The 72,089-nt window shown below is 44.0% G+C and overlaps 1 protein-coding gene and 1 pseudogene across 1 annotated transcript; both read left to right on the top strand.

Annotated features, from left to right (window-relative positions):
- Positions 1-30,357: 30,357 nt before the first annotated feature.
- Positions 30,358-31,870, top strand: LOC105863158 (eukaryotic initiation factor 4A-II pseudogene; annotated as a pseudogene).
- Positions 31,871-48,149: 16,279 nt separating this feature from the next.
- Positions 48,150-49,356, top strand: OR6Q1 (olfactory receptor family 6 subfamily Q member 1). The gene has a single exon (XM_012749958.2). The coding sequence runs from the start codon at positions 48,150-48,152 to the stop codon at positions 49,101-49,103; it is 954 nt and encodes a 317-aa protein (XP_012605412.2). The 3' UTR covers positions 49,104-49,356.
- The last annotated feature ends 22,733 nt before the right edge of the window (positions 49,357-72,089 follow it).

The following is a 72,089-nucleotide window of genomic DNA, read 5'->3' as shown; positions in this document are numbered from 1 at the left end:
TGAATTTGTTGAGGGGAGAAACATGAAGGAGCCGTAAGAATGGGGTTGAGGATACTGTTCTAGTCCTTCTTCCTTGTGCCTTGTCATGTGTCATTGGGTAACTCACTCAAGAAAGCCAGAATCCCATGTACTCCTCTGTGAAGTGCAGAGGACAACTCTTGGCTGGGCTTTTGGGATTCGGGGGACTGCGATGGTGAAGACAGAAGTGCCTTGAAAAGAATAAAGTGCTTTTAATAATCCTGGGAGGTTGTGGGGTGAGGAGGAAATATTATGATGGAAGAAACAAATATGTGTCCAGCTGTTGCTCTGTGCTATTGCCTAGGCCAGGTGCTCCCCCCACCCCAACCCCAGTGAAGAAGTGAGTAACCCGCTTACGGTCATAAATGAATGAACCGAGATTTGAACCCAGATGACCATAGGGAGAGCTATTGGCATAATCCCCTTTTCATTGGTAACAGCTCAGGGAAGAAAGTAAATGATACAAGCTAGGGAAGTTAAGGAGAACCAAGAACTTCCCATGTGGTGCTTTGGTTTGAATATTTATCCTTTCCAAAACTTGAAATTTAATCCCCAATATGGCAGTATTGAGAGGTGGGGCTTTTCAATGGTGATTTGCCCTCATGAATGGATTAATCAATATATGGATTAATGGGTTAATGAATTAATAAGTTATCATGAGAGTAGAACTGGTAGCTTTATTAGAAGGGGAAGAGAGACCTGAGCTAGCAGGCTCAGCTCCTGTCCATGTGACACCCTGCCCCACTGCGGGACTCTGCAGAGTCCCCACCAGTGAGAAGGCCCTCCAGCAAGTTTGTTGGACTCAGCCTCCTGGCAAGTTTGTTACCATTTGTATCTTTTTTTTTTTTTTTTTTTTTTGAGACAGAATCTCACTCTTGCCCAGCCTAGAGTGCCGTGGCATCTACCTAGCTCACAGCAACCTCAAACTCCTGGGCTCAGGCGATCCTCCTGCCTCAGCCTCCCGAGCAGCTGGGACTACAGGCATGCACCACCATGCCCGGCTAATTTTTCTATATATTTTTAGTTGGCCAATTAATTTCTTTCTATTTTTTTTAGTAGAGACGGGTGTCTCACTCTTGCTCAGGCTGATTTTGAACTCCTGACCTTGAGTGAGAATCTGTCTCAAATAAATAAAAAAAAAAAGAGATACAAATGGTAGCAAACTATATACACTGTTCTGCACCTTGCTTTTTAAGTTTTAATACCTTATCTTGGAGATCTTTCCATGTCAGAAATTAAGTGCTGCTCATTTTCACCCCCTAAAGTTTGCACAATGCTGCATCATATGAATGTCCCATTTAAACAATCTCCTAATGTGGGACATGTAGGTTGTTGCCACTCTTGCAGTTACCAATAAAATAGCACCTGTCAGAAAGCACCGCTGGGTTACAGCAATTTGGAATCTAGAGCCATGGAGATACACAATAAAAGATATTAGTGTGCGGCCTCTGGCTTGTCTTTCAGGCAAAGAGCTCCTGGGCTTGCTGGACCTCTCAGTGTTTTCTCTTTGGGGAGAAGATGAGAGGTGACTGGCAGAGGGGTTCTGCCTTGGCTTTCTCTTACTTCTTTTTCCTTTCCCTTCTAGTCAGATGTGACAGATGCTCACAAGATGTGGTCATTGATCTTTGTCACCTTATTTCCAAAGTGTGACCTGCACAACAGCAAACGGGGGAAAGCAAAGGAGCAGGGACATTGAGGAGGCGGTGCTCATCTGTGAGTGCGTGGACCCGCAGAGAAGCATCTTCCTCCCAGTAGAGCTCTCGGAGGCTCCTGGGAGTGACTTTCCCTCCCTGTGGTGTGGGTGCCTTGGACCAGCTCCAGGGGTGGCTGCTCTCAGACAGTCCTGGAAGACCCTTGGAGCTGTCCTTCCTGGGAAGGGTTCTGGCCGAGCCTTTCCATCTGGTCCTGTAAGAATTATCTCATTTCGGATGGTCCCAGGGGCTGAGCATGGAGCCAACGATGGGTGGTCCAGGAGTGAAACCTGACGATGGAGGTCCCGGTGGCCTTAGGAACCTCTGGGGCCCCTGGCACAGGCCTGACTGGCTTCATTTAGCAAGGCCCTCCCCTGGGGGCCTCTAAAGTTTAATGAATCAGAGACTCCAGAGAGGGAGAATTGCACAGAAACCCATCACAGAACACTCACACAGTATCTTCCTGGAGGCTTGAGGCCATTCGTTTTTTTTCCTCTCATTAATAACAAGTTGTTCATTGCTCCTCTTTCTCGAAGAGAAACCTGAGCCTAATAAAACTCACTAATTTTCTTCTGATCACAGAGCAAATCACTTGGAAGAATAATAATAGCAAATTGCATATTTGTATATTTGGCAATAGCTTGCATGTTCTGTTTCCTTATTTTATCTTCGTAAGAACCCTCTGAGGTCTGCTCCTAATTGTCTCCATATTATGCAGAAGAAAACTGAGGCTGGGGAGAGTGATGTGACCTCCAAGGGCATATCAAGAAAGTGGCACGGTCAGGAGGAAAGCCAGGTTTCTGGACTTTGATCTTTGCTTCTTCACAGAGCTCCCAGCCTCTAAGGGTTCAGTCATCTGGGAATTACTTGATATTGCTGGTCTGGTCTAGGGAAATATTCCAAAATTGCATTCAGGTGAGGCACTGGCAGATTCAGGATTAGAGTCTGTGCCACGACGTCACCATCCTTGATGAGATTCCTGCCCTGCACTTTAGCAGCGGATTCTGATAACAGGATACCTACCTGCATGTCCTGCAGCACTGGGGGCCTGTTTGTCACAGGACCTGGAGCCTGTTGCTGAATACCAAGTGGGTGGTTGTGGCCTGGCTCTCAAATGTCACTCTCCTTCCTGCATGCTGTCTGCTTGCATTCATTTCCCTTCATTTTTTCCCATCCATATCTGGCCCAGCACCCATCACGACGTCAGGGGACCTTGTTCACACTGCATACTTTGCGGATGTCACCTCCTGGAGCACACCGATGATACTGAAGGCTTGTCACAAATTAGCCCTGTCATTATCACAGGCTTTGGATATTATCTGTATGGCCAGCTTTTTCTCTCTCAGCTGCTGCTCCTGAATCTGTCTCCTGCCAGCTGAGATGTTCCCTCTCTTTCACCCCGTGACTTTTGTGGCTTCAGTTTCCGTCCTTTACTTTACCTTCTCTGCCCTGTGTATCAGATTGAAAATCCTTCAGACAGACTCGTAATGAGTGTTTGTATTATTTAAGAATAATCCTGGCCGGGCATGGGGGCTCACACCTGTAATCCTAGCACTCTGGGAGGCTGAGGCAGGAGGATTGCTCAAGGTCGGGAGTTTGAAACCAGCTCTCGCAAGAGCAAGACCCATCTCTACTAAAAATAGAAAGAAATTACTTGGCCAACTAATATATATAGAAAAAATTAGCTGGGTATGGTGGCGCATGCCCGTAGCCCCAGCTACTCGGGAGGCTGAGGCAGGAGGATCCCTTGAGCCAGAAATTTGAGGTTGCTGTGAGCTAGGCTGATGCCACGGCACTCTAGCTGGGGCAACAGAGTGAGACTCTGTCTCAAAAAAATCCTTATAGAAAATAAGAGAAACTCAGTACAGATCCAAGGAGCTTGTGAGAAAGGAAGTAGAGGATATGAGTGATGAATATTTTTAGGAAGGCTTGAAAGGACCAAGAAGCATCACATATTTTCGAGGCACGTGAGGCCCTATATCTTCACGAAGCACTCAATATCCATGAGATCTTACATGGGCACCCTTGGGTGATGCCCATTTTGGGTCACACTTGTTCTCTTCCCAAGACATGCAGTTCAAGCGCCTGGTTGCTTAGTAGGTCACTGGTGAGCAACAGCTTTGGCCAGACTTGCTCGTCCCTGCACCTCTCTGTGGAGCACCTGCCGGCCCCAGCTGCCTGCTGTCTGCTGACACCCTTTGTTTATTCTCAACTCAATGTTCTTGTGACCGTATATATGTCAGTGGGGAAGCTGATATAGCATGGCAAGCGAGCGAGAGAGTGAAAGAACCAGAAAGGCAGGCTCACACACGTGCACACACACACACACACACACACACACACACACACACACACACACACATTGTGTAACACAGGATTCAGGTGATGTGGTTCTTCCACTTTGCTTGCACTGTTTCCCAAATTTGTATCTTGTCCTTTGCTTCTCCATGTTGTTTTTGGTTATTGTTTTAAAAACCATTTGATTTGAACATCTTAATTTGGGACTTTCTACTTAATTACCTTCCTGATGGTGCACCAGGAGGCTACTATTGCACCAAGGTAACTTCCCATGTGGCGGGTCCACTTTAACTCCATCCTATGAGCAGCAGCAGGTTTATGTGGGGGGCAGGGAGATGGGATAGCTTGGCACCTGAAGCACAAGAAGGAAACTGCAGGGAGGTGAAAGAGAAGTGAGAAATGAATCTTGGGCTCTCCAAACCAAGTTTGTTTCTGTGCCAATTTTTCCCACTTCGATTATTTTGCACACCTTTAGTCTGGTGCTCAGAATCTCAGCTTCTCATACTTTACTGAATTCTCTGTTCTGAATCTGAGAATCCTGCTTCTTTCTCTGTTTTTGGGTTCCTGGAGGCAATATGGGAGAACTGGGAGAGCCAAGAAGAAGGGACTGCAGAGGATGATGCTCCAAGGTGAAGACGGAAGAGATTGGGAGATTGGTTCCTCTCCTGTGTAGTTAGGGACCCCGAGTCTCCTGTCCCACTAGGAAATTATTATGCAAAAGATAGGGCTGTCAGGCAGATGGTAGGTATAAAGAAAATCCCATCTCTAAACTCCTGCATTTAGATTTGTTAGAGGCCTTGGAGAAGGTGGTGAATGCACTCTGGAGAGATCCACAAGTCCCCCCAGAAGGGCTGGAGTCTGGCGTGTCCTGGGCATCCTGAGTATCCTACCTCCCATCTGCTAGTACATTTATCTGCCTCAAACACCCACTTCATCATTACATTCTACTGCACAACAGCATACAACAGCTCCCCGAAACTTTATTGAATAACCAACAGGCTGACAAGCATGAAATATTAATAGCTTAATTTCCCTTTTAATTACTGCCTTTAACCTGCTTGGATAGACTTTTCTTCCTATCTCCTTGATGATGCCTTGGATAACTACAACTACTTTCAATATAAAAGCAAGGACTCAAAGGGGATAGATTATTGGCTCCAATTCTCCCCTTCTTTCTGTATCCATTCTCCTTTCTATGAGTTTAGGCCAACTGTAAGAATTCAGTAAACTCTACAGTTAGAAGACGTAGTCTCCACATAGCACCGTCTAAGTCATTTGATACCAGCTGCAGGGGTTAGGACCCAACTACAAAGTGAGAGGGAAGAGAACATACAAGACCTTCCTCCTTTCTGATACTAAGTGCAAGTTTTAGGGGGTTCTCAAAATCCCCCTGAGGTTTGATCATTCCCTAGAAGGACTCACAGAAAACTTTAACTCACGGCTATTGTTTATTACAGAGAAGGGATACAGATTATAACAAAATGAACCAAAGGAAGAGATGTATAAGGCAGACTGGGAGGGCTCCACCTGCAAACCCTCGGAAGTCCTCAGGGCACATTACTCTCTTCGTATTGATAGTGACAAGAGTATTGCCAACCAGGGAAGTTCACCTGGGCCTCAATGTCCAGAGTTTTTGCTGGGGCTTTATCATGTAAGTGTGATGGATTGATTTATTATGCATATGTTTGAACTCAATCTCCAGATTGCCTGATGCCCCATGATCCAAAGGCCTCACCTGACATCACATGGGTGGTCTTCCTGGTGTGACCAGCCCCCACCCTAAGACTGCTCAATGTGGCCAGCCCCAGCCTAAACAAAGACATCATGTGAGATATAACACAGATCACTGCCCAGAAGCGGAGGTTAAGGCCAGCCCTCTCTTTGGGCAAAGCCATAGTCTTTACTACGTACTTTCTACATTTTCATTTTTTTTTTATCTCAGAAAGGTTGAGTGTACTTCCCATTTCCTTGACTTTTGGCTTGTGGGGTTATTTCACATGGCCAGTGTGATGTTTGTATTTGAGATGCAGGTGAAGGAGTTGAAATACGCTATGCACTAGAGTCTCCTCTTTGGAGGTGAATAGTTGGACAGATCACCCAGACAGAAAATCAATAAGAAGGCATCAGATCTAACACTTTAGACCAAATAGACCCAACAGACATTTACAGAGCATTCCATCCAACCATAGCAAAATACACATTCTTCTCAAGAGCACATGGAACATTCCCCAGGATAGATTATATGTCAGGCCACAAAACAAGACTTAGCAAACTGAAGAAGGCTGGTGTGAGGAGCAGCCTGTGCACACAGGGAAAGAAGGAACTGATGGAAGGTATCTTTGGAGACTTTGGATACTATCTATTATAGGTATTGAGGCATTTAGTCTAACTCAGAATCTCAATCTCATACCAGATTTAAGGCTTTATATCTTTCCTGGACTTGAAATGGAGAAGAGAGCATGCCCCACACTTTCCCTCCTTCTCCCGCCTGGGTCCTCTCCTTTGGAGGGTTGGCTGTGAGACAAGGATGTGGAAGACTGGCCAAAGTTTTCCCGAATTGGTGCTGTTTTAATCCATGCACCAATGACATCCGCATGGCAGGCATTTGAGTACTGGTCTCTCATAGGGAGCCAGGGGTGTGGTCTTCAGGAGGCCCTGAATCTCCCCACCACACATGCCCTGGTGGGAACTCTTTGCTGTTGCTGACCTTGTCTGACCCACCTTTAGGTCTTGCTATTTTGTTCACCTACAAATTCTTATTGCTGAGATCCTTTTGCCTAGAAGATAGCTCTAATGGGCAGGTGGCCTTCAAGATGGATCAAGTTTGCCTTGGCCTAAGGAAACTCACATATTCCTGCCATACTAGCGATGCAAACAGAGAGCTACCCTCTCTCTCCTTCTGTCCTGTTAGAACCAGCCTCCCATGTTCAGAGTTCTCAAGGTAAGGAGGTTTCAGTCTCTGTTCTTAGATGCTTCCAAACCCCAGGAGATTTATGTCACATTCTCCTGGCATCCCCTCACTATACTCTGCTCTGTATTATGGCAGCACCTAGACCCAGCAGAGTGCGGCGAACCCATGTGGGAAGGGAGACGTCTCTCTCACTTTTTTGTGGGAACCTCCATCTCCATGAAAGCTTCTTTTTGAGCCTTTCTCATGGGCTCAGGGGGATAGAGCACTCTCCTCTAAGGGATCCCTCCTCCCAAGAACTCCCCAAATTCAATGACAGTCCCTCAAGTATCTACTCTATTTTTTAATGTAGCCTGAAGGTGAGTGATTAGGAAATGCTCATAGGCTGCCTTTGAAAAAGTCATGAAGGAATGTGTTATAGTAGCTCTTTCTTAGAATTTGGAGATGCTTACTACTAATTGTCCTTTGCTTGGAGTTCTAGCCAAAATTCATAAACAATACAAAAAGTTTCTATTACCTGAAAGGCACCCTCCTTTGATTGGCTTTGTAAAACAGTTTTTAAAAATGGAAGTAATGCATGTATAATAAAGTGCATAAATCTTTTTTTTTCTTTTTTTTTGAGACAGAGTCTCACTTTGTTGCCCAGGCTAGAGTGAGTGCCGTGGTGTCAGCCTAGCTCACAGCAACCTCAAACTCCTGGGCTCAAGCAATCCTGCTGCCTCAGCCTCCCACGTAGCTGGGATTACAGGCATGCGCCGCCATGCCCGGCTAATTTTTTCCATATATATTAGTTGGCCAATTAATTTCTTTCTATTTATAGTAGAGACAGGGTCTCGCTCCTGCTCAGGCTGGTTTCGAACTCCTGACCTTGAGCAATCCGCCCTCCTCGGCCTCCCAGAGTGCTAGGATTACAGCCGCAAGCCACCGCGCCCGGCCTAAAGTGCATAAATCTTAAGTGCACAACTGAATGAATGTGTACAGCATGACCACTCTGTAATTACCACTCATTACACACACCCAAACCTCCCTTGTACTTGCTCCTAATCATTATTCCCCCAAAGGTAAACACTACTTGGCCTTCTATTGTCATGAGTTAGCTTTGCCTGTTTTTCAACTTCACATAAGTGGACTCATACAGTGTCTGAACTTTGTGACTCACTTCTTTCACTGAACATTGTGTTTGTGAGAGTCATCATTTGGTTGCATATAGCAGCACTTTGTTCCCTTTCATTTGCTGCATAACGTGTACCACAATTTATTTATCCATTCTATTCTAGATGGCCATTGGAGTTGTTTTCAGTTTTGGACTACTTATGCATAACGATGCCGTGAACATTCTTGTATGTTTCCTTTGGCACATGCGTCTTTTTGTTAGGTGTATACCTAGGAGAGGAATCTCTAGGTTATAAGGTATGCACATGTTTAGTTTTAATACATACTGTCAAATTGTCTTCAAAGGTGTTTTTACCCATTTATATTCCCACTAGCAGTATATGAGTGATCCAGTTGCTATACATGTATGCTAACAGTTGGCATTGTCAGTTAAAAAACAACAACAACCTTTTGTTTATAGCTATTTTGTGTGTGAACAATGGTATCTCAGTGTGGTTTAAATTTGCATTTCTCTAATGACTATTGACGTTGAGCGCCGTTTTCATATACTCTTTGGCTATCTGGGTGTCCTTTTTGTGAAGTCTCTCTTCAGGTGTTTACCTATTATTATTTATTTATTTTTTTGATCTGGGTTATTATTTTGTGAAGGAAGCCCAAGGAACAGGAGTGAAGGACTGGAAAAGCCAATCAAAAGGTGTTCTTTGTGGAACTGATCAAGTCTGAGTGCAATCTAGATGAAGGCAAGGAGGGCGTATACTCCAGCTCCCAACCTCACTGGTCCAGAATTGCTTGCGGAGCGTTTATTTATTGCCTTATTCTTCCAGGTGTGCCCATGTGTGGAGCTGGCCGAATGCTTCCACAGCACCCCTTGTGGCGACGGTGAGGAAAGCAGATGGAAATCAGTGCAACTCCGAGGAGCTTTTCCCGGTCGCCCTGGGGACATCTGGAGAAAACAAAATGTCCCGAAAGACATAAAGAGTATTTAATACACAAGTGTTCTTCCCCTTGTAGCCAGTCAAAGAAGGACTCAGTTTTGTTGGGGACCTGTCATAGTGAAAAACCGGAACTTTGGTCCACACTGTGGAGCTACATTCTCTACAAAAGAGGAGAGACTTGGGGCTGCAGGTGACAGTCATAGGAGGCTGGTGGTGGTGGTGGGTAGAGTCTGATGACATGAGAGTGATTTAAAAATTTTTAAGGTAGGCTGGTAGGGCAAGGAAAAGTGGTCTGGAAAGGCCATGAGCAACACAAGGAGCATGGCTGCGCTCAGCACCCATTTCATTCGGAATAAAAGACTTCCCCTGTGGCCTGCAAGGCCCTCCTTGATCTTTCCTGCCTGCCCACCCCTTGTCATTTCTTGCAGCTCCTCTTGCCAGTTCCAGCTTCCCCAAGTGACTTGAATCCCAGGTTTCCACTCAAATGTCATCTCATTAGAGAGACCTTTCCGGATCTTATTTGACCAGCAATATCCCACTCCCAATCTTCCCTCTTCCCCTTTTATAGCATTTATTATCCTCTGAAATACCATGTGGTTAGTGTTTCTTGTCTGTCTTTTCTACAAGAATGTAAGCTCTGTGAGGGCAGGAATTGTCTGTTTTGCTCCCGGATGTGTTCCCAGGGGCTAAAAGGCACTGGAACAGAATAGCTGCTCATTAAATGTGTTCAGAATGAATGAATATATAGAACAAGTGAAAAAAAGCAAGTCATATAACCAAATATCCAATATGATCCTGTGTGTGCATGCATGCATGTGTGTGCATGTGCCTGGCATGTGTGTGTGTGTGTGTGTGTGTATGCATAACCTTTATATATATAAAGGTCTATAAAGCATATGGCAAAATGTTAATGGTGATTTTCCTGGGCCAGGGGAGTAGGGGTGGGACTTTCACTTTATAACCTTTGGTATGTCTAAATTTTTTTCCACTCTCATGTACGTACTCTGCTGCCCTCCTACTCCACTCTCCTCCACCCCAGCAACAAATGGAAAGAAGGCGTGAGGACCACCTGACTTAAGTAAGGGAGAAAGAGGAGACTGCTAAAAACTTGGAGCCAGTGCTGGCTAAGTCTGGTCTGAATCCAGATGGATCACTGAAATGGGGACTGCTAAATCTGGATGGAAAGAAAGAGTAGGGAATCCAGGCTCCGAGGGAAAAGGTAAATCTGTACATTTTTTTTTGTGTGTGTGTGTGCATTTCCTGGAGGTTCAAATCAGTCACTGAGATGGTATAAATACCACATTACCCATGGGGGAAAGCCGTAGATGAGAGACACTGATGCGGCAGGAAGAAGCAGCAGACACCTAGAGATGATAAAAATAGGGATTTCTGAATTGGATTCCCTTGAGATTGTAAACTGCAAATTTGGATGTGTAAGTTTTCCACTTTCTGGCTGGAAACTCATCAGGTGCAGCGTTATCTGCCTGGAGAAGGAGCTGCTGTGAAATAGTTAAGGGAAAAATCCAGGCTCCTGGGATTATAGATGCAGGTTGTTTTAGACAATCAATGAGTTTGTTCATCTGAGAGAATGGGGCATATTGTACAAAGTTTGGGGAAATTTTAAATGGTTCACACTAGTCTTGGTATTCAAGTTTGTTTATTTGTACAAAGGATTAATTTACCTTTGAATGGGGGGTTGTCCTCCTTTGGTATCTGCTAGCCACTGGGAGTTAATTTGTTTCTAAAACAGAACAAGGTATTTTGGTTTCACCTAGGAGAGTGAATGGGGCTCTGTCTTTCAAGGTTGCACATTTTTTTCTGCATTTCATCTCGGCAGAGATAAGAACTCCAGGGCTGCGGAACACAATAGGCTATTCTTGTAACTCAGATGTGACTGGGCACCACTGATCTCTGTTCTTGACCCTACACCCACCTTGAGGCAGGAACTTTGTTATCATTTCCCATAAAGCAAGCCTGATGCCAACAAAGGATTAATGAATAATGACAATTTTACCGAAAATTTCTTGGGGAGACTGAAAAGTTCTCTGTGTCCTGCGGAGATAGTTTTATCTATGGCAAAACCTAACAAAAATTCCCATGAGACATATATATTATACTTTCTTTCCAAAGGGGAAAGGTTTCACATTTTCTTTATCTTTTTTCTCCGTGTTCTTAAGCAAAACAATCTCATCTCATTCAAGGTCTCCAGTCCCGCATGTTCCCATCTATTCCTTTGCCTGGCAAAGCAACTCTCCTTAGTATCCACTCCCTTTAGAAGGGAGATAGGGTGCAGGGGACTGCTTGTAAGTGGCTGGGAATGGCATCTGATAATCCCCTTCACCCTCAGAGGGACATAAAGGGAAAGAGAGAGCCATGGAACCTTCTTGTCGGGCCAGGACTGTGATTCTCGCTGGCACAGGCTCCTCTTGGACACTGTTTCCTAGTCTACCCCCCTCTGTCAGCTGTGTATGTCGAGGGGAGTGGGCTGCGCTTTGGGATTTGTTGGGTCCCACCTGGTAGCTTTATGATTCAAAAGGAACCAGAGAAAGGCTGGAGTTTCCACTTGGGTCCTCTGCTATTTCCTTTCTCCCCAGAGTCACTGACTGCTCCTAAACCCCCAAAAAGGAACAGGCTTGGGTGAATTCCCTATATCTTCCCATTTTGCTCATGAGATAAAGACCTCTGGGACCTGCCTTAGACAAATAAACATAATAACACACCTGCACCCCACTCCCGACACTGTTGCGTTTCACTATAGTCTTTCCTCAGGGAGACAGGTCTCCGTATTAGTTTGGAATTCGACTGGAAGATAGAAGAGTCACTTGTACGCCGTTACTAAGCAGCGTAGTTCAACCTTTAAAGTGTGTTCATAGACTGTTCATTGATTGTTCTTTTTCTTTACCTTTGGAGTCTGCTTCCTGTTGCTGTAAGACTTCATCTTCATCTCTCCTCACCCCAGTTTGAAAATTTTGGCACTGAATTACAGATTTATTCATCCATGCATCAAATGCTATTGGGTGCTCCTTCTGTGCCCGGCAGCATTGTAGGCACTGGAGACGGAGTGATGGATAAGATCGAGAAGATTCCTGTTCTGATGATGGAGGCCAATGCACACAAACAAGAAAGTAATGATATCAGATGGTGATAAACTCTGTGAAGAAACTCTACGGAGAATGACAGACAGGACAGTGTTAAGGGCTACTCACACTGGGTGAATAAAGAGGGTCTTAATGATGAGGTGGCATTCACTGATTTAAACTTCTAGAGTTGATGAAATAAACTTGCCATTGACCCTTCCGCTCAGAGTTTGAATTTCTGGGTCAGTGTTCTGATGCAGGTTGTATAACTCCCATTTCAGAGGTAAACATGAATCTAGAAACAGGGTTGGCAAATGTCTTTTGAAAAGGGCCAGGTCATAAACATTTTTGGCTTTGCAGGCTGTCTGGTTTCTGTCACGGCTGTGGGACTCTGCCGTTGGTAACACAGTGTAGCAACACAACCTTATTTATAGAAACCAGGGGCAGGTCCTGACCCCCCGTTTGTTGGCCTCTGACCTGGACTGCACTTCGCCTTTGTTTACTAGAAAAGACAGCAGCAGCCCTTTTCCTTCAAGGGATAAGCCCCCTGCCCTAAATAGTCCTTTGCTTTAATTTTTCTTCATTGAAAGAAAATTCAAATTAAGGTAGACTAATTTGGAAAATTTATATAACATATAAGAAAAAGAAGGAAAAACGGTGAAAATCTTATCCTTACCTTCTCTAAGAATACTCTAAGAATAATCACTGTTAATACTTTAATATATATCGTTTTAGATTTCTTTATGTGTGTGTGTGTATTTATATGTATACATAAAAATGTAATATAAGGGTTTCATTTCATTTTTTTTCTCTTTCCTTCCCTTTGCTTCCCTTTCTTACTTTTCTTTTTCTCTTCACTCCTTTCCCCACCTTCCCCTCTTCTCTCCCTCCCCACACATCCCTCTCTTTCTCCATCCTCCCTTTTTTTTCTTTCCCTCTTACACATTTATCGTTCTGAAATACTGGTCCACAAGTCGCTCCCTTCACCCTGCGTCGCATCATTCTGTTCCTCTTTGGGTTTGAGAGGTGCACACTCCGCAGCTGGTGTCCCGTTGCCGCCAACCGACGTGACGCGAGCGTCGGATTATTTTTGGTGAGTGGTGTGAGAAGCAGGTGCGGCGGGGGCCGCCTCCCTCTCCACCCACGCAGCCTCGCGGGGCCGGAGTGCTGTTTACGGGGCAGGTCTCAGACCAAAGCCAGCAGCTGTGCAGCCCTGTCCTGGCTCGCAGGCATATGGGTGGGTCTGGAGTGCGGAGGGGTCTCTATCGCCAGGCACATGCACACTGACTGCACTGGAACAGAAGCCTCGCTCCAAAGCAGGTACTTGCTCACAGCAGGACCGGCACACTTTCCCACAAAGCAGAGAGAAATGGGCCCAAGTGACCTGGGCTCAGCATCCTCTCTCCACGTGAACTTTTGGGTGTGCATGACTTTTTTAAAATACTTTATTTGTGGAGGGGCCATGAACCCTGTCACATGGTTCTAAGTGAAGCACAGATTATCCTCTACCTCCTTTTTTTTTTTTTTTTTTAGAAAAAGTAAAAGGATACTATCAAAACACATCTATCTATCCTCCACCCAGATTCGTAATTATTAACATTTCCCACATTTGCTTTGCCTATTTTTCTTCCTCTCTAAAAAAGAATATATGCATATATTTACATACATACATATAGAAGTTACCAACATACAAGCATACATATTTTAAAATTTTGATTCTATTTTTAATGGTGGCTATAAACATATCATGTTGAATTTATGATCATAACCATTTTTAAGTGTCCAGCTCAGTAGGTTTGAGTATTCACATTGTTGTGTGTCAGGTCTCTAGAACGTTTTCATCTTGTAAAGCTGAAACTACACCCATTAAACAATTTAACTAATTTGCCTTCTTTCCTCTCCCCAGCCCAAGCAACCACCTTCTGACTTTCTGTTCCTATGATTTGGCTACTTGAGACATCTCACATGAGTGGGAACATGCAGTATTTGTCCTTTTGTGGCTGGTTTATTTCACTAAGCATTAATGGCCCCGAGGTTCATCCATGTTGGGACAGGGTTTCCTTCTTTTCTGAGGCTGTGTAATACTCCATTTCATGGGCATACCACATTTTTTATCCATTCATCCGGCGATGAACATTTGGATTTATGCACATATATCTTTTTTTAAACTCCCTGAAAGTAAATTGGAACATTATTATGCTTTGCCCTTAACTACTTCACCTTAAATACAATCCGCTGTGAGCAATGACATTCTCCTACATAACCACAATTATCATGTTTAAGAAATTTAGCATTGATATAGTTCATAATATACAGTCTATAATCAAATTCAAATTTCCTCAATTGTTCTATCAATATCTTTTATGTCTATTTACTTTAAATATAGGATTCGATCAAGTATTCATTGCATTTAGTTATCATGCCTATTCATTTATTTAGTTTTAATTTAAGCTTTTAAAAAAATTTTGGGGTACTGGGAAAATTTTGAATAGCCCGGATCAGTTGTCTTGCCTAATACTCTATAATTTAAACTTCTCTAATTATTTCCCCATGGTTGGATTTAGGCTAAACATTTTTGGCAAGAACGCTATCCTGATAATGCATCTTCCTCACCTAGGAGACACAAAATGTCACTTTGTCCCATTACTGGTGGTAGTAACTTGTTTATTTGGTGTCTGCCGGATTTCATCATCATTAGGTATCCTTTTCTCTTTGTAGTTAAAGAGCAATCTGTGGGACGATGCTCTGAGACCGTGAATACCCTGTCACCCACCACTTTCACCCAGGGGTCTAGCACCCGTCAATTATCCTAGCCTGAATCAGTCATCACATTGGTGTTCCCAAATAAACCACATATCTTAAACTCTAATTTCTCTGGTGAAAGCTATTTTTAATATTCTTCATGCCAATTAGCTAGCCCCAAGGGACTGAATAAAATTAACTTAATTCACACACACCACACTACTGGTCTTGATGTAGTTCTTAGTACATCACTATGAATAAAATTTAGCACCTATTTGACCTATTTGCTGGGTGATCTGAAGAACCACGAGGCTTGATTAGAGCTGGGCTGGGAGAAGGGAGCTCCGGGGGGTAAAGGCTTCAAGTTGATCAGCTCTGCGTCCAGGCTCTTAAGACCCAGCGTTTTTTGTATGCAGCATGGGGCTAAATCGGTTTCCCGGGTTTTGGAGGAAAGCTGTGCCTCTTTCAGCAAGGAATTTTTTTTTAAAGAAATAACCCCTGATTTGCAACTGGGCTCTGCTGTGATCAGAATACTTTTGTCCCCCCTCCCCCCAAATTAACATGTTGAAATCCTAACCCCTACAGTGATGGAGTTAGGAGGCGGGCCTTTCAGAGGTGGTTAGGTCAGAGGATGGAATCCTTGTGAATGGGTTCAGTGCCCTTATAAGAAGACCTCAGAAAGCTGCCTCTCCCCTTCTGCCATGTGAAGACACAGTAAGGAGTCAGCAGTCTGCAACCCGGATGAGGGCCCTCACCGAAACCCTGATTGTGGACTTCCCAGCCCCCAGAACCATGAGAAATAAATTTCTGTTGTTACATGCTGTGCAGTCTAAGGAAGGTATTTTGTTCTAGCAGCCAAATGGACCAAGACAGGCCCTGATGGTCAAGGATTTGGAAGAAGCAAGACTGAGAAATTGGGGAGGAGGCCTGTGGAAGGTGTATGTGAACTGACCTCTCAGCTAGACTGGGCGGAGGAAGACATTTGTGTCCCATGTGAATGCCCCTGATATAGAGGAGACTGTTAGTGTAAGTAGGGTGGATGGCCCACCCTACTGTGAGACACTGGACTCCTGTCCCCAGTGCTTCAGTGCTCACAACACTGCTCTCGCACAGAGCGACTGTGGTGGCGGGGACGGAGGCTGTGCATGTGCTCAGCACCACCCACTTCCCATTGTCAGCAGCAGGGACCAAGTGGCCCTGCTGAGCTCTTGCTGTGATAACTGGAGGGCTAGCCAGTCACCCAGAGGTAGGTTAGTTATATTGGATTCTTTCCGTGATGGAGGAAAAATACTCTGGATTTGGATTGGCTTTTGTCGCCTGACTCAGCTCCTGCCAGCACCACCTTCCGTGTGCCTGAGCTTCTCAGCCAGTGAATTTTTGGCTTCCAGGCAACACTTGGCAATGTCTAGAGACGTGTTTGATTGTCATGTCTTGGGGCATGGGGAATGCTGCTACTGGCATCTGGTGGGTAGATGTCAGGGGTGCCGCTAAACACCCTGAAGCGCACAGGGCAGCTCCACAACAAAGAATTATCTGGCTCGAAATGCCAAGAGCGATGAGGTTGAGAAACTATGTTTCATACCATCAAGGTGTCCTCCAGATGTCTTAACCATAAGAAGCTTACCACTAGTTAAAGAAATAAGGCAGAGGTATGTTGTTTAGCTATTGTGTCCAGTTGCGAGTCACAGAAAACCGGACTAAATGGGATTTTATTTATCTCAAGTAAGTTCCTGTCTTTAGTTCAGCTTCTCAGATATGTCAAAGCTGAGGCTGATGTGACTCTTTGCTTTCCTTCATGTTGCAAGAGAGTCCACTAGAATGTCTGCACCACGAAGGTTTTGCTCTTACTATATCCCCATGGCTGGAAAGAGTGCCTGGCATACAGCAAATGCCCATTAACCAACTGTTTGCAGAGTGACTGATTGTAACTCTACCTATTACTTAATAGCTCCAGCCAGCAGAAAAGAGGACAAGATGCAAAAGAAGAGATAACCCCTCTGTTAATAAAATAAAACATTTCTGGGAAATCCATTGCCAACTTCCACTTGAGCTGCCTTGGCCAGAACTCAGGGCCACCTGTGAGAGAAGCTGGGACATATAGTTTTCATGTTGGCACATTACTGCCACACGCACACAAATACTCGCTTTCTGTAACTAAGGAAGACTGGGGAATGGATGTTAAGTGGCAATAAAGAAAGTTTTTCATGGGCCTTGGGCATGTGCATGCAGACTAACTAACCACGCAAAACCCTGAGCCTAGAGGATGGTAGAGATTTCGAGGTAGCAAGGTCAGGGCCATAGGAAAGGAAACCAGATCAACAGATTCTCAGAAAAGGGATGAGAATCAGCAGAGAAAAAGCCTTGTGGTGACCTGTGACTGTGCATTGAACCTGATAAGTCTGATGTTGACCACACAGTTCCAAAAAATCAAAAATGGACAAAAATGGAATTTCAACAATTGGCTTGAGCTGAGCTTCACTACCAGTCAATCTGGAGCTGACAAGATAATCAATTCTTTAAATCACACAATCTCCTTTCCTTATGAATTTTATGGCTTTGCCTGTATACATCCTGCTATTAAAACTTTGGTTGGTGAGACTGTCTTCACAAGGTTCCTACACCTCGAGTATACTCAGGACTAACCCTAAGCCTAACCCTAACCTTAACTCTAGTGCTAGCTCCAGCCCCAGCCCTAACCCTAACCCATGAAGCAGGATCGGTATCTACCTGTATATGATGAAACCCTCAAGGCTCAGACTAATTGTCTCTGAGTTATTTTTGACAGGTAATCCAAAGCCACCCCACAGGGCTGAATTCCTCTGTGTTGGATCAGATTTTCCCTGCTTTGCTCGGCAGTAAACTCAGACTAATACTCATGATGATTCGGAATCGTTATTTTTATTTTATCTGCATCAATTAGGAGTGGCTGGGACAATGGCGTTATTCTGGTTAACTATGGGGAAATGAACATATGAGTTTGTATGTGTTTCCTTCCATGACTCCACTAAAATGTTAGGAAAAGTATGAATCCTTAAGGACAGAGAGAGTGAAGAGAAGAGCAGTTGAGAGATGAAGAAAGCTGATTCTTAAGCTCCTACAGAGGAGCAGGGAGGAACTGACGAGACATTAGTTGAGTCTCACTGCACAACTCCCAAAAGGCTCTGGAGCTAGAGGCACAAGGTATGCCTAGAGGACATAATAAGCTGGAGCTAAAAACAGAAAGACAATGAAAATCCAAATGAAGAGTGATTGCACCCCAGATTCCTCACCTTGTTGCAGCAAAAGTTTGGAGGCATGTTTTCCCCCTGGAGAAGTTAAACCACACAGATACTGGGTTTGTGGATACTAGGCACGGCTGAGGGTAGTAGTCAGACACCAGATTGAAAAATGAAGATCAATGAAAACCTAAAAGAGCCTGCCTGAAAACCAGCCTGCTTGCCCACATTTGGCTCCCAGAATGCTGGCAGCCAGGCCCATAGCTACCAGGCAGACGCGTGGACGAGTCCTCTCTGGGAAGACTACCAACTAGGAGGAGAGTGCTACTGACATCCCACACCGCACAGGCCAGCACCCTCTCAGTTGCTCTTGGTGGATGCCTACAGGTCAAAGAGCCCTGCCCAGACGTGTTGAGCTGTGCCTCACTGAAGCATGAGCAGGCAGCCAAGCTTTCCCGGAGAAAGCTACTAGAATGAAAGACGAGATCAAAGTTAGTAAACAGAAGAGGAACTTGGAGGAAACAGAGTACAGAAAACATCAACTTCAAAACACCATAATATCTTATGAGAGATGAGAGGGAAGACCTAAAACAGCTGCTTCCAAACACTTTCTATTTCCATTCCTTGTTTAAAAAAAAATTTTTTGTAGCACCACCATTTCCTAACATTACATAGTGTATCTATTAGTTATTTCTTTATTGTCTCCCACCCCCAGTTGGACCAGTTGAATATAAGCTCTAATCTGTCTTGTTCACTTTCCTGTCACCAGTACTCATGGCTGGCACAAGGTGGGCGCTCAAAAAATACTGCTGATCGAATGGATGAAAACGTTACCCAGAATCAAGAACAGAGTACTATAAAAAAGGAGCATTAAAGAACAGAAAAGACATTGGGCTATTAATGGCATGATAAGAAAATTTTAAAAACACAATAGGAGATTTGCAAAGTAAAATTGAGAAAATATCCTCAAAATATAGAATAAAATGATGGAAGATAATAATGAAAACATGAGAAAATTAGAAGATCAGTTTTAGCATCTGATTTGAAGGAATTCCAGAAATAAAGAACAGAAAAATTAGGGGGGAAAAGATCATCACAGAAATAATAAAGAAAAATTTCCAGAACCAAAAGACACGATTTTCCAGAATTCAGGAGTTCACTGAGTGTCCAGGAAAATAAATGACAAAAGAATTATCTCAAGGCACATAATTGTGAAATCTCAGATTACAAGGGATAATAAAAGTCCTATAAAACTTCCAGGGAGTTAATTAACTCAGGAAAAACAAAAAGTCATACAAGAAAGGGTATGTGATCAAACCATACCACATGACTCACCTGTAAGTTACATTTTTATAGCCAATAATATAAACATTAAATATTAATCTAACAAAAGAATCTTGATACTTTATTGAAAGAATGATAGAGAAGGAATATAGGGATATAGGTGCAATGTATGGGTTAAGAGAACTATTAAATAAATTCTTGTTTTCTGTTTTAGGAGATCAAAAGTTAAAGACTTGGAATGAAAAACAAAATTTAAAAAAAAGCCCTGTAGGCCGGGCGCTGTGGCTCACGCCTGTAATCCTAGCTCTTGGGAGGCCGAGGCGGGCGGATTGCTCAAGGTCAGGAGTTCAAAACCAGCCTGAGCAAGAGCGAGACCCTGTCTCTACTATAAATAGAAAGAAATTAATTGGCCAACTGATATATATATATAAAAAATTAGCCGGGCATGGTGGCGCATGCCTGTAGTCCCAGCTACCCGGGAGGCTGAGGCAGAAGGATCACTCGAGCCCAGGAGTTTGAGGTTGCTGTGAGCTAGGCTGACGCCACGGCACTCACTCTAGCCTGGGCAACAAACTGAGACTCTGTCTCAAAAAAAAAAAAAAAGCCCTGTAAACATATGATCTAGAACTGTGACAGTAAACAAGAGAAGAAACTCATGACAGATTTGAAAGTGATTGCTTTGGGGTTTGGGGTCTGGGCGTAGGGGCCAGGGGGCCAGGGAAGGTTTTCCCTGTTATAAGCCTGGTGGTTTCTGTTCGACTCTTTAAAACTGCACACTGAAGTCTTTTGATAATAAAAAATATTTAAATAAAAAGCAGTATGGTAATGAGGTCTTACACACCACCTCGTGTGTAGCCAACTGGCCCCACGGTGCGGTACTAACAGTGGGGGCTTGGAGACCTTGCACCATTGGGGCTTAGTCATGCGGAAGGCGGGAGCCTCTTTGACGCAGTCACGAGTTGATCATGTTCTTTCACTCTCTCCTGTAATAGAAGGTCTGGGAACCAAGAGTCTCTCACTGTACATTTCAGGATAAACAAACATGCAAATAGCACACAAATATTAAATTATTTCTCCCAGCTGAGGAGAAAAACCCCTTTCCTTTTCCCTCCCTTTCCCCTTTGCTACTGCCTTACCGTCAGCACCAGTTTACAGCCACGTTTCTCTAAATAGTTATTCATATCTGTGTCTCTAATTCCTTTCCTCCCATTCTTTTTGAACCCACTCCAGTAAGCTTTCACTCCCACTACGTCACTAAAAAACAGCTCTTTTCAAGATCCTTAATAGCCTCTGTGTTACTAAATTCAATGGTGAATTCAGTTTTTGTCTTAGTTAAATTGGCAGCATTGGACATGGTTGATGATATCACATTCCCCGAGACGCTTTCTTCGCTTAGCACCCGCTGAGCACATTCTCCTGGTTTTCTTCTTACCACTGGCTGTCTCTTGTGAGTTCCTCCTGACTCCCGAGCCTCTGAATGTAGAGGTGCCCAGGGCATAGTTCTTGGATGGCTTCTCTTCCCCACCTGCACTCACTCCCTCGGTTCTCTCCTGCAGTCTCAGTGCTGTATGTGATAGAGATCTATAAGCTGGTGGCTTCCAAACTGGTGTCTCTAGTCCAGATCTCTCCTCTGAACATCAGACTCACCAATCCAGTTCCCTACCCCGTCTTGCCACTTCAAATGTGTTTCAAAGAGAATCTTTAGTAGATCTAAAACCAAACTCCAGGTCTTCTCCCAGCAAATCTGCTCTTCCCAAGACCTTTCCCACCTGAGCTAGTAGCCAATTTCATTTTCCTGGTGGCTCAGGCCAAACCTTGGTATTGTCCTTGTGTCTCCTCTTTCCCTTGAACTTCACAACCAATCAGTCAGAAAATTCTATTGTGTCTATACTTACCAAATGTACCGAGAACCTGACCACTGCTCATCATCTATACCACTGCTTCTCTAGTCCCGGCCACTGTGATGTCCCACCTGGATTATTGCAACAGCCTCCTAACTAGTCTTCCTGTGTCTGCCTTTGCCTCTTTGCAGTCTATTAAAAAAAAATTCAATAGTTGGAGAGATGTTTCTAAAACCTAAGTCAGACCATGTCACTTCTCTGCTCAAACCTTTTCATGGGCCGGGCGTGGTGGCTCACACCTGTAATCCTAGCACACTGGGAGGCCAAGGTGGGAGGATTGCTTGAAGTCAGGAGTTCAGGACCAGCCTGGGCAAGAGTGAGACCCTGTCTCTACAAAAATAGAAAAATTAGCCAGGTGTGTTGGCACATACTTATAGTTTTATAGTCCCAGCTACTCAGAGGCTGAGGCAGGATGGTCATTTGAGCTCAGAAGTCTGAGGTTGCAATGAGTTGAGATGATGCTTCTGTACTCTAGCCTGGGCAACATAGTGAGACCCAGTTTCAAAACAACACCACACCCACCAAAAAAAAACAAAAAACAAAAAACCTTTTTCATTGGCTTCCCATATGGCTGTCCTTGTATGGGTACCATTTTTCCTTACCTTTTAAAGAGATTTTAAAAATTTATTTATTTATTTATTTTTGAGACACAGTCTCACTCTGTTGCCCAGGCTAGAGTGCGGTGGTATCATTCTAGCTCATAGAAACCTCTAACTCCTGGGCTCAAGCTTCCCGAGCAGCTGGGACTACAGGTATGTGACACCACTCCCGGCTAATTTTTTCTATTTTTAGTCGCCCAGCTAATTTCTTTCTATTTTTAGTAGAGACAGGGTCTTGCTCTTGGTGAGGCTGGTCTCCAACTCTCCTGACTTCAAGCGACCCTCCTGTCTTGGCCTCCCAGAATGCTAGGATTACAGGCGAGAGCCACCATGCCTGGCCTTAAACAGATTGTCTGTATAAAATTTTGAAATTGTGCTTAAATTCATAAGGTCTCATGACATATCTTCTTGGTGGAGTGTGCTTCCAATCAGTATAAAATGATGTTGTAAAACTCAATGCATTTTTTTGGCCTCAGGTTCTATCTTATTAGATTAATATTGCTACACATACGTACTTCTCTTTTAAACTTTTTTTTTTTTTTCTGTTACTGTATTAGGATAGCTTTGGCTGTGCTGCAATAGCACGTCGACTGCAAATCTCTCTTCATATAACAAGGTTCCATTTCTCACTCATGGTTGGTATCCGGAGCAGGCTGGAAGCCAGACTCGGGCTAACAGGCTTAATGGCAGGAGAGGAGAGAATTTGGAGAGTCGCAGGGGGACTTTGCACTGCTTCAGCCCGGAAATAACAGACACGTATCTGTCTCCCACATTTTATTGGCCAGAGCCAGTCTTCTCTGTGGAAAATAAATGGGACTTGGTAAACAAATAGCATAGTTTTTGCCTGTGTCGCTTTGCGGGTTGCATGTGTCTTGAGGGCCAGAGGGAGTATATGCACCGTCATGAAGCCATCATATTTTGGTTATGACATACGCTTTGTTATTTAAAAAAAAAAATCTTATAATCCCAAAGTCACTTCTCTTCTTAGCTCCGGCTTCTGAATCGGGGTATGTGCAGTCTCCATCTTTGCCCTGAGGCAACCACACTGCATAAACTAAGCACCTCTTCCAAGTTTTAAAGCCTTTATAAGAGCCTTGAGACCTAGGTGTAATTATCCTTGTTTTAGAGATTGGGAAATTTAGACCCGAGAGATTACGTGCTTTATCTAAGGTTACACAGCACGTGAGTGGCAGAACCAAAATGGCAGTTTAAGGGTCTTGACTCCTGATTTGGTTTCAGGCCCCATCCTGGGGGTAGACCCTGTCACCTTCTGGCCCCATAGCTCTTTGCTGCCCTCTCTTGATTTCCTCAGTTATGACTGAGTGAAAAGTTGCTGTAATTAACACCTTATGCTCTGGCAGTCTCTAAGTTCCAACCTGTGTCCTCTCTTCTCGAAATTTCATGCCCCATCCCCTGGATTCCTGAGTGCTGACTCTATAGTAGGGACCAGTAAATATTCTTCTTGATTAATCTTTGAGAGCAGCAACTCTGATGGGATTGTTAGAGTTTCTGCTATCTGCAGATTGCTGTGTATACATATATACATACACACATACACAGTGGTTGCATATCTATATGTCTACCTATCTCTATCTATCCATGGACTCCTCATAGTAACTGCAGAAAGAAGTACTATTAAGTCTCTTTCACACATAACAAGACTCCAGTGCAGAGAGGATATACTAATATACTTCCATTATTAACGTTTATTCCAAATACTGCTAAGACTATTAAAATAATCTGCCAGACACTGTGCTAGATGTTGGGATACGATAAATTAAAGTCTCTGCATTTAACAGGTAGTAAGAGATGTATCTGAGGTTTGAACCCACATTTATTCTGATTTTAGTTATTTTTTTCTTTTTGATAAAACTAAACCATAAAGCTTATCTTCCTTCAAGATTTATTCCAATTGCTATTTTCTTTATGAAGTTTTCCCTGATTCCTTCTTTCTTCCATATCAGACATAGAAACATCAGATATTGCTGATCAGTCACAGTGTCCTTTCCAAGTCTCAGCCTGGGAGTCCTCCTCTCTGCTTCCCCTCTGGTCAGCCACCATGAGTTTGTGTAGGAAGCTTTTGAACCTCAAGGCTCTGCTCTAACTCTGCTCTAACAATAGTGCATTGTGAGATTATGAATGGGACGGTCTGGTTGCATCTTGGTAGAGAGAGTGTTGGGGGGAATCCTGACAGCCAGGGCCACCCTCATTTGGGGGCTTGAGTGATCAAATCCCATTATTCACACTGTAGCAGAATGAATAAGCTGTCAGACAGACCTGGGCCAATTCTTATTCCTTTCACGTTTTAGCTGTAAGATCTTGAACACACGAGTTATTTAACCTCTGCAAGAGTCAGCTTCTTTAATGCTAAAGAATCACAGTACTATTTTAGTGGGATATTGTGAGAACACATGAGGTGGTGTGCGTAAAGTGCACAAAGACAGTGTCGATAGGTGAAGATTCTTTTCTTTATTGGCTATGATGCCCTCTTGTCCACCTTTGAGCCATGTTCCGGGTGTTAGTCAGGGTTTTCCAGAGAAACAGAGCCCATAAGATGTAGACGAATATAGGAAAAGACTTATTATAAGGAACTGGCTCATGCATTTAAGGATGGAGACTGACAAGTCCCAAGATCTCAGTAGGCAAGCCAGAGACCCAGGAGAGCGGATGATGTGTTTCCGTCTGTAAGCCAGTGGGCTTGAGAGCTGGGAAGAGTCGATGTTTCAGTTTGACTACAAAGGCAGGAAAAATCCATTTGCCAGTTCAAAGGCGATCAGTCAGCAGAAATTCCATCTTATTTGGGGATGATCGACTTTTTGTTTTATTCAGGCCTTTGACGGATTGGATGAGGCCTGCTCACATTGTGGAGGTCAATCCGCTTTACTCAGTCCACTGGTTTAAATGTCAGTCTCATCCAAAACACTCTCACAGACACATCCGGAGTCATGTTTGACAAGTATCTGGGTACCCTGTGGCTCAGGCAAGTTGCTACATGAAGTTGACCATCACACCCTGATTCAAGGGTATTGCAGATTCTTCATCACCAGTTGCCATAGGGCCTGTTCCCCAGTTTCTTGATGAATATCAGGTCGCAAAACCAAACCTTGGTATCCTTTACTTTATCTAGTACCTGCCCCACGGTAGAAGCTCAGGTGATATTTGTTGGTTGTAAAGAAATGTAGAGATGAATCAGAAGTGAGGGTTTTCTACAAGCTCACTAGGACAGGTATTATCTGACCTTTTCAAGTGAGAAAACAGGTTGAAGCTGTGACATATTCTCCCTTGGTTCTTCAGTCCCAAACAGTGTGAAATGGGCCTGCTGTGACTTCACTGGACAGTTCATAGCCTATTTTGACCTTTCCAAATGTTTAGATTGGTGAATCCCACCACATCTGTCACCCTGTCCTTCTGGGTCATTGCCCCAAACTCTTTTACGCTACGCTGCCACCACCAGTCCAAGCCTCCTCTCTCAGCTTTCTGCAGCCCTCCAAGAGGGCTCATGTTCCTGTTTTCCTGAACTACAGGGCCTTCTTGACATCTGAACCTGTGTAAGGGCCACCTCAGACTCCTCTAATTCTAAAACCAAAGCAAATTCCTGGCCTATTTTGTATCGTTCAGGGGAATGACAGAAAATATGCAAGTGTCGAGTGTTAGCAGCAGTGGAAAGACAGTGGGTTTGGGGTCAGACCTGGTGGTGCCATTTATGATTCTGGGCAAGTCACTTAACCTTTCCGTATCTTAGTGTCTTTATTTGAAGGTGCACATAACAGTTCTCACCCTGCAGGATTGTTTTGAGGATTAAGACAAGGATCCACTCTTCTTCCTGCTCCTATTTCAGAGTACTGAGCCACACAGGTGTTTGCTTTTCTGGGCTGGACCCATCTCTGAATCACCTGCCCATAAGCAAAGGCCGCTGGTACCGGAGGCCTGAGAAGCCTTACTCCCTGGCAGTGGCTTACGCTAGACGTCCTGGTAGGTCCTGAATCCCAGTTTTCTAAGAGGGTCCCTTTTGGGTCATGATCAGAATCCCTGCAATGCCTCTCAGTTTCTGTGGGGAGGGAATTCTTTTTTTTTTTTTTTTTTTTTTTTTTTTTGAGACACAGTCTCACTCTGTTGCCCAGGCTAGAGTGAGTGCCATGGGGTCAGCCTAGCTCACAGCAACCTCAAACTCCTGGGCTCAAGCGATCCTCCTGCCTCAGCCTCCCGAGTAGCTGGGACTACAGGCATGCGCCACCATGCCCGGCTAATTCTTATATATATATATACATTAGTTGGCCAATTAATTTCTTTCTATTTATAGTAGAGACGGGGGTCTCGCTCTTGCTCAGGCTAGTTTCGAACTCCTGACCTCGAGCAATCCGCCCGCCTCAGCCTCCCAGAGAGCTAGGATTACAGGCGTGAGCCACCGCGCCCGGCTTGGGAGGGAATTCTTAAAAGGCTGTTAGGGAGGCAATGGGGGAATTGTACTGGAGGGGCTGTTTGCACTCCACTTGCTGGGTCATCTACCTTGCTTTAGGATCTTGCCTGTTTGGGCATTGTGTCGGGCTGAATAATAGCTCTCCAACATGCCCACACCCTCATCCTTGGATCCGGTGAATCTGTTACATTACATGGCAGAAGTATTTTGCAGATGTAGTTAGGATTATGAAACTCAAGATATAGAGATTATCCTGGATTATACGGGTGGGCCAAATCTAATCACTAGAGTCCTTAAAAGCAGAGAAATCTATCTGCCTGGTGTCAGGGACAAGTGGTAGAAGAGGAAGCAGAAGGAGAGGTCCTACGGGCAACAGCAAGCTTTCTAATCCTCAACCCCCCACTGAATGCCCCCATTCAACTCTGCAGGCTTCTCTCAAGCAAGGGCAGGGAACAGGTAGGAAGAACGTGCTCCTGCCTCGCCTACCCACCCCATGGTGAAATAACTGCAGGAGTGAGGCAGAGACAATGGAAATGTGAGGATCTCAGGGTGGCGGGGTGGGGAGTGTGGGGCAGGGAGGTTGTCAGCATTCTTCTCTAGCTCACATTAAAGGAATCGTGTCTCCTTGTGGGCATGTGTCTGGGGTGCTGTGTTTCCTCCTTTCTTGTGGCACATTTCTGTCTCAGGACTGGGGTGATTGGAAGCTTCCAGTACCTGTGCAGGAGGAATGTCTAGGCAGGAGGAAGGAGAGGAGGATAATAGTAAAGTGACACAAAGCATGCAATCCTCGAATATGAGGCCACCTGGTCTGACTTCGGATTCTTCCAGCTAACCTCGCTGGCTGCAGGGATGGATGTGTGACAGACGAGGGGGACAAGACCATCCCATCCCTCCAGCCACAGTGGCTGACTCAGGGTGGGGCACCTGACCCTTGGGAGCTGTGAGATGCCATCTCGGGACTCCCACCAGGACTGTGGGAGAGGTGTGCTCTCTCTTCCGTAGGGTGTGTACAAATGAGGGTGTGAGTCCAGAGTGGCTGGCAGGCACACTGCCACCGAGTGGAGAGGGCTTGTTGAGAGGTGGACATAATGGGCAGACGTGGACAGCATTGACCCTAGGAGTCTCACTTACTTCCTTATAACTCAGTCCTACTAGCCCGTAAACGGGATTTCTTGCTTGAGCGAGCTTGAGCAAAGTTTTCTGTTATTTGCAATAGACATGGTCTCATTTGTAGATATAAGGAATGTGAGGACCAGAGTGGGGAAAGTGACATCCTCAGTGGCATATGCACACTAAGCAGAATTTATCATCTCAGCCACTTGCTTCTGAAGAACCTCAGAATCGAGAAACCAGCTACATCCTTGAGTACATGGAGAGTTCACACATAGTCCTGTAATGTGGGAAATTTATTTCTGAATCCCCCCACAATTGGTCTTAAGGGCTGTTCCTAGTTGTTATATTCTCCTTTCCTAGTACTTCCTAGAAATATCTGGAAGCAGGTCAAACACTCTTACCATACAACTGGCTTAACGTGTTTAATTGACAGAGAATATTATATTGCTCACACACACATACGCACACCCAAACATTTAATGAAGGATGCTTTACTCATGTGTGAACCTCTGTGCAGTGGGATACCTTATAATTCAGACTGTACCATTTCCCTGCTGGAAAGATATGTCCTTGAATGCTCCTAATCTAGTCCCACCCACGGTCGATGTTGGACACACCTTTATGTGGTTTGGGTCTCCCCATTTTGCACTCAAGTTGCACTGAATCCTGGAGGCTGAGAGGATATTCCCTCTCCTGATTGGCCACCTCTCTGTATCTACAATACAAATTCATTCTCACAGGTGCTCGCATTGGGATCTGCCTACAGCAGCTCCTTTAATTTATCCATCCATTCATTCAACAATCATTAAATGCTAACTAAGCACTCAGAGCGCAAAGCTATGAACAGCACAGATGAATGCCAGCCCTCAGAGAAGGTTCTGATACATTCCATGGGGTCTAGAGTCTGCGTTGTCTTCCATGTAGCTTCTCTGGCTTTATACAGCCTGTAGGTTTACGTTGATAATTCTTTGCTTATTGTGTACAGGGTGAAGGTTGCTGGAAGAGAGGGAAACTTTATTGCATTGGTGATAATCATCTTTCTCTGTTTTTAATCTCCCCCACCCCCTTTGACTAGAGAGTCATTTCCTGTTCCCTTTTGTTCCTCCCTTCCTGTTGATCCTCTAAAGACCTCTATACCCACTGACCCCTCTGGCCCCTTTGCAGTGTATTTGTTCCAAGTATATGCTAATAGGCTTCACACGTGCTAGACAGTGTAGTAAGCGCCCTACACACACCACTCACTTAACCCTTACCACAACCCTGTGAAGTTCCACAGTTGCATGTCTCAGGAACGGACTTTTCTAAAATGAGTTAACTCCAAATCTGTATTTCAATTCCGTTCAATTCTACTCTATTATTCTTCAAATTCTAAATATTCAGAATCAGATTTGGGTGATATTTATAGTCTTGACTGCCTCTGGTATGCCTGGAGCTTCGGTAATAATGTGCAACGGACAGAGAGAAGATTAAGCCTGAATAAGGTGTCATTCATACCACTGCTGACCTGGTCTGGCCACTTTGGGCATCAGAATTATGACCACAGTTGAGGTTTACACAATTCAACTATCTAACTTGAAGAATACCTACTGACACCTGGGTCAAGGTGGAGTGGTAAATTTAAGAACCTCCACCGTGCCAGAAACATAGAAGTACTGGATAAAATAAAGAGAGAAAACAGAAGAAGGTATAGTCAGGCCCAGCTGAAAGACAAACATTTTCGAAGATCCAAGCTTGCACAGAAACACAAACTGTGATCAGGGCTGAAAGGGCTGCCAGACTTGGTGGGTTTTGGATGCAGTGGCAGCCAGTGGTGGTAGATGAGCCAAGAGTATTCCCCGAGAGATGGGAAAGTAGAGGCAGGCTCTCACCGAGGAAGCCCAGGGCTGGGGAGGCATTCATGTCTCATCCACTGCCTTCATGGAAGCAGGCTAGGAGCCAACCTGCTGCCAAATGCTGAAGGAGCAAAGCTCACATCTGGCTCCAGGCTGGGAGAGGAGGATGAGACACAGACTTATGTCCCCCCCCCAGACTCAGCCTGGACTGGCCACAGCCCAGTGGCTCTGCAGGACTGTCCCTCTAACTGTCATTACCAGAACTTGATCTGGATTGGGGATCCATAAAGCCTTTCAACAGGACAATTGAACATGGAAGTGAGAAAGAGAATTGAAAAACAAAACAAGAACACCCAGACATCTCAAGTTCCAAATGAGACTATACTCTAAACACAAAACTGATGAATAAAAGCTAAGTAAAACAGTCAATAAACCCACAATCAGAACATGGCTTCACTTCAGGTGGAATTAATTTTATGGAATGATCAGACAAGACTCTAAAGCAAATGTGTTGGTCACTTCAAAGAAACAAATGAAAACAAAACTTCCATTGGGAGATAATAAAAACCTATGAAAAAAAAAGAGGCTGAAAACAAGATTGGGGAAATATGAAAAAAGACCAACTAGAAAATTTGAACATAAAAAAAGTCATTGAAATAGGGAATGTGGAGCTTTGAGGTAGGTTGGCTCTTTGGCTACATATACCTAACTTCACTATCTTTCAAAAGCACAGTACAACTACAGTAAAGAGATTAAAGAAAAAAAATAAACCATCAAGAATGGGGAGAATAGGTAAAGAAACAGTGAGAGCAGTATTTCAGAATCTGGAGAGTAGATGAAAGAGGGGTAACTGATTAGCAGACCTAGGACAGCAAGATCTTAGCTATTATGGTCTTAGAAATCTGAGAAAAATATAATTCATGCTGAGAATCTTCTAAGTCTTAGGAACTAGCAATTCTAGAAATCTGTAGACTTGCGGTAAAAGTAGAGGCTAAAACAAAGAGGATTGAGTGAAGGTTCTTAGAGAAGCAATTATATTTGTAGATCTTGTCTCCCATCCACAGTGCTAGACAACCATCCTCTCCCTTATCCCAGGAATATTTTGAAGGTTTATTCCTGGAAACAATGAAACAGAGTGTGTATAGACGGGAGTGCATCAGGCAAGGTCAAGGGTGCGGTTGCCATATAAAAGCAGGGGTAGTGCTTTTTTTTCAGTCGGGCGCTGAGTGGTTTTTCGGATCATGTCTGGTGGCTCTGCAGATTATAACAGAGAACTTGGCGGCCCAGAGGGAATGGACCCCAATGGTGTCATCGAGAGCAACTGGAATGAGATTGTTGATAACTTTGATGATATGAATTTTAAAAAGTCTCTTCTTCGGGCATCTAGGCTTATGGTTTTGAGAAGCCTTCAGCTATTCAGCAGAGAGCTATTATTGCTTGTATTAAAGATCCAAAAGGTAATTCTGGCACTTGGAGACTATATGGGAGCAACTTGTCATGCTTGCATTGGTGGAACGAATGTTCGAAATGAAATGTAAAAACTTCAGGCTGAAGCACCACATATTGTAGTTGGTACAGCAGGGAGAGTGTTTGATATGTTAAACAGAAGATACCTTTCTCCAAAATGGATCAAAATGTTTGTTTTGGATGAAGCAGATGAAATGTTGAGCCGAGGGTTTAAGGATCAAATCTATGAGATTTTCCAAAAATTAAATACAAGTATTCAGGTTGTGTTGCTCTCTGCCACAATGCCAACTGATGTGTTGGAAGTGACCAAAAAATTCATGAGAGATACAATTCGAATTCTGGTGAAAAAGGAAGAATTGACTCTTGAAGGAATCAGTTTTATATTAATGTTGAAAGAGAGGAATGGAAGTTGGATTCACTTTGTGGCTTGTATGAGACACTGACCATTACACAGGCTGTTATATTTCTCAATACAAGGTGCAAGGTGGACTGGCTTACTGAGAAAATGCACGCCAGAAACTTCACAGTGTCTGCTCTGCATGGTGACATGGACCAGAAGGAGAGAGATGTTATCATGAGGGAATTCCGATCAGGGTCAAGCCGTGTTCTGATCACTACTGACTTGTTGGCTCGTGGGATTGATGTGCAACAAGTGTCTTTGGTTATAAACTATGACCTACCTACCAATCGTGAAAACTACATTCAGAGAATTGGCAGAGGGGGTCGATTTGGGAGGAAAGGTGTGGCTATAAACTTTGTTACTGAAGAAGACAAGAAGATTCTTCGTGGCATTAAGACTTTTTACAATACTACTGTGGAGGAAATGCCCATGAATGTAGCTGACCTTATTTAATTCCTGGGATGACTTAGTTTTGAATGCAGTGCTCGCTGTTGCTGAATAGGCAATCACAACGTGCATTGTGTTTCTTTGGGAATATTTGAATCTTGTCTCAATGCTCATAATAGATCAGAAATACAGATTTTGATAGCAAAGCGACATTAGTCATGAGCTCTTGTGAGGAAAGTCATTGTCTTTATCCTCTTTAGAGTTTAGACTGTTGGGGTGGGTATAAAAGATGGGGTCTGTTAAATCTTTCTTTCTTAGAAATTTATTTCCTAGTTCTGTAGAAATGGTTGTATTAGATGTTCTCTATCATTTAATAATATACTTGTGGACTAAAAGATATAAGTGCTGTATAAAATCGGCCAATTATGTTAAATTAGCATATCTGCCTGTATTGTGTTTGTCATTCGCCTAAATAGAAAGGTCTTTAAAATTGATTTTTTTTTAGAAAGCATTTTTTTTTTTTTTATTTTTTTTTTATTTTTTATTTTTTTTTGAGACAGAGTCTCGCTTTCTTGCCTAGGCTAGTGTGAGTGCCGTGGCGTCAGCCTAGCTCACAGCAACCTCAAACTCCTGGGCTCAAGCAATCCTTCTGCCTCAGCCTCCCGAGTTGCTGGGACTACAGGCATGAGCCACCATGCCCGGCTAATTTTTTATATATATATATTAGTTGGCCAATTGATTTCTTTCTATTTTTATAGTAGAGACGGGGTCTCGCTCAGGCTGGTTTTGAACTCCTGACCTTGAGCAATCCGCCCGCCTCGGCCTCCCAGAGTGCTAGGATTACAAGCGTGAGCCACCGCGCCCGGCCTAGAAAGCATTTGAATGCATTTTGTTTGGTATTGTATTTATTCAATACAGTATTTAATTAGTGCTAAGTGTGAACTGGACCCTGTTGCTAAGCCCCAGCAAGCAATCATATCCTAGGTAGGGTTAAATCCCCAGTAAAATTGCCATATTGCACATGTCTTAATGAAGTTTGAATGTTAAATAAATTGTATATTCACTTAAAAAAAATAAAGCAGGGGTAGTAAGTGGCCATACACACAAGGAATACCGAATGCTCAGAAGCCCAGCCCCCTTTCCTCTTGGCTCTCAGAATGCTGCTGGCCAGAGTTCTACCCTCCAGCAGGAGTTTGAAAGACTCTTCTATGGGGAAATGATCACCATGTGCAAGAGGAAAGTCCTACAGACATAGACTTTGGGGTTCCCTAAGACATGGCTTGCTCAGATCACCCTACAGAAAAGCCCACAGTTGACAAGTCACACCCTTCTGGTCAAAACTGCCAAACTGCTTTTTATTAATCATCACCTTCACTGTTGATTCTGAGGAAATAATCTAGGAAAGCCTCCAATGTGAAACACAGAAAATGAAATGAACAGACAGAAAAAAGCAACTTGGAAGAAGCAAGGACCTATACAGGTGAATAGGGGAAGAAAACTTAAACAAATAAACTTCCAAACATTTAATGTTGTTAGATAAAAAATGTCACATTTATGAAGGAGACAGAAAATTTAAATATTCAGAGAATTCTTTTTTCTTTCTTTTTTTTTTTCTTTAAAGGATTTATTTATTTGTTTTTTTGAGACAGAGTCTCACTTTGTTGCCCAGGCTAGAGTGAGTGACATGGCGTCAGCCTAGCTCACAGCAACCTCAAACTCCTGGGCTCAAGCGATCCTACTGCCTCAGCCTTCCAAGTAGCTGAGACTACAGGCATGCGCCGCCATGCCCGGCTATTTTTTTTCTATATATTTTTAGTTGGTCAATTAATTTCTTTCTATTTTTAGTAGAGACGGGGTCTCGCACTTGCTCAGGCTGGTTTTGAACTCCTGACCTTGAGTGATCCACCTGCCTTGGCCTCCCAGAGTGCTAGGATTACAGGCATGAGCCACTGCGCCCGGCCCAGAGAATTTTTTTTTAAAAAGAACATTTGGAAATTAAAAACATAATAGCAGAAATGAAAAAATTCAATGAAAGTTTTGGAAGGCGAAGTCGAGGAATTTGCCTAAAAATTAGAACAAAAATACATAGAGAGGAAAATAAAATAGAAAAATAAGAAAATGGGAGGATCCACCCAGAAAGTTTAACATTACGAATAACATGAATTCTAGAGGAAAATAACAGAAAAAAATGAATGAAAAGAAATTAATAAAATAATTCAAAAATGTTTCCAGGTTAAAGGACATAGATTTGGATATTGCAAGAGTTCACCAAATGCCCAGTAAAATGGTTAATAATAGAGCCGCACCAAGGCATAACCTTGTGAAATTTCGGAACCTGAGGACAAAGAGAAGATGACAACAGCCTTCAGAGAGAGAAAAAAACCCCACATACCCAAAGGCTCAGGAATCATAGTGGCTTCAGTATCTCAACAAGAACACAAAAGGCAGCCGGGCGAGGTGGCTCAAGCCTGTAATCCTAGCACTCTGGGAGGCCGAGGTGGGCGGATTGCTTGAGATCAGGAGTTCAAAACCACCCTGAGCAAGAGCGAGACCCGTCTCTACTATAAATAGAAAGAAATTAATTGGCCAACTAATATATATAGAAAAAAATTAGCCAGGCATGGTGGCACATGCCTGTAGTCCCAGCTACTTGGGAAGCTGAGGCAGAAGGATTGCTTGAGCCCAGGAGTTTTGAGGTTGCTGTGAGCTAGGCTGCCGCCAGGGCACTCACTCTAGCCTGGGCGACAAAGTGAGACTCTGTCTCAAAAAAAAAAAAAAAAAAAAAAAAGAACACAGAAGACAATGGACCAATCCCCTATAAATCCTAAAGGGAAAGAATTTCTAATCTAGAATTCTATATTTAACCAATCTATCAATAAAGTGTAAAACTCAAAAAAATAGTCACAATTGCAAAACTGTCAATCTATAATTTTACTCTCAGCTGAACTATTATTCATGAAGGAGGGTTAAATAAAAATATCTTTGGGCAAAGAAATACTACAAGATTTTACTATACACAGATCCTCGCTATAAGACTATTAACATTTGTTTCAGAGATAGGATATTGAAAACAGAGAAAAGATGTGTAAAATAAGAAGCAAGTGTCCTCTAAACAGCTCTCCTCTTTTACCTCCAAAACAAGTGAGTTGTTGTAGTGAGCACAGGGGTTGATAAAAGGCATTTAAAGTTTTAATTAATGGCTAGAGTTTAAAAATTATAACCTTTTAAAAATGAAACAATAATAAGGTGGAGAAGCTGTTCAAGGTGGGGGGTATTCAAAGCACACTAAGGATCTTATTGCAGTTGGAAAAGATTAAATAACAGCAAACATTGTCAGAAAACTTTATAGTTAAGTATGCAGGTTAAAAAAATTCAGGATAGCTATTAAAATAATAGAAATAAAAGTTACAGTTTCCAAATAGGAAAAGAACACATACACATTATCAAACAAAAGAAAGTAGAAAAGAAGAAAAGCAAAGGATGGTAAGCAGAAAACACAAAATATGATAATATGGCTAAATCTAATAAACTTCTAATAAATTACAAAAATGTAAATGGATCAAATTTATCTATTTATACTAAAAGGCAGAAGCAATCAGATGGAGAAAAAACAAAATGCACCTCTGTGCTCCCCCTACCAGACACATGAACACACACACACACACATACACACGCACATACATGCACACAGGCTGCATATAAAAGAATGGAAAATGATATATAACACAAATATTAACCATAAAGTTAATGCAGCAGAATTAACATAAGACAAAATAGTTCTCAAAGCAAAAAATATTTTATGGATAAAGAGAGAAACCAAAAAATAATAAATGTAACCACACCTCAAAAGATAATAACAAAATTACATGCTCCTAATGTAATTATCATGTATCATAACATTATAATAAAGGAAACATTGACAGAAATATAAGGAGAAGGTAACAAGACCATAGTAGGAGATGAACATAACTCATAAATGAAGCAGACAAAAATTAGAACAAATATAGCAGCTCTGAATAATAAAAAATTAGCAAGTGTGACCTGTGTTTATACATGCCTAAAAATGTTGCACCCAATAGGTGTATATATGTTTTTCAAGTATAGCCAGAACCTTTGTAAAACTTGAACATGAAGTCAAAAAGGATATTTCAACAACTTTCAAAGATTTGATATCACACTGACCACAATATCTTACCACACAATTAAATTAGAAATAATTTAAATGATAAAAAGCAATTTAACACTCCCTCTCTTTACCTCTTTCTACTTATCAAAAACTTAAGAATGAAACTCTGAATAAGTCATGAGTTAAAGAAAAAAATACCATATTAATAAAATATTTACAACTGAACAAAAATAAGTGTACTATAAACAAACATTTGACGGATCTAGTTAAAATGGTGTCTACAGGTAAATATATAGCTTAATTGCATTTATTATAAGCAAGAAAAATGAAAATAAAATGAGTTGTATTAAATCAAAAGCATAGCTAAAAAAGCACAATAAAGTAATCTACGAAGGTGGAAGGAGGGAAATAATAAATATAAGAGCAGAAATTAATGAAATGGAAAATTAGAGAGGACACAAAACCAAAAGCTTGTTCTTTGAAAAAAGAAAAAAAGGAGAATAATGAAATAGGCAAACCTATAGTGAGATTTGTCAAGAAATAACTAGAAGATGTATAGATAAGTAATATTAAGAACAAAAGCTTAGTTGGCACCCATGATGTTGTTAAATATTTTGAATATCTCCCCCTGGGAGATTTGGCATTACAAACTGATGGGGAAAGATGTTATCGATATAGAAAAAAATTAAAATTAAATCTCCATAGAGTACATAAACATCAGGTCCAGTTGCATTAAAGATCCAACTGTAAAAATCAAAACCTAAACATGTTTAGACTACATTTTAGTCCAGGTATAAAAGCACAAATCATACAGGGAAAGTTTCGCTACATAAAACTTAAAGGTGGTAACATGAAAAAAAATAAAACAAAACGAAGCTCCTAAACAAAGTTGAAAGACTGTGAACATGGTGACAATACAACAAATATGAGTGTTTAGAAAGGACAAAGATGGTGGCTCACGCCTGTAATCCTAGCACTTTGGGAGGCCAAGGCGGGCGGATTGCTCGAGTTCAGGAGTTTGAAACCAGCCTGAGCAAGAGCGAGACCCCATCTCTACTATAAAAATAGAAAGAAATTAATTGGTCAACTAATATATATATGTAGAAAAAATTAGCCGGGCATGGTGGCACATGCCTGTAATCCCAGCTTCTTGGGAGGCTGAGGCAGGAGGATTGCTTGAGCCCAGGAGTTTGAGGTTGCTGTGAGCTAGGCTAATGCCACGGCACTCACTCTAGCCTGGACAACAAAGCGAGACTCTGTCTCAAAAAAAAAAAAAAAAAAAAAAAAAAAGAAAGGACAAAGAATTTCTATAAATCATCAAAAAAGATGATTAAAAACTACCCGATGGAAAAACGAAGGAACGCCTTTCACAGGAGAGGAAATCCACATGGCCAGTAAGCACCTGACCAGGTGCCTAACCCGCAGCTGGCCAGAACCGCAAAGAGGCCAGCATTGCATAGTGCTGGTTTTGTATGAGAACTGTGCTAACTCCCAAACACCGCTGCTGGGAATACATGTATAATATCAGTTGGGGCAAGCCCTTTGGAGAGCCATTCAGCATCATTTAATGACGTTGGAGGCACACATTTAGGTATACACGCTAGAACAGCAGTTCTCAAACTTTAGCCTGACTCAGAATTGCCTGGAGGGCTTGTTAAAGCACAGATTGCCAGACCCCATTTCCAGAGCTTCTGGTTCAGAAGGTCTGTGGAAGGAGCCGCGGATTTGCATTTCTAACACGTTTCCAGGCGATGCTGCGTCCAGTGGGGACCACATTTTGAGAACCACTCCCCCAGATAGCCGTTTGCAAATGTGCACGGTGAGATGTGTATGAGAATGTTCATTCTTAGGAATAGCAAAAAATCAGAAACAACTTAAATGCCTACTAGCAAGAGAATGAATATGGAGTTTTTTTTTTTTTAATACAACAGAATATTTATAAAAATTAAAATGAATGAAGCAGAGCTGCAGATAGCAACATAAAAATGTTAAAAACAATGTTTTAAGAAAAAAGCAAACTGCAAAGTGACAGTTCGATGCCATGTATATACATTTGAAAGATATAAAACACCAAATAAAATAGTGTTCATGGATAACAAATACTATGAATCGTGTGTGAGCATGATAAATACTGAATTTATGATATTAATTCTGAGGATGAAGTGAGTGTGATAGAATTAAAAATAGATGAACAGAGGGCCTCAACCGTGCCTGCATTTTTATCAATCATTTATCTATCTATCCACGTGTCTATCTGTATGTCTGTCTCTCAATCTATCACTCAGATTTTTACAAAAAAGGATGTGAAATAAATATTGCCGAGAGTTAATAATTGACAAAGCTAGGTAGTGGTAAATATTATATTATACTCCTTCTTGTGTATAAATTTGAATTATTTAATGATAAAAACACAATTAAAAAGAATACCTGCAAAAATACCAGGCGAATCCTGTTTCTGAATGTTGTTAAGGCCGAAAAATAGCCATTTTGAGAAGATTGAGACTCTACTGTGGAGTGAGAACGCTATACAATTTTGTATTCCTCCTCATCATAACATAAAAACCACACGTGCAACCAGGGATTTCAGGTCCCTCCTCAGAGGAACGGGGGACTCTGTGTTCTTCCTTTGTCGGTGCTGGTTCTGTGGCCCCTCCTCCGACGTGTCCTGGTTTCTAGGTTGGGATATTTGATTCCTCGGGCAAGGGGAAAATAATAGGAATACGATCATTCAAAGCCTCTTTTATTACCCTTCGCACACAGAGGAGAATTCTGCCTGAAATTGCTCAATTTCTGAACTTTTGTGATGCGAAACTGGGACAACAGATAGAGTAGCAAAACTTAAGAAGCGGATGAAGCCAAACTGGTTTCCACTGTGAAGGCCGAGAAAAAGAAAGTGTTCCAGAAGGTGAAAGGAGAGAAGGAGAAAGACAGGAAGGCGGGAGGCAGGGGCTGGCTCTGGGGGCAGAGGTTTGGAGCTTGCCCCTGTTTCCTTGGCCCCTGGTGGCTGAAGGCCCTTGGCCAGGTGGCATGATGTTCTTCCTTGTTGCTTTTCACCAGCCTCATCTGTGAGTGTAGAAGAGGGGTTTTGCTTTGCAGAGTAAGAGTCGCTGTCATTTCCAATTGAATGAGAATGTAGATAGGACACTGCTTGACATCCTTCCTGCCTGGCACAGCCCAAAGTTTCACAGTGTAACAATGTGTCTACTGTTAGGTGGGCAAACCCTTCTCCTTTGTTACCTTATTTCTAACCACATCCGTGTCAGGTAGTATTATTCTCCTAATTATATTTTATTTATTTATTTATTTTTGAGACAGAGTCTTGCTTTGTTGCTCAGGCTAGTGCCATGGCTTCAGCCTAGCTCACAGCAACCTCAAACTCCTGGGCTCAAGCCATCCTCCTGCCTCAGCCTCCCGAGAAGCTGGGACAACAGGCATGCGCCACCATGCCCGGCTAATTTTTTTTTCTCTCTCTATATTAGTTGGCCAGTTAATTTCTTTCTATTTTTAGTAGAGACGGGGTCTCGCTCTTGCTCAGGCTGGTTTCGAACTCCTGACCTCGAGGAATCCGCCCGCCTTGGCCTCCCAGAGTGCTAGGATTACAGGCGTGAGCCACCGTGCCCGGCCTATTTTCCTAATTTTAGAGATGAGAAAACTAGTTCAGAAGAATTGACTTGCCCAAGATAGCACATCCATGAAGAGGTTTATAAAGGATTTAAATGCAAATCTACTGTGTTTTACACTGAGCAACTCTGTACTAGGCACTGCATTTGGGGAATGTAGCAAAATAGAAGACATGGCCTTGTCGTGAAAGAGCTTTATTATTTAGTTGGGAAGACAAGATATTTGCTCTTGAAACATGAAGGCTGGACCCAAGTCATATAAATTCAAGGAAAATGATCCTGTGTGTTTAGGATGTGTTAAAGCACAAATTGTTTGCATTGCCATTGAGTGGATACTCAACATCCTTGATGTTCCTTTTGCTTTATGGTGAAATAATGCTGTCTCCCCCTTTTGGGAAAAAATTGCCCAGCCTGTAGATAATCATCAAATGCTCTGGAGTAGGTTCTTTGGAAGGAAGGCAATTTGGCGTAGTTACATTCGTGAAAAAATGACTCTTAGCACAGCTTCTATAGGATCGTGAGCCCCTTAATCGTTGAGGCTGGCTACTTCACACCTACGTTGCACAGAGCCTGGCCCAGAGTGGCTACTCAGTAATGTCTGTTGTTATCATTGTAGATCATTTTCCAGGAGTGGGGACAAGGGACAGGTAGGTGGTGGGGGTATCTGACCCACTCTAGTAGAGGAAGGCCTCATTGCATTCATGATAAATCTGGAACTCTAGAGATTTCATGTCACCATGCCCTAGAGTTCTTTAGAGTCAGAGACCTTGGCAAAAAGTCTAGCTGGCATGGAACCGGCCCTGGTTGGCTCCTCATCCTCCATTCTGATGCATTCATCCTCCTAGTCTACAAACCTGGGACTCCCACATAGCTTATGCATAACCCTCTGGGGCAGAGTTTTCCATAATTTATTATTTTCTTTCCTTTGTTGTCTGAGAGCTTCAAACTCCCATGGAGACCTGATCCCATGGGTCACTGCTGGGGGGCTATAGGCACATACGTGGAGTATGAGTCATTGTATAGCCAGCGACAACCCCTGTTTCTTCCCTTTCCAGTTCAGCCAGTGGCGGATCTCTGCCCTCTCCTTTTGGTTAATAGAAGCTGTGACCTCTGGATTTGAGATCTTTATTCCATAATGGGACCAATAACCTGGCCTGAGCACCAGCTCCAAGGTTCCGGGCATGTTTAGCCTGTGTGTTCCACCCAGAGAAGACACTAGGAGACTAGAGAAGCTGTTGAGCGGGGCAGGTAAGTGGCTCCTCGGGAGATCCTCGATCACCTGGATTCAGGCTATTCAGCTTCTGGTGCACACCAGTGTGGGAAACTGACAAGCACATGTCTGAAGGGCATGCAAGGGGTGGTGGGCGAAAGAGTGTTATTGATCAAACAGATACCGAGTCTTGAGGAATGACCCCTGACTTTGGTATAGCCCAATATTTTCTTTGGAGTTTTCCCAGTGTGTGATCGCATTTTAAAAATTTTGTTCCAAAGCTCTTTTTATAGAGTCATTGTGGCTTTAATTATCAACCCAGTGAGGAAACTGAGGCACACAGACTTCAACTGATTTGCTTAATTTCACATGGAGTAAGGGTGCCAAGAGACATCTGGGGGCTTTTGTTCTTCTTCATCTCTGTCTGTCCCCTCAAGACATCTCAGGTAAACCTGCCGTCTAAACGAAATCAATTTCCTTGTCATTCCAGTGAGGCTTCATGACCATTCCCAGAGCCCCACTAAGGGGCCATTCCCCAGGCTTTTCCTTTAATGAAATTCTGCAGTGATCACATAGTCCATCCGCAACAGAAGCAAGGGAGTAAGAAGGTCTTCCCAGAGTGTGCCCTGAAAATGTCAAAGAACCTTCACATTCACTACCTCATTGACTCACAGAATACCCCAAGAAACAGGTGTTATTCCTGTCTAGGCGTTAGAAGCTCAGCAAGTTTGGCTTCCACCTTGGGTTCTTTCTGCTCTGGTGGGCTCTCTGGTTTGCTTTGAGGTCTGGGGTCTCTGTTGCATATAGGATTGGAGAGGCATCCTCTCTCTTTTCCTATACCTCAGCTTCCCATTTGTTTCCATCACTGGAATGAATGTGATTCCAGTGATGGAAACAATAGCATCGGGGAACAGATCAGACCTGCTCAGGATTAAAGCCTCTGGAATAATGGGAGAAGCACTCCGGTTCACGGAACAGATTTGGAGGTAGGAATGCCACCCCCCTGGGTAGGTGGTGTGGTATACAGATGGTGGGCTCTGGGTCAGACTGGGCTGCATTCTCATCTGGACTCTGTCACATACTAGCCCCACACGCCAGGCTCCTTTGCTCCTCTTCCCAGCTACCCGCTATCTGAGCAAATCTAGGGCTTGGTGGAGCAGAGTTTGAAAATAGCCGATAGAGTACAGCTTCCCAGGGAATTTAATATTAAATTCAGTAGCTAAGAAAAAGAAATTATATGTAAAAATCAATTCAACTGGTCTCCCACCCAAGGCCAGTGAGAGTTGGCTGCTTCAGATACCCAAGGCATCCTTCCTGCCGGCATCGGCATCGTCGTCGGTCTTGTAGCTGATTGGCAGGAGGATTATGTGGACAACACCCAAATTGGATGGCTCTTCTGTAAGTACTGGTGGGCTTCCTTTTCTTTCCATTTCCTTGAAAACAGGGAGATGGAAGTGGAATGGAAACTAAGTATTCTGGGTCCGCATCATGCCAGGAGTATGCATCCATTCTTTTATTCTATCAACATATTTATTGCATGTAGACTACATGCAGTGACTCTTTTTGGAACTTCCTTTTGTGTACGTGTGTGTGTGTTAGTGTGAGTGACATTATAGACAAACAAATAAATATAGGTGACAATGAAGCTGTGACCAAAACAATCAAGCTGAGAAGGGAGTCAGAGAGTGACAGGAATTGTGTTTTCAGATAGGTGGCTAGAAAGGGCCTCTCTGCTAAGGTGGCCTTGCGCACAGAATTGCAGGAAGTGCAAGAGGAAGCCACACAGAGATGGCAGAGGGAACAATAAGAGCAAAGGCCCTGAACTTTTGCTTAATGCCGTCTCCTTCCATCTTTAGAGCAGCCCAGCAACATACGTATTATTCTCCCCATTCGAAGATGAGAAGACTGAGGCTCAGCAAGATTCAGTGATTTTTCCCCAAGTCACAGCTACTGTGTGACAGAGCCAGGGACAAATGCAGCTCCACTGATTCCAGGGACAGTGCAGTTGACAAGGGGCTGTCTGCACACTGGAAAGTGAGCTATGCTGTCACTGTTGCTGTCACCTTGCAGTGGGAGTGAGGAAGCAGGCGTGCAGTGAGCAAGAGCCAGGGGGAATCAGGGAGCAGGTTTCCGGGCTTCAGCTCCTGGGCATCTCCTTGCCCCTCGTTCTGCCTCATGGCATCTCCCCTCCCATTGCCTGCTCACCTTGGTTTGATGGTTATTTTCTGAAATCATTGCCTAGATCTTAGTAAGTTCATTTTCCAATTCCTTTCACCTTTGAGAGCAGGTCTCCCAGAGTCCAGGTGGAGAGAACTGAAATAGAAACCCAGCCTCTTTTACCAGGCTTGTCACATAGCTGCACAAGCAAATAGCTGCAGGAACCAAGTTTTAATTTCCCCACATGGGCCCCAGACTGTTTTTCCATATTTGTTAGGGAAAATCGTAGCCAAGGGAGCACAATCTTTTGAGGACACCAAATTGGGCCAAGTTCCTGTGTGGCCTCTCTTCTTATTTAGTGATGATGACCCCATATGACCCTCTCTTCTCCCCTTGGCCACTTGTTCCCCACGTGGCACTTGGCGGATAAAGCTCTCTCAACCTTGGAGAGGAAGCTGGTGCTGTTAACAGGCCTGGGAGCCCCCATGTGCTCCTGTTGTAGGTCACTGGAGACTTTGGGGATTCCTCCAGTGGGGCTCTAAGATGCAGAGAAATTAACCTCAGAGTCAGGGCAGGGAACCAGTGTTGCAGGCACATCATTCAGTGAGATGCAGTGGTAGAGGGAGGTGGCATGGTGTGGTAGGAAGAAGGCTTTGGCGTCAGATGGACTGGGGTTTGGAGCCCATCTCTGCTATGTACTGGTTCTTTGGTCTTGTACAGGTTACTGTTTCTGAGCCTCAGTTTTTTCAATTGCATGAAAACCAGGGCAAATAAACCTCTATCGAGGATAACTCATAGGATCATAGTACAGTATCGTGAGGATTAAATAAGATAATGTCAGCCCAGAGGAACCTGGCCCATGCGAGGGGCTCAATGGATGTCCCTTCTTCTCCTTTCTTGGAGAGAGGCTCATCTTCCTACCAACAGGGGACCCTAGGAGGTGGGGGTTGGGGAAGAGCAGGATTCGAATGCTCTGAAGTGGGGCACAGCTTATCCTGAAACTCTCGTTCAAGTCTCATTAGACTTGTCTCTGATATTGTAAAGAATTCCATTGAAAATGTATTCCCTTGAGCTGTCCTCCACCTGGGTTGCTTTCATGTCATTGTGGTCAGGAGGTGGTGGGGCTGGGATTGACAGACACGAGGTAGAGCAGTGGCTGAACGTGGCCTTAACCACTGCACTCTCCTGCCTCCCCATGGACCTCACAACCTCTTCTCATGATTCATCTGGGCACATTAGCTACTTTCACAGCTCTCTACTCTGGCTGCTGGGTGCCTGCCTCCTTCTCCTGCTGCTCTTGGTTTTGTCAGTTGAGGTTTGCCTTCTCTCTGGCCACTCCGACCCTCCCTGTGATCTAATTGGAAAATTGTTCTTGATCTCACCTGTCCTGTCTTCCTTCTAGGCTAGATTCACTGGCTCTTGGTACGTTCCAGCAGACATGTAATAACGAACTCATCACACCTCTGTCCCTGACCCTTGAGTACTTCTCCATCTCCCCCGAAAGACGACAGTTCTTGAAGGGCAGGGCTCGTAGCTCATTGACTGTTGGAAGCCTGATGCCTAGTACAGGGCCTGACACCCAGGGGCCCCCTGATGGATGCTTGGATGAGGAAGAGGAGGGCATGCACCCATGGGCAAACCACATCAGTAATTTAACAAAGTATAGTAATAGGCTCAAAAGGCCATAGATTTCAAAATTTGCTAAGGTTAGATAAGGGTAGGATTCTCTCTCTCTCTCTCATTAATGAATAAAAGTGAATTAATACATATTAATAAATAAAGGAATGGGACATCTGTTCAATTATTTTATTCATTTAACCTCTTTAATGGCTTTCTCAGTATATCAATACAATCCAGCTGACAGCTTGAGTTCACTTTCCGAGTCTATCAAAGAATGCCTACTGGGTATCAGGCAGTGGAGGAGGAGCTGGTGGAGATTCAAGCTCATCCCAGGCTTGTTTAGTTTGGATTCTGGGCTTTCCATTTGAAACTCAAGGAAGGTCCCTCTTGTAATTTGCTAATCAGATATCTGGGTAGGGAAAGCAATAACGACACATTGGGCTTTTGGGCAGGTGCAATTGCCTGCATGTGTCCAGCCTGTACTTTCCTGGGCATCAGCTGTCCCCCCATCTTTCTGCAGAACAAGAGACAACAGATAATTTGGGGACAGTTTGGTGGTTTAGGGGTGGCAGGGGTGGAATGTGCATCCATCAAGTAGGGTAACCGTAGCTTACTACAATAAGATGGTGTTCATTTTTGCTCATGTAACAGTACAATGTGAGTCTAGACAGCGATTGGCAAATTATTAGCCCTTGGTCCAAATCCAGCTTGCAGCCTGTTTTTGTATGGCCCGGGAGCTAAGAATGGTTTTTGCACTTTTAAAGAGCTGCAAAGAAACAAAAAAGCTGACAAATAAGAATATGTGGCAGAGACTGACTGTGGCTCACAAAGCTTCAACTATTTACAATCTAGCCTTCTGCAGAAAAGGTTGGATGATCCCGGCTCCATGAAGACATGAGTCATTTTCCTCAGGGACCCAGGCTCTCTCCATGATTTGGCTCCATGATGGGGCGGGTGGTGGTAGGGAAGGTGCACCTGCTTCTTAAAAAATCTCAGCCCACAAGTGAAATGTATCATTGACTGGATGCAAGGGGGTGGAAATGCAGTCCCTGGCTCTTCTGCTTTCCCTCTCTCATATCCCACTTCTTTACCTGTCCTGCAGTTTTTGAGTAACAAAATCAGGTCCTTTCAATGTAACTAATCTGGACCTGATAGGAACCCCACAGGTTCTGGCATCCTCCCGCTAAGCCATGGGTCTGTGAACTGAAAGTATATATCAGTTCTGCTTGGTATCAGGCCCTGGGTGGATGCTGGGGGCACCTGCTCTGTTCCAGGCCCTGGGGCAGGGGGTTGCTGGGGGCATCAGGATGTGGCCCCCTGTGCCCCCTCTGTTCCAGGATGCCCCTCTGCATCCACCCTGGTTCCTGGTACAGAGCAGGTGCCTGTGCATTTGTTGGCCTGACCTGCATACAAGCTTAGAGGAATGAGGGAGAGAAAAGTCTTCCTAGCAAAGAAAGGACTAGCAAACTTGAGTCACAGCTGGAAGGACAGTAAGCTTCAGAAATCAGAGTAACAATGCATAGATGGGACAACCAAGCTAATACACTTCAGAGCCGGGGGTTGATCTCAGATATGCTTGACTCTAAATCTTGTGCTCTCCATGACTATGGAAAACAATGAACTATTTCAGAGACCTTTACGGTGAATCTTGTGTATAACACAATGAGTCACGCCAGGCTTCTACAGCGTCTGTGTGCAGTGCGTATCCCCGCGGGGAAGGGCTCCTATAAGGGTGAACGCTGTTCCAAGGCAAAGGGGAGGAATGGGTGTGGATTATGTCCTGAAAATTCCTGGAACTGAGGGAAGCATGAAGTATCTGGGGCTACAGCGCGATTATTTGAGAGGAAGCCAGTATTTACAGACTGCCCACTGCGAGGACATCAGGCATGGTGAAGATACACCCAGAAATCTGAAGACTTTGACCTTGTTTATTCTAATTCTGTATCTCTACATGCTTTTGTTGCCAGGAAATCATGGACTGTTGAGGCCAGAAGGAACTTGCTTAATTGCTCATAGGGGAAAGAGCAAGGGCTTTAGATCTTGGCAAACCTGGATTCAAATTCCAGTTCAGGAATTTGTGACTGTAGGCAAAAACCCTATTTATTTTCCTCCAGAAGGGTCAGAAATAGTGAATAATTTGCCCAAGGTTACAGAACCAGTATGTAGTTGTTTTAATACTTTTGTCATTGCTTAACAAAACAGCCCAAAATGTAAAGGCTTGAAGTAACAGCAATCAATTATTTAGCTCACAAATTTGTAATGTGGGCAGGGCTCAGCAGGGCAGGCTGCTGTCAGCTTGGCCAGTTCAACTGGTGGCTGGATGACCTGTTTCTCAGATGCTCATTTACCTGGCTGGCTCATAGGTGCTGGCTGTTAGGTGTCCTTTCACCATGGTGGCTGGGTTCCAAGAATCAGGAAGGGGAAATTGACAGTTTCTTTAGGCCTGGACCCGGAAACTTCCATCTTATTCTGTTGTTAAGCAGTCACAGAGCCCAGATGCAGGGGCAGTGGCCACAGACTCCAGTTTTATATGGGAAGAGTCTCCAAAAATTTGGGGCTGTGTTTTAAAACCACCACAGTAAGGGAGACATTATATTTTCTCATTTAATTCTAAAACAAGATAGGAAGTCATCTCTTTGGAACTTTCTTTTTTATTATCTGTTTTAAACAATGGGATTATTTAGTGATTTGCCCAAGGTCATATATTTCAAATTGATGTTGGAGCTTGAATTTGAACCCATGTTGGATGTAAACGCAGTCCTCTTGCTAGCTATGCTCACTCTCCATGCTTCCTGGCATTTCCTTAGTTAAGGCCACCATCACTCCAGGCTATCCTTGCAACAACCTCCTTACCCAGCCTTCCTGCCTCCTATCCCACTCTCTTCCAAACATGCCCCATGCAAAGGGCAAAAAGCATAGCATTGTGCCCTTGCTTCTAACTCTTCCAGCCTCCTGTGACCCTCAGACTGAAATGCAGCTCTTTCCTTTCCCTGAACTTGGTTGCCAGCCCTTCTTGATGACATCCCAGCCTACTCCTTGAGATCAGCAACAGTCATCTTCCCTTCGTACTTTATTCTAGGAGACGTCTACAGGAAGATTTCCCCCCTAATATTTATTGAACATGATCCTATGTGCTTTACAGGAATTATCTAATTTAATTTTTTGCAACAACTTCATTTGTTAGATTCTCTTATATTTGTTTTTTTTTCTTTTCATTCTTCTTTTTTCTAGTTTGAGCCAGATTTTCTTATATGTGAAGCCTGCTATGTTTGCTGGGGGAGCCAAGCTCTTAACCTCTATGATAAACTGTTTCTCCTTGAAGTTTCCTAAGTGCACAGTTCCTTTATGGTGTCTGAGATTTTATACTTGCTTTGTCTCTGTACTTCTCTACCTCCTGTCTCACTAACTTATACTTCCTTTTCAGGTTCCAGATTTAGACAGTCCCCCCTCCAGGAAGATATCTTGAGACTGGTTGAGCTTCCCTGCTATTTCCTCCCATAATATCCTGTCTTATTTCTAGCCAGTGCTTTTCATTTTGTATTGAATTGTCTGTTTTCTTGTGCTCTCACAGACTGCAAATTTTTTTTTTTTTTTTGAGACAGAGTCTTGCTTTGTCACCCCAGCTAGAGTGTAGTGGGATGATCTTAGCTCACTGCAACCTCAGACGCCTGGACTCCAGCGATCTTCCTGCCTCAGCCTCCTGAGTAGCTGGGACTACAGGTACATGACACTGTGCCTGGCTCGTTTTTCTATTTTTAGTAGAGACAGGGTCTTGCTCTTGCCCTGGCTGGTGTTGAGCGCTCAAGTGTTCCTCCTGCCTTGGCCTCCCAGAGTCCTAGGATTACGGGTGTAAGCCATGGTGCCTGGACCAGACTGCAAATTCTTTGAGTGTAGGAACAGTCTTGACTTCACTCTCCTCTTCTGAAGTGAAACGTGTTTCAGTCCGCCATCCTCACAGGTTCTCCCTGAGCCTTCATCACCGATGGGGCTATGAGTCTGCTGAGTGCCCACTCCCACATATGCAGCCAGATACCAGAAACTGGACCCAGGTAACAGAGTTTGTCATGGTGGGCTTTGCGGAGGTGCATGAAGCACGCTTCCTCTTCTTCACACTCTTCCTCACCATGTACCTGTTCACCCTGGCGGAGAACTTGGCCATCATCTTAGTGGTGGGCTTGGACCACCAGCTACAGAGACCCATGTATTTCTTCCTGACACACCTGTCCTGCCTTGAAATCTGGTATACATCCATCACAGTGCCCAAGATGCTGGCTGGCTTTATTGGGGTGAATGGGGGAAAAAATATCTCCTATGCCGGCTGCCTGTCCCAGCTCTTCCTTTTCACCTTCCTCGGGGCAACTGAGTGCTTCCTACTGGCCGCCATGGCCTACGATCGCTATGTGGCCATCTGCCTGCCTCTCCGCTATGGAGCCTTGGTGTCCTGGGGCTCCTGCATCCGTCTGGCGGCTGCCTGTTGGCTGGTAGGCTTCCTCACACCCATTTTGCCCATCTACCTCATGTCTCAACTGATATTTTGTGGCCCAAATGTCATTGACCACTTCTTCTGTGATGCCTCACCCCTGCTAGCCTTGTCTTGCTCAGATGTCACCCTGAAGGAGACGGTGGACTTCCTGGTATCCCTGGCTGTGCTTCTGGCCTCCTCTACGGTCATTGCCGTGTCCTACGGCAACATCGTCTGGACGCTGCTGCACATCCGCTCGGCTGCTGAGCGCCGGAAGGCTTTCTCCACCTGTGCAGCTCACTTGACTGTCGTGAGCCTCTTTTACGGCACTCTTTTCTTCATCTATGTCAGGACCAAGGTGACCTCCTCCATCAACTTCAACAAAGTGGTGTCCATCTTCTACTCCATTGTCACGCCCATGCTCAATCCTCTCATCTACAGTCTTCGGAACAAGGAGGTGAAGGGAGCTCTGGGTCGGGTCTTTTCTTTCAAGTCTTGGAAGGGACAGTGAGGAGGCAGTGGGGGACTCAGTTTCCTTGCCTTGGGTATTTAAAAGGAGGGCGGTGAGGGCTACGGAGGACAAGAGCTGTGGCCCGAGTAGTCAGGAGTTATGGACTATGCATAAGTTAAAGTAAAATGTTAAGCTGCTGTAACAAGAGAGACTTAACTATCATGTACCTTAAAGAATGAAGGAGATTTTATCTTTCTGGAAAGAGTCCAAGGTGAATGTTCCCGCTTGGTTGGTGGCTCTGCTCAAAAGGCATTCAAGGATCCAAGTTCTTTTCCTCTTGTAGGGTCAATATCCCCTAGGATGTTGGCAAAGATCTGCAGGCCAAATCCTGTTCAGCACTAACTGTTTAATGGGCTGTGAGCTGAGACTGGTTTTTACACTTTTAAGTGGTTGAAGATAAATTGAAAAAATAATGTTTCATGGTACATGAAAGTTTTATAAAATTGAAATTTCAGTGTCCATAAGTCAAGTTTGATTAAACACAGTCGCACCCCTGTGTATTGTCTATGGCTGCTTTTGTGCTACAAGGCAGAGTTGAGTATGGTAGTTACAGCAGAGACCATTTGCTGACCCCTGGTATAGAGCCTTCTTGTTATTTATGTGGCCAGCGCTGGGTCCTAGTGGGCAAGAAGGCTGAGAATGGAACACAGAGGAGACATACCCTGTGCCTTAAGGTTTCTTGACTAGACGTAGCACTAGTCACTTCCACTCACATCTTTGGTGAGGAGTTAGCCATAAGTCACATCTAATAGCAAGCGTGGTAGAAATAGTTCATAGTTGGGCAGCCAGGTGCCCAGCTGCGATTTGGTTATTATAGAAAAAGAGGAGGACAAATTTTGGTAGACAACCACCAGTTTTCAGCACAGACTAAGTCCTCAGAATCAGAGCTGATTTTTCAGGTGCACTTAATCTCTTTTGTGTCCACATTTTCTTATTGAAATATAGATTGATCCTCCCTCTATATCATTTGGTGTTTTGGACATTGGTTTTAAGAAGATCTCTATGGCAGTGTCAGCTCTTTTGAAGTAAAGTGTAAAAAGACTATTATAATTTAAGTAGTTCCCTTCATATAGATAGCTGCATTCTTTTTTTTTTTTTAAATTTCAGCATATTATGGGGGTACAAATGTTTAGGTTATGTGTGTTGCCTTCCCCCCTTTCCCCCCTAGAGTCAGAGCTTCAAGTGTGTCCATCCCCCAGATGGTGTGCATTGCACTCATTATGTATGTATATACCCATCCCCTCCTCCCCCCTCCCATCTGCCTGATAAATATTATTCCTATGTATCCACTTAGGTGTTGAGCAGTGAAACCAATTTGCTGGTGAGTACATATGCTACTTATTTTTCCACTCTTGGGATACTTCAATTAGTAGAATGGGTTCCAGCTCTATCCAGGAAAATACAAGAGGTGGATAGCTGCGTTCTTAAAGACATTTATAATTATCATTTGAATGTGGATTCCAGAAACTGTAGTATATGAAAGAGGAAAATGTTGAGCTTGGGACTGGCTTTGGTGGTTGAAAGTAAGGACAGATTTTCTGAGATGATATTTTCTCAGCTGGCCAATAATGAGCAGCTGACATTATGATGTCTCTCAATGTCTGCAAATAGGATCTGAGCTATTGTGTTTCCATAGTTAACAGGGAGGGCACAAACCACACATTTTGAAAGTCATTTCATTTATTGAAGATTGTATCAGCAATGTGCTTTAAATTCTTTCGGATGACTGCAAGATGCAAAAACAATGCAAAGGTGAGAACCTTTCAGGATCAAATATAAGAATTTAGACTGGGTGTGGTGGCTCACACCTGTAATCCTAGCACTCTGGGAGGCTGAGGCAGAAGGATTGCTTACAGCCCAGGAGTTTGAGACCAGTCTGAGCCAAAGTGAGACCCAGTCTTTACCAGAAAGAAAGAAAGAAAGAAAGAAAGAACCCCCAGCAGGGCGTTGTGGCATGTACCTATAGTCCCAGCTACCCTGGAGGCTGAGGCAGAAGGATTGCTTAGAGCCCAGAAGTTGGAGGTTGCAGTGAGCTACAGTGACGCCACGGCACTCTACTCAAGGCAAGAGAGTGAAACTCTGTCTCAACAACAACAACAAAAAACCCTGCAAAAAACAAAAAAACAAGGAAACTGAATTAAAAAAAAGAAAAAATATAAGAATTTGCCTGAATGAAATGGGAGTATACAGGCATACTTCATTTTATGGTGCTTTGCTTTATTGTACTTTGTAGAGATTGTGTTTTTTACAAATTAAAGGTTTGTGGCAATTCTGTGCTAAGTCTGTCAGTGCCATTTTTTTCAACAGCATGTGCCTTGTGTCTTTGTGTCACATTTTGCTAATTTCACAATATTTCAAACTTCTTATTATATCTGTTACGGTGACCTATGATCAGTGATTTTTGATGCTATTATTGTACTTGTTTTGGGGAGTCACGAACCATGTGCACATAAGACGGCAGACTGGATAAATGTGTGTGTTCTGACTGCTCCGCCGACCGCTGCTCCCCCGTCTCTCTTCCTCTCCTTGGGCCTCCCTCTTTCCTGAGACACAGCAATATTAAAATCAGGCTGCTTAATATCCCTACGATGGCCTCTAAGTGTCCAAGTGAAAGGAGAAGCCGCACATATCTCACTTTAAATCAGAAGCTAGAAATGATTAAGCTTAGTGAAGAAGGCATGTTGAAAGCTGAGACAGGCTGAAAGATAGGTCTCTTGTGCCAGTTAATCAGGCTGTAAATGCAAAAGAAAAGTTCTTGAAGGAAATTAAATTTGCGAACACACAAATGATAAAAAAAAAAAGTGAAATAGCCTTGTTGCTGATATGGAGAAAGTTTTAGTAGTCTGGATAGAAGATCAAACCAGCCACAACTTTCCCTTAATCCAAAGCCTAATCCAAAGGAAGGCCCTACATCTCTTCAATGCTATGAAGGCTCAGAGGGGTGAGGAAGCTGCATGCAGAAGAAAAGTTTGAAGCCAGCAGAAGTTGGTTCATGAGATTTAAGGAAGGACACCATCTCTATAACATCAAAGCTCAAGGTGAAGCAACAAGTGCTGAAACCAGTTATCCAGAAGATCTATCTAAGATCACTGATGGAGGGTGCTATACTAAACAAGATTTTCAATGTAGACATAACAGCCTTCTATTGGAAGAAGATGCCATCTAAGACTTTCATAGCTAGAAAGGAGAAGTCAATGCCTGGCTTCAAAGCTTCAAAGGACAGGCTGACTCTCTCATTAGGGACTGATGCAGTTGATAACTTAAAGTTGAACCCAATGCTCATTTGAAATTCTGAAAATCTGTGGGCCCTTAAGACTTATGCTAAATCTACACTGCCTTTGCTCTATAGATGGAATAACAAATCCTGGATGACAGCACATCTGTTTACAGTATGGTTTACTGAATATTTTAAGCCTATTGTTGACACCTACTGCTTAGCAGAAAGATTACTTTTAAAATATTACTGCTCATTGATAATACACCCAAGAGCTCTCATGAAGACGTACAAGGAGATTAATGTTTTTTTTTTTTCATGTCTACTAACACAACATCCATTTTATAGTCCATGGATCAAGTAGTAATTTTAAATTTCAAGTCTTAATAGTTAAGAAATAGAGTTTGTAAGGCTATAGCTACCATAGATAGTAATTCCTCTGTTGGATCTGGGAAAAATGAGTTGAAAACCTTCTGGGAAGAATTTATCATTCTAGATGCCATTAATAATATTGGTGATTCATGGGAAGAGGTCAAAATATCAACGTGATCAGAAGTTTGGAAAAAGTTGATTCCAACCCTCTCGTGGGTGACTTTGAGGAGTTCAAGACTTCAGTGGAGGAAGTAATGACAGATGTGGTGAGACTAGCAAGAGAACTGGAATTATTAATAGAACCAGAGCCTGAAGATGTGACTGAATTGCACCAATCTTGTGATAAATCTTGAATGGATGAGGAGCTGCTTCTTATGCATGAGGAAAGAAAGCCGTTTCTTGAGATGGAATCTACTCCTAGTGAAGATGCTGTGAACATTATTGGAATTGCAACAAAAGATTTAGCATATTCCATATGCTTAGTTGGTAAAGCAGCAGCAGGGTGTGAGAGGATTGGCTCTAATTTTGAAAGAAGTTCTACTGTGGGTAAAATGCTGTGAAACACCATCGCATGCTACATAGAAATCTTTTGTGAAAGGAGGATTCAATTGATGTTGCAAACTTCATGGTTGTCTTATTTTCAGAAATTGCCTGCAATCACCCAATTCTCAGCAACCATCACTCTGATCAGTCATCAGCTGTCAACATTGAGGCAAGACCCTCCACCAGCAAAAAGATTAAGGCTCACTGAAGGCTCAGATAATCATTAACATTTTTTAGCAATAAAATATTTTTTAGTTAAGGTATGCACTCTTTTTTAGACATCATGCATAATGCTATTGCACACTTAATAGACACATAAACTTTTATATGCACTGGGAAATTAAAAATTTGTGTGACTTGCTTTATTGTTGATATTTACTTATTGTAGTGGTCTGAAACCCAACCCACAGTGTCTCTGAGGTATATGCATGTAGACTTATGGTGCCTGACCTGAGTGGATATGGACACAAATGAATTAGACTTTTAGGTTTCTGACTGATAGAAAGAAAGTGAAACATGCTGGGTTACATAGTTCTCATTTATTGTAGCAGACAGAATTCAAATGCAAGCACAGGGAATATTTTCTTGATTTTAAGAACTACTCTAAGAATAACTATATGGGAAGTGTCAGCAAAGCCTACCATTTTGAGCTTCTTGAAGAATAAATCTATATCTTTGAGACAAATTACATAAAATGGTAAAAACTCTGAAGCCTACTTCTAGAAAAAATCCTATATGGTAAAAGTGACTCTTGCTTTCATAGAACCTGATATAAGAAACTAAACTGTGGAAAAAAACCCTACTTTTGGCTGGGTGTGGTGGCTCATGCCTGTAATCCAAGCACTCTGGAAGGCAGAGGCAGGAGGATTGCTTGAGGTCAGGAGTTCGAGACCAGCCTGAGCAAGAGCAAGACCCCATCTCTACTAAAAATAGAAAAAATTAGCTGGGCGTGGTGGTACGCACCTGTAGTTCTAGCTACTGGGGAGGCTGAGGCAGGAGGATTGCTTAAGCCCAGGAATTTGAGGTTGCAGTGAGCTATGGTGATGTTACTGCACTCTAGCAAAGGTGACAGACTGAAACTGTCTTAAAAATAAAACCAAATAAAAAATCCCACTTTTGTAAATATGATTATTTATATTAAAAAATCAAAATAATTACTCCATTAAGAAACAAATCACCTACCAGAATCTAGGGTGCATGATATGTGTAGATATTGATAGCTAAAGTGTTTTTAAAGCCACTGTTAATGGCAGATCAATCTGCAATGAAGAAAAATTGTAAAATAAATCATTTTGAGAAAAATGCATATTTTTGTAAGTAAGGAATTCATGAATTCCTTACTTTTGTAAGTAATTTTGTAAGTAAGGAATTCACCCCCCTTCTTTAGGGGGGGGTGTATCTACTTATAGAGTGAAATATATTCACTTCACGCACACTGCTAACCTAACATATTATAGATACTACTTTGTTGGTACCCAGAGAATGTCTTAGGGAGTAATTCTGAATAAACAAGGCTTATTAAGATAGAACTCATAAGGAGTGCTGATTATCTTATTTTGTCCATTCTGAGTACTAAGATATTGACTTGTTAGGTAGGAACTACCTGGTAGCCACCCTGGAGAAGGTCCTTTGACTTGGGGCTTGGTGAGAATGACTGGATCTATATTCTGAAATCAGAACTCTACAGCTTTCTGTGTACTATTGTATAACCTTTGCCAAAAGCTCTGGTCTAGGACTCTCCACTAGGGCCCATCTGGACTCTCTTCTCTGGTGCCATGTTGTCCTTGTCCCTTGCACCTGTGCTGGGATTCCTGTTTCATTTTTCAGGGTTCTTAGTCTTTTGTTAGTCTCTTGCTTTTCCATTTTCACATGCCAAGTCCTTAGCGGTTCATTTCTAGGACATATTTATCAAAACATTGGCTTTGGCTGTAGAATGCTACGGCTCCTTTTTTTCTAAATTGAGTTTTCTTTATATCTTTGTTTTCTTTGGTGGCTCCATTCTCATTGGTTCAAATAACATCCTTGGCCAGCCTTGGAAAGGTAGTTTTTTCAATCCCTTTTAGCAGGAACTTAAAATGGGTCTCATTGCCCAGAAATGTGGATGCCTTGATACCTTGAGACATTCTGAGTAGCACCAGTAAGCTCTGTCTCTCCCCAGGGAGCAGCCCAAGCACACTATCATTTAATTAGCTGATGCTCAATATTTTGTGAGATTTTTTTTTTTTTTTTTTTGAGACAGAGTCTCACTCTGTTGCCCATTCTAGAGTTCTGTAGAATCAGCCCGGCTCACAGCAACCTCAAACTCCTGGGTTCAAGCAATTCTCCTGCCTCAGCCTCCCGAGTAGCTGGAACTATAGGTGTGCACCTCCACGACTGGCTAATTTTATCTATTTTTAGTAGAGACGAGGACTCACTTTGCTCAGGCTGGTCTTGAACTCCTGACCTCAATTGATCCTCCTTCCTTGGCCTCCCAGAGTGCTAGGGTTACAGGTGTGAGCCACCACCCTCGGCCAATGTTTTATGGGCTTCATTAGCATCACCACACTCTGGAAGTGGAGGGACTTCATTCAGAGCAGATTTTGCTTTGGTGGTCACTCTATTGGCTCTGTACCTATCACCTGTGCTCATTTACTCAAAAACAAGTGGCTAGCCAGAGAAGATGCAGGTTATTTACTTATAAAACTGTTTCACAATAGGTACATTTAGTCCACTCCAATCAGGCCACACTGGAAATGTTAGATCACAAACTCTTGGCTTGTAAGGAGGCTGCTTTAGCCTCTCTGAAGGTCCCTCCCAGGACCCAGCTTGGACTAAGGGTCTCATAAAAGTTTCCGTTATTCTGCAATGAATCAAGAGATCTAGGTTTTCCCACTTTGTATCATTTTATTGAATTATTTAACAATTACTTGTTTAGTGCTTGCTGTGTGCCAGGAACTATATTATAAATGTTTAAAAAAATATTAATTCATTTATTCCTTTATTTCATGAAGTCAGTGCTATTATCATTCTCCTTCATATATGAGGAAACTGAGGTACAGAGAAGCTAAGTAACTTGTCCAAAGTCACACAGCTAACTAAGTGGCAGAGCTAGGGCTTGAACCCTGTTCGTCTGACTCTAAACTTCTGGACAATGACATCCTGAGTAAAGAGGTCCCCTCGCTGGGTATCAGTTCCCTTATCTGTAAAAGGACAGAGTGGATGGAGGACTTTAAATATCCACCGTTTGAGTGTTCAGTGTGTGTTTTGAGCACATTCCCACGTTTTCTTGATTCGTCATCACAACAACCTGGAGAGGAGGCCTAGTCAGTCGCACTGTGTATTGGAGCAGACTGGAGCGTCGAGAGGGCAAGTAACCGGCCCAAATTTATGTAGCTATAAAATGAAGAAGCCAGGAGGATCTGAACCAGGTCTGTCCAGCTCCACTCAGCCACTCTAGCTCACCGCCTCACTCGAAGGTCTCTTCCAATGCTGACTTGGCACAAGTCGATTCAGTCACTCAGCAAAGACACATGCTGTCCCCTCTCTGCACCAGGCCCTGGCTGGGTGCTGAGGGGACACGGAATGAATCAGACCAGATGCTTCTGTCAAGGACAATGTTATCTGCAAGTACGCCTCATCTCCCCCTGGTAGAATGGAATATAAAATAGAAGCTGCTCAGTGACAAGAGGGGTTCAGACCAGCGTGACAGAGCTCAGGGGAAAGAGTGTCCCCGCCGTGGGAAGCTCGGGAAAGGCATCCCTGGGAAAGCGGCACTTCCTCCGCTCCACTTCTATCTCTGTCACTTGAGATGGTGCTGGCTACACCTTTGTTCTTTTATGTCCTTTCCAGGGAGGAGAAGCATGATGTAGCATTTGGGGAAGAAGAGGCAGGACACGAGGCCTGCTCCTGATGCCCAGATGGCGAAGACCTCCACGGCCACTGTGCCTTTGCCACGGGCGCCCACGTGGGCGGGGATGAAGGACACCCAGACGCAGGAGCAGCCCAGCATGCTGACAGGGATATGCTTCGCTTCATTGACGGTGTCAGGCAGCCGGCGGGCGGGAAAGGCCACCAGCAAGCTGAGCAGCCCTGGAAAACCCCAGTCGCCAAGCATGGTGTAGGACAGTTCCAAGGAGCCCTCGCCACACGTTACAGTCACCGTGGGCCTGGGCTCTGTGGAGTTCACGGGCTGTGGGGGCCATCTGGTCACCCAGAGTGTACACAAGGCTGCCTGGACCAGGGAACAGACGATGGGACGGTACTAGGGAGAGCCGGCCCTGCCTACTTCCTAATCTGGGTGTCTGGCCAGGTGGCATGGAAGGCTGCCACCGCCACGATAGTGTTGGCCAGCACAGTGGACATACAGACTGTGAAGGTGACCTCAAAGGCTGCCCGGTGCACAGCACAGGTGAAGGGGCCTGGGTGGCCAATGAAGAGGAAGGGGCAGAGGAAACAGAGGGCCAAGGAGGGCAGCAGGAGGTAGCTGGGCTGGCGGTTATTGGCTCAGACGACGGGGGTGTGGTGGTGCCAGATGAAGATGCCTAGCGTGGCCAGGGCAGGGAGGAAGAGCAGGGCAGTGCAGACGGCCAGCACCCTGCCAAGGGGCTCACAACAGGACAAGAAGTGGAGGGTTCTGGGGAATCCTGGGCTCTGTCGCACGCTGGGCCACTGGTCCTCGGAGCACTTCTGACACGCAGCACTGTCTGAAGGGAGAAAGAGAAACTGGGTCAGAGCACAGAGCGGGGAGGCTTCTGGAAACCTTCCCGTGGTCAAGCGGTTACACGACTGTGATGGCTTTTCTAGCAGGCTCAGTGTATTTCGGTCTCATTACGATGGGCCTTCCAGATTGTCTGATGTCCTCGGACTCAGGGCCAGAGACACAGATGGCAGAAATCCTGACAGCAGCAGCTTATCGTGCCTCAGACAATCACGAAATCACACTGAGACAACAGCCTACAGGAGCTCCGGCTCCGATCTAGGCTTCATCCCTTTGAAAAGACCAACCATTGTGGCAAGATTATAATTTGTGGTCACAGCTAATTAATTTGCTCACTGATTCATCCATCAGCCTATTTCAGTTAAGGAATGTATATGGAATGCCTGCTGTAGACACAGACTCTCTTTTGTTTAACAGACACTCTTCTCTAAGCCACTCCGTTGGCAGAACTCACCAGAGCTGTGCATTCCACAGTGATTTGAAGGAGAGATTTTGTGACCTGAAGCCCTGGAACAGTCCTATATTCTCATGTGACCTCTCTCCTTGATTCGGTTATATCTCCGTGTTCCTAGATACTTTGATTCCACGTCCTCCCAATCTCCACGACCAAGGATTTTTACTTAATCTGTCATTTCTTTCATCCTCTCTTCAGCATCTAGTGGCTCCTTCTAAGCTGCATTTAATGGCACTTTTCTTTTTAAAAAGGGCAAAGGTATTTCCAAAGTCTTTACGTTCCCAGGGAGAGTTTTCAGTGTGAGAAGAGACTTTGTCCAAACCTGTGGCTTCAGTAATTACCTGGATTCTGAACCTGGTCTTCCCGCTCTAATCTCCCTTCTTTTCGGTACATCTGTGGTCAATTACTCTCCTTCAAACCCATGTGGAAATACACGCTGCTTCTCTGCTTAAGGAATCCAGCGGCTCCCTCCCCACCTTCTGCAGAGTCGAGTCCACGCTCCTGAGTCTGGCAAGTGAGGCCTTCTAGGATCTGGCCACCTGCTTCCTGCACCTCTCATCACAGTGTATACTCAAAACACTCTCGGCTCCTTAGTGCTTTCGTGCCGGGGCCTTTCATTAACTTCCTCCCTGAATTCGTCTCATTATGCTTCATTGCCTTTGCAACCCTGCATGCTGTTTAAGGCCTGTATCACGTGCCACCCCATCTAGTGAAAAGTCTCCCTGCACACCCTTCATTAGGGTTAATTGTTCCACTGTGCTTTCATGGCTCAGTGCTTGAACTTTTATTAAAGCAATTGAATTCGCTTTGCAGTCCAGTTTCTTTATTGAGAGGCAAGAGCTGTGCTAGGTGTCGGGGGTGCAACATCATTCTCCTTTTAGTACATCATGGGCTCTATGGGTCCAGGGGCCATGCCTTATTTTTGCAACCCCTGCACCCAGCACAGTGGCTGTATGCAGTAGGTGCCAGTTAATATCGGTTGAATGAATGACATCTTAGTGAAATACAGAGTAAGTCCTTGGGAGATTTTTTTAAAAAAACATTTATGGAATTCCCACCATGTGCTAAATGTTAAACTAGGTACAGGATTTGGACAAACTCATGGTTGGTGAGAGAGTGAATGCAGCAGGCTCAAATGGCGTTACTGTAGCATATGGGAAGGGCACATTGACATCATCTTTTTGGTCTCCTCTGCCCTGGACTTTCCTTTCCCATTTAAGGCATCCCTTGATGTGGATACGAGCTTTCACCTGAGGCCCACCCCAGCTGCTGGCTGGCCACCCTCGAGCTGAGAGCCCGCTTCCCTTCTCACCTGGTGACATCACAATTTCTCCTCTGGGCCAGGGAAGGCAATGGTAGCAGCATTTGGACTCCTCATGTAAGGCTGACTACCTGGTCCCCACAGGACATTTTTCATTGCAGATCGAGGAGGGGACCTACGAGAGGAGAGAGCGCTGGGGAGACTGCGGGGGACACTGCGCGCATCGGTGTAGTCAGGTCGTGGAGGAGTCGGCCTTGTCATTCTCACTTCCTGGGTCTCTCCCTCCCTTCTTCCTTTCTTATTTTTCATTAAATCCCATTTAACTCCTTTTCCTTTCCTAGCCTCATTCCTATTTCCCTTCCCTCTATTTCTTGCTCAATATATTCCATATATCAGATACTCTATAAGACATCTGATACAGGGAACATTTAGGGAAACAGCAATAGGTAGGTAAGAATAAGAATTTTTTTTGTTTTATTGTTTTTGTTTTTTTATTTAGAGACAGGGTCTCTCTCTGTTGCCCAGGCTGGAGTGCAGTGGCATGATCATATAATCATAGCTCATTGCAGCCTTGAACTCCTGGGCTCAAGTGATCTGCCCACTTTACAGCCTCCTAAGTAGCTAGGACTACAGGTATGTGCCACAACACCCAGCTAATTTTTTTTTTTTTTTTTTGCAGAGGCAGGGTCTCACTGTGTTGCCCAAGCTGGTCTTGAACTCCTGGCCTCAAGCCTCAGACTCCCAAGGAGCTGGGACTATAGGCGTAAGCCACTGCCCTTAGTCAGAACAAACTCTTAAAGGTTTCACAGTCTGGTGAGGGAAGCCAAGAAATCTTGAGGGTTAGAATTCTGGTTCTACCATTTATAGGCTGAGTGACCTTGCACTTAACCTCTCTAATCCTCAGTTTTCTCTTCAATAAAATGGGGATACAGGTTAAGCATCCCTAATCTGAATATCTGAAATCTGGACTGCTCCAAAATCCAAAACTTTTTGAGTGCCAACATGATGCTACAAGTGGAAAATTCCACACTTGACCTCACATACACAAACTTTGCTTCATGCACAAAATTGTTAAAAATATTGTATATAATTACTTTTAGGCTATATGTATAAGGTATATATGAAACATAAATGAGTTTTGTATTTAGACTTGGGTCCCATCCCCAAGATATCTCATTATGTATATGCAAATATTCCAAAATCTGAAAAGATCTGAAATCCCAAACACTTCTAGTCCCAAGCCTGTAGCAATACTATGTATTTTGAAGATGGTGTGAGGATTAAGATGCTGTGAGTGAAGTCCGTATCACAGTGACCAGGACTATGAGTGCACAAGAAACGCTACTGAGGTAGGATCACATTCTGAAGTATTAACTGAGGGGTTCTTCCTTCACTCTGTGCTCACTGAATCCCTTTGTTTATATTTCAGGGGTCTCATTTCCCCCCAGCCCCAACAGGACTGAGACATCCATAGTGAATCAGAACAAAGACTGCAAACTCTAGCTAAGCTTAACACCACTCAAGGGTTTCTTTTTTTTTCTTTTTTTTATTTCGGCATATTATGGGGGTACAGATTTTAAGGTTTCAATAAATGCCCTTTCCCCCCCTCCCCCCACAAGTCTGAGTTTCCAGCATGACCATCCCTCAGATGGTGCACATCTCACTTGTTATGTATGTCGTTGGAGCTGGACCATTCTTTGTCATGGAGGCTGTCCTGTGCAGCGTAGGATGTTTAGCACCACCCACTGGATGCCAGTGGCACCCCCATACCCACCAAGTTGTGACAACCCAAAATGTCTCCAGACATTGCCATTGTACCCCGAGAGGCAAAATCACTCCAAGCTGAGAGCCACTGAGATTCAGATCGTGCTTGCAGAATGAATTTTCTTGGAAAGGCCTGAGGAAACACTTCCGTGGTCTGGAGAAGTGAGTGACAGGGTAAGTACCTGAGCTGTGAGGTATCTGCCGCAGCACTGAGAGAGGACCTTGGCAGGTATCGGCCAGCCCTTTGTGGAGCGATGATGCTAATTGCATGCCTGGAACTCTGTTCTGCAACTTTGCTCATTAACAACCTCGTTCCCTCCTCTCAGGGAGGGGGACTTTGGACGTTGAGGTGTATTAGTTGTGGGAATGGAAAAAAGACACGCCTGACCAAGGTGAGACCAGAAGGAACTGATTTGAAATCACTGATGATGGGGATAGAAAATATTATGGCCGTTATGCTCATTTTCTTACTCGTATTATAGAGATGTGTGGAAAATGCTATAGTTGCTCAGAGAAGGGAGTGTCTAACCCTGTCTACACGAGTTGAAGAAAACTACAGGAAGCATGGAGACATGATGGTTGAGATGTGGCTGCCCTTAAATTAGAATTCTCCCATCTGGTGACCTTAGATACTTAGAGGGTCTGGGAAAGGACTAATGGGATTCCAGGGGTTATTTTCCACTGTTTAAAAAACTCAGCATCCAATGTCTGTTTCTTGAGATAAGGTTGCAAGACTAAAACAGTAGCAACTTCAGGCATCTGGAGCTGGCTATCTCAGGGTAAACTTGAATTGGCAATTGCATATAATTTATTTTCCCATTTACTCATTAATTATTTTTCTTCTCTTATTTTGGGAGGCAGGGAGTGGTTTTGGAAGGTTTTATTTTTTGAACAGCCTCAGTGTTGTATAAACAACAATCCACCCCTTTTGACCAAGTATCCTAAGTCACTTCAATATAACAAATACTCCTGGGTGCTCAGAGTGTGGGAGGTATTTGTTATGTGGTCTTGGTTCTCAGCGCTCACCTTTAAGAGTCCTTCTGCCCAGACAATAGCACTGTCCTTTATCAGATGCTCTTTTCCAGAAGGTGCTCTGAAGTCAAAGTGTCTAACTATGGCTGCTGGTCCTGTCTTGTCTGGGAGGATGTAGGTGTTTTCAATGTTGAAGGTTGCTACTACCTCGACCTCTTCCTGGGTGCTGGTGGTGAAGTGAACCTTTTGTGTGTGATGGAGCACCTGAGAGAGGAAAGAAAGTGGTCAGGAGCAGAGCCAGTTGGGGGCCGTGTCCTCCATATCAGCGGACATTTTTCCCTCCTCTATGCTTGCCGCTGCTTGGAGGGAGGCTCCTCACCTCTGCACATTTCATAAAGAAAAGAGCTCTGTCTTCTCACGTTCCATGTTTGTGTTACTCTATGGAGGGTAGGGAAGTGAAAGTCAAGGTATGGGAATGGGTCTTGCCTAAGATCGTTTCACAGATAGGCTGGTCTTAGGAACATGAACCTACCCAATTTCCCACCATCCATCCATATAAATGACCTAGCATATCCTTTTGTGCCAGAGAGAACTGCTACCTAGGATTCAAAAACCCAGTCTTGCCCTCAAAGCACAAAGCAGTGCGGCTGATAAAAAATGTTTTTTGATAAAAAGCAGATGTGGACTTGCTAAATACGCTGAGTTGATCATTACACATTGTACACATGTATTGAAATACCATTTCGTATCCCATAAATATGTATGATGATCATGTCAGTTATAAATAATAATAAAAATACTAAATTCACAGTAAGAAGTAATATAAAAAAAGCAGATATGGACTGAGAAGTATGTTTTCAGTGTATCCTAAGCTCTTCATAGCTGGAAGAATTTCAGATTACATTGACTGTCAAAGCCCCGTCATCATTTCCTCTTGGGGACAGCTTAAATAGTGGGAGCCAACACCTCCCATCTTCCCTTGGCAACCACCAGTTCTGGGGATCTACTGTACAGTGTGGTGACTGTAATTAATAGTGCTGTATTATTTATTTGAAGTTTGATAAGAAAGCAGATTTTAAGTGTCCTCATCTCACCCACCAACCCAATGCACAGGAATGGTAACTATGAGTGGTGATGGATATGTTAATTAGTGTAACTGTGCTAACCCTGGGGTCCTCCCCTGACCCCCTCTTGGACTGGCACAGTTTGGTCCATGGCCTGTTAGGAACTGGGCCACATAGCAGGAGGTGAGTGGTGGGTGAGTGAGCGAAACTTCATCTGTATTTACAGCCGCTCCCCGTTGCTCACTATCCACCCCCTTCCACTCCCAAGCAATGGAAAAATTGTCTTCTATGAAACCCCTCCCTGCTGCCCAAAAGGCTGGGGACTGTCCACTACACAATGCACATGTATGTCAAATCATCATGTTGTACCCCTTGAACATACATAATTTTTATTTGTCAATTATACTTTAATAAAGCTGAAAATGAAATTAGAATGATAAGACAGGCAAATCGCCTTCAGAAAGCCCACTAGTGACTTTAGGTCCAGTGAGGTGATCTTTGAACACCTTTGGAGAAGGTGGGGTTGGCTTTGATTCTGTGATTGGGAAAGGAGGTTGTGATATTCTCCAGAAACCTGGAACTCTTTAAAAAGACCTTTGAGGTTCTTTATATAATAATAGAGCTCCCACTTGCCTTTCCAGCCTTTTCTTCCTCTATTATTTTCCTACTCCATGCTTTGACCTAACTGGACAACTTCCCCACTCTTGCTAGCACCATTCCACAAATATCTGGTATTTTTGCTTATTTATTACTCTTCCCACCTAGGGTGTAAATACCTTGAGGGTAAACACAGATTTTGTACATTTGTTTCTGTATCCCCCATCATGCCAAGGTGCATGGAAATTGTTTGGCATAAATACATACTTGTTGGATTAGGCCATTAAGGTCTAGTAGAACCATAGAACAGAGTTTGAGCAAATCACTTGGTTGGGGGCAGCGCTGGATCTAGAATCCTGAAGGATTCCTGGAATTCTTCAGCATAGAGAGGTAGTATGGCACAGTCCCCAGTCTCTGGAGCCAGGTTGCCCGGTGCCACTCCTGACTCTACCCTGAACCAGCAGTGTGACCTTGGAGACCTCCCTCTATCTCCCAATTTTTCTATCTGTAAAAAAGGAGACCTACCTCATAGGGTCATCTTGAAGATTAAACGTATTAACACATATACCGTGCTTAGCATGCTACTTGACAAAGAAAAACACTCAAAAGGTGTTAACTATTATTATTTTTACAGCTTTTAAGGAAGTCTTACTACATATGTACTGATGACATTACCAGAAAGCCATCTTAAAGGAGCTGTGCCCAGTTTGAAAACCTTTGCTATGGTTTCAATATTTGTGGCCCCTCCAAAATTCACGTTGAAACTTAATCCTCACTGTGATGGTATTAAGAGGTGGGATCTGAGGAATTGGTTAAGTCACGAGGGCCTCACCTTCATGAATGAGTTAGTACCCTATAAAAGGGCTGGTAGAAGTAGCCCAGCCCCTTTTGCCCTTCCACCTTCAGCCATGTGAGGCAGCAAAGAGGCCCTCATCAGACATGGCATCCGTGCCTTGATCTTGGACTTCCTAGCCCCCTGAACTGTAAGAAATAGATTTCTATTATTTATAAATTACCCAGTCAGTGGTATTTTGTTATAGCAGCACAAACAAACTAAGACAACCTTTTTTTAATATTAAAAGGATTTTTACTCTACTTTGACTTCATTTTATTTTTTTATTTGTAAGACAAGAGTCTCACTCTATTGCCCTGAGTAGAGTGTAGTGGTATCATCGTAGCTCACTGCAACCTCCAACTCCTAGACTCAAGCGATTCTCCTGTCTCAGCCTCCTGAGTAGATGGGACTACAGGTATGAGCCACTATGTCCAGCTAATTTTTCTATTTTCAATAGAGATGGGGTCTCATTCTTTTCAAGAGTTGATCTTGAACTCCTGAGCTCAAGCAATCCTCCTGCCTCGGCCTCCCAGAGTGCTGGGATTATAAGTGTGAGCCACTGAACCCAGCCTGACTTCATTTGCAAAATGTTGCTTGGTTACTTCTAGTGGTATGGTGCTGAATGTTTAACAATTGTTTTCTGGGAAAAGAAGGCAGGATTTTTAGTGCTTGCTGATTTCTGTGGAATAAATACTTCCACCATGGCCAGTTTCAAGCTACCAATGGTTTAACAAACAACTTGCATAATTCCTGAAAATTTAACAATTGACTATTGTCAGTAGGAGCCAGTTCACCCTTCTGGATCTAGATCCCTGGTGTCTTTACTAAGATGTCTTATGAGTGCTCTGAAGAGGCAGCTGACAACACCTCCCTCCCTTCTGCTGGGATTTTCTAGTCCACAGGTTGGCACACTACTGCCCACAGGCCAGTAATAACCTGCCACCTATTTTTGTGTGATGTGTGAATTAATATTGGCTTTTACATTTTTAAATAGTTGAAAAAAACTAAAAGGAGGATAATATTTCTATAACACATGAAGTGTCCATAAATAAGGTTTTATTGGAACACAGCCAGGTTTATTTGTTTATCATTTGTCTGGCTGCTTTTGTGCTACAACAGCAGAGCTGAGTAGCTGTGATAGACATCGTATGGTTTCAAAATCTTCTAATGTTTACTGTGGGCTCTTTACTGAGAAAATTTGCTGACCCGTGATCTAGTCCCTTAGTTGTTACTCTTTTTTTAAAAAATTTTTTTCCAAGTAAAATTTTATGCTTAATACCAATATATCAGGCAGAGAAAACAGAGCATCTCTGATTGGTACAGGCAGCTGGGGGGCCAGAGCCCCATCCCCTAGTCTCTTACTGTCTGGAGAACTGTCCTTTTCCACCATAAGGCCCCTTTATGCAACTCTTGGGCTTCGAGAAACAGATTGTGAAAATTACTGATCTACAACAACGTCTTTAAAGCTTCTATGGTCATACAATTCAAGGTATTTTCCAGTTATTTTAACCAGATACCTCATATCGGGAGAGGCAAAGTAGACCTGGATCACACAGCAGGCTGGTGACAGGCCAGTCACCCAGGCCCAGCTCTTCTGGCTGAAGACCCAGCGCTTTTTTCTTTGCTCTCCCAAACCTGTCTCACCCCCCTTGGAGCCTGTTGCAGCATTACCTCTCAGACTGCGGGGGGAGACTGTCCCCCTCTCCTCCCTGCCCCCATCGCTGAGCAGCGCATGGAGAAAGGGTGGTGTGCTGGGTTTCCTGCTCTATATCACAGACTTACCATTTTTCAGACTTTTTGGTCAATTCCTACTGTGGATCTCATGGTGTCTTTGCTGCAGATCAGCACTGGCATGCAGTGGCCCGGACGTCAGGACAACCGGGTGCTCTCTTGGCTCTGTCTCCCGTTTTCTGTGATCTCCCTGCTTCAGGGTGGACAAGCTGATTTCTAAGGACCCTTGCAGTTCCCACTTCACCATCATTATTCAGCATCACACCACCTGGACAGAGCTGTAACCCCTAACATGCCCTAATCACCTGCCGTGTTTATATGCACAATCCCTTATCATAACAACCCACAATGTCTATAGCTTAGACTCACTCTACGGAGGAGAAAGTTGAAGTTCAGGGAAGGTAAGCCACAAGGCTGCACAGAAATACCATTTGGGATTCGAGCCCACTTCACTTTGGTTCTCAGTTCAGTCCTCCTTCATTAGGCCACACTGCCTCTCTGCTGGTCACAGCAGCTGGATGGACAGGCACTGGGCAGGGGGCGGTGGCTGCTCACCTGCCAAGGCCTGGCTCCCTGTGCATTGGCACATGTGCCTTACAGGAACGGCCCCTCTCCCAGAGAGTAAGTCGCCCGGTTCTGATAGGTGACCAACAGGGCTTTGGCTGCCAGGTAGGCTTGGTAAGTGTCAGTTAGATCAGGAAGTTCGAAGGCAGACAGGTAGGCAGTGGTCATGTTCTCCAGCCCTGTGCAATTCTGAACCCCTGCAATTCTGAATTCCGTGCAGAGGAAGGATGAGAACTGGAGACGGTTGGAGAACTTGGGGTGCTGAGACCCAGGGCTGATCTGGGGGAAGGAATCGGGCTGCACAGCCCCGGCCAGAACACACCTGCTCAGTATCCACAAATACTCTCACCAGCCATGTGAGAGCATCTGGGCCTCGCTCCTCCCTCTCTGCCCTCTGTTTCTAATGATTATCTCACCGGCCTTTGATACATGCCACGTCCATATCCTTCCAAGCCTGTTGGGCCTGCCTGAGAAGCCAATTTACTTTTCGAGGAAGGAATGCAGTGACTAAAGAACCCACATATCTCAAGGTGTGGGTGGGAAAAGCAGAGAAATAAAGATGTGTTAAGGGTTTTGTTTTATACATGTATAATTCTTGACATCGTTTGAGAGAGGAAGGCTCAAGTGCATTAAAAACTTGAGTAATTGGAAGACTAGACACAAGATAGAGAACTTCCAAAGCAGCAGAAGGTAAAACATGGATTTTTTTAAAAAAGTGATCCAGTTAAAAAAATTCAAGAAAGGACAAAGAGAGAGAAAGAAGAATGCATAATAATGAGAAAACTATAAGGATAGAAATAATAAATAATAAATGAAAGCATAGAAATATCTTGCAATAAAATAAATAAAAATCTCTACATTATTTCTATTATTCTAGTTTTAAATGTATGAATAGAAAGCATCATAAAAAGGAAATTATATAAGAGGGCAGAATAGCATCAGAACATGTCAGCAGCCAGAGCAAATGTGAAAGGTGACATCACCCCAATTAAGAAGAGTGAGCTGCTGCATTTGTCTCTTGCCTGTCTGGAGGAACTCACTGGCCCTCTCTGTGCTCTGGGACCCTGGAGGCTGATCTCTATGGATTGTATCACAGGGCTGCTCCACCCTTTGTCTTTTGGTAGAGGCTTGATAGGAGACTGGGGGTCAAGGGACAGTGAGGTGGGGGTGTTCACTCCTCTCTGCTCAGCCAGGGGCAGGCAGTGGCTGCCTTTGTCTAGGGAAGGCCACGGCTCTGGTCAGGAGGCCCTGTGCTATTGCTTCCTCTCCCACGGATAGAAACCGCTTCCTCCTGTGGGTGTCCCTCAGGTGTTTCACCCCTGCCCTGCACACTTCATCTGGGTTTTTGAAAACAGCCCCTTCATCTGGGTTTTTCCTTTTCAAAGGTAGGGAGGGGCCACAGGGCCATGGGAGTAAAGATCTTGACTATTATAGATACTTTCACATTGGATAAAAAGCAAAAGTCAATTATTTGCTATTTAGAAGAGACACACATAAAGCATCATAAGAGAATCTGGTATCAGGGTGTAGGTGGCATCAAAATCTCTCCATTCCTCCTGACCCGAGGAAGGATGAGGCTTTGGCGCAGAGGGGTCAGGGGTTAAGCCAGTGCAGAGCGTGATTTCTGGTGGGCAGACTGTGTGGGTGCCCATATGGTGCACTGAGTTTTCTTTAACCTGTTTGTTAGCAAAAGACTTTTCAGGGCAACGACACGATGGTGCTGTGGTTAATTGAATGTTGAAGTTAAGAAACAGTCATGGAATTAAGAGAGTGAATTTTTTTTTTTTTTTGTATAAAAATATAACAACTACCAAAATGTGGCTTGTCTGTTAAGGAGTCCCACACCATAAAGCCTTCCCTGATCCCTGTTCCTTGAGCTGGGGTCAAGTTCTCAGTTCCAGGTTCGTGCCAGCCCTAGGATCACCCCCACCATCACATCGTCACCAAGCACTTTCTACTTCACGTTGTTTGAGCTCATGTCCGTCCCCCTCCCACCAGATTCGAGGCAGGATCCATTTAACTCGCCCTAGATGCTGAGTCTGTGAATGGATATCTGTTCTGCCCTTGGCCCCCTCCTCCCACAGGTCCCCAGGCTGCTCGGGGCAGGGGACTGTCAGACTTTCTCCAGCCCCCCAGGTACACGCAGACCAGTCCTTTCACGTCAAAATCTTTGGTGACTCTTTGGCCCTATACCAGGCAAAGTTATTATAGAGGACGTGGGGACTAGGTTTTTCAAAAGTTAACTGCTCCTTCCAGGCTTACATTGGATCCTCCTGAACCTCCACAGCAATAAGGACTAACAGTCTGAGGTTTGTTTCTCACCAGGCCCTGGTTAGTCCACTGTTAACACCTACAGTGACCCTAAGAAGTAGGTACATTAACCCTGGTTACCTTCATTTAATAGATGGGGAATGGGAGGCCCAGAGGGTGACTTACCTTGTCAAGACCACATAAATAGTGAGTAGCATTCTTAAGATCCAGGTTTGCTGGCTGTCAAGCCAGGGCCTGTCTTAATCTCTAGCTTTTCTGCTTTCCAGCCCACCTCTGTCCAGCTATCTCTGTTAGGGAGCATTCTTGGAGTTGTGTTAAATGAGGAGGGTTTTTACCAGCTCCTTTGATTTTTATGGACTCTGGAGTTTTGCAAAACCAAAGTTGGGAGCAGCAAGGGCTATTGCAAGATGGTGTTATGGTTATAGGAGTTCACACTTGCCTTTGTCCAGAGTGTGAGCATTCCTGAGGACGGGGCTATGGCCTCATACGTGCCTCATGGCACATGTGGCTGTAGCACAATACACTACACCAGGAGTAGTGGTGTGCTCAGGAAAAAAATTGGAAATAACAACCAGTACAAAAAAGGGCAGCATTTTTATTTAGATGAGTTTCCCTTCTTCTTGCAACTATACCTTCTTGTATCCCTGGAATGCAGTTGTCTTGGTTTCAATCCTCAACTACTATTTATTTGCTATGTGACTTTAGGCAAATAACATTTCCACTTTGATCCTCAATTTCTTTTATTTACTGATTTATTTATTTGTTTTTGGTAGAGACGGGGGTCTCACTATGTTGCCCAGGCTGGTCTTGAACTCCTGGCCTCAAGCAATCCTCCCACCTTGACCTCCCCAAATGTTGGAATTATAGGCCTGAGCCACTGTGCCTGGCCATGAGCCTCAATTTCATCATCTGTAAAATGGGAATAATAATAGTATATTTCATGCAGTGGCACCAGCATTGGAGACATAGCACGAGTGGGAGAAAGTGCTTCCTTCTAGATGTTTTGCACACCACGGATGTCAAGAGGCCTGAGAGAAAGGGGCGAGTGGCCTTGTTTCCATCCACATATAAAACACAAACTAGACCTCCCAGATGTCACTGGGGGAGGCTGTGAGACAGGGCCACTAGTTGCTGGCAGGGGCAACGGGGACCATGAAACCAAGTGTTAACTCCAGGTGAGGCATGGAGTCTCCAGTATGAGAGGCGTGGACACATTTGGGCAAAGATCACAAAGCAAAGCCCTGCGAGAAGGATCCCCAAAGTAACCTCCAAACAGCCACAGAGCCACCGTGTTGTCACCCGCAGGCATAGACAGTCTCCTGATGGCTGGGCAGAAAAGCAGGATTTCCCCTGGGCCAGTTGCACTCCTTTTTTGATCCTGAAGTTCCTCTCCTGTAAACTGAGGGCACTGGCCATGCCCCCAGGGCTAGCATGGACAGAATGATGTGTTGGCAATTTATATTCATGGACCTGAATCTCTAGCTCTGCACTTTCCACACTCCCTGGTGCTCCTTTCAGGCCGATCAGTGTTTAGTCTCTGCCTATAATCTCCCCTCCCTCCCTGGAGCGCCCCTGAGAGCTGCTATTTACACTAACGTGCTGTTGTTACTGGACTCCCAATCCTGGAATAACCACCTCTTATTTTCCGTAGCACTTTAAAATTGACAGAGCTCTTTTGATTACCTAATTACCACGTTTAAACTTTACAACAGCCAAGTGAACAAGAAAGACACAATCACTCCCATTTTTCATGAGGTGAAGGTTAGAACCACAGGCACTGAATGTCTTGCTGGGTCACATGGCCAGTAGTGAATGAGTCAGGATTTGGATCCTGGGGACCATCTAAGGGCTCACACTAGGGACATCTTCCTATATGGTGTGGGTACGTTCCCATGGGCTGTGGAAGGGATACTGTATTAATATAACAGAGGAATTTCAAGCTGTGACCACCAACCTGGGCAGGGACACAGTGGCACTGGGTGTCCTAGGGTTCTTTTGGAGCTTATGTCAGGTTGTCTGTCTCTCTGTGGGGCAGCTTGGGTGAGCAAGGACATGGCTCAAGGTCCTCCTAGCCACCTGCATGGAGAGATATTTCAAAACATTCAGCAGCTCAGCTACACTGGTAGCTTTATCCAGCAAGTCAGCAGGTGGCTCTTACAGAGGATGCCCTGTCCCATTTCTGCAGGACAGCCTTGGGACCCAGTGCAGGTCAAGGGCAGGATCCAGGAGACTCAGGTTCCGTTTACTGCCTGTGGTGACCTGGAGCAAATCAAATGACTTCTCTACACCTCCATTTCCCATCTGCAAAATGAGAATGACAATTCCTGCTGTATGTGGACTGTCATGAGAAGAGGCTGCTTTGTACACTGTGCCATAGTTGCAGCCCCCTGCTACTCCCCTTCTGGGGCCCTGGCACCAGCTCTCCTCTTTCCTGCCCTCAGGTGTTCACCTGACCTTTCTGAGCCATGACTGTGTTTGTCTCAAAGACCCTGATTTAGATCCTCAGCATGCAATGCGTTACAGGAGGGTTTTGGTATTGCAATAGAGTTTGAGAATCACCTATGGAATCCAACATTTTCCCATATCATAAAAGAGGAAACTTTGGCACACACAAAAAAAGAGAGACGTTTTTGTGCCTAAGTTTGGTG

Source organism: Microcebus murinus, chromosome 4, assembly GCF_040939455.1.
Source record: "Microcebus murinus isolate Inina chromosome 4, M.murinus_Inina_mat1.0, whole genome shotgun sequence".
NCBI lineage: Eukaryota > Metazoa > Chordata > Mammalia > Primates > Cheirogaleidae > Microcebus > Microcebus murinus.
This window is presented reverse-complemented; position numbering and strand designations above follow the sequence as displayed.

Coding starts and splice junctions, on each gene's coding strand:
- OR6Q1 (XM_012749958.2), top strand. CDS start 48,150: ATGCAGCCAGATACCAGAAACTGGACCCAGGTAACAGAGTTTGTCATG.